At 47.7% G+C, this 72,089-nt stretch overlaps 2 protein-coding genes, 1 long non-coding RNA gene and 1 pseudogene across 3 annotated transcripts; 1 reads left to right on the top strand and 3 right to left on the bottom strand.

Annotated features, from left to right (window-relative positions):
* Nucleotides 1-18,576: 18,576 nt before the first annotated feature.
* LOC136525153 (uncharacterized) lies at nt 18,577-20,247 on the bottom strand. The gene is made up of 4 exons (XR_010776439.1): nt 20,166-20,247; nt 19,976-20,030; nt 19,650-19,846; nt 18,577-19,428 (listed from the first exon to the last, which is right to left on the bottom strand). It is a non-coding gene; the product is annotated as an uncharacterized lncRNA (long non-coding RNA).
* A 1,708-nt stretch (nt 20,248-21,955) lies between these two features.
* LOC136529934 (protein GLUTAMINE DUMPER 6-like) lies at nt 21,956-22,651 on the bottom strand. Its single transcript, XM_066522983.1, has one exon. The coding sequence runs from the start codon at nt 22,494-22,496 to the stop codon at nt 22,161-22,163; it is 336 nt and encodes a 111-aa protein (XP_066379080.1). The 5' UTR covers nt 22,497-22,651; the 3' UTR covers nt 21,956-22,160.
* Nucleotides 22,652-43,671: 21,020 nt separating this feature from the next.
* Nucleotides 43,672-44,112, bottom strand: LOC136526333 (uncharacterized). Its single transcript, XM_066519031.1, has one exon. It carries the CDS (start codon nt 44,110-44,112, stop codon nt 43,672-43,674), a length of 441 nt encoding a protein of 146 aa, XP_066375128.1.
* A 22,390-nt stretch (nt 44,113-66,502) lies between these two features.
* Nucleotides 66,503-68,596, top strand: LOC136526332 (uncharacterized; annotated as a pseudogene).
* Nucleotides 68,597-72,089: the final 3,493 nt, after the last annotated feature.

Below are 72,089 nucleotides of genomic sequence, written 5' to 3'. Positions count from 1 at the left end.
AGCGGACAGTGTAAGGAGGTATGGGGCACGAAGGATTTCCCCCACACCCTTCCGAGACTTCATGGAGACCTTGTGGACCCAGCTCATGACTCACAGTTTCAGCCACCCCATACTTGACTTGGGGTGAACCAGGGCTGAATGGTAGAGTGGTATTATCCTAGGCTAGCAAGCGGCCGGAATCAGCCTAGTTGACGACGGTCAGCGAGGAAGGCGGATCTTGTGGTTATGTAAAACCTCTACAGAGTGTATGGTTGATCGATCGATACATGTGCCGACTCATCAGCTATGGACCTTTCCTGGGTTTCGCTTAAACTAGATAGTGAGATGGGTCCTTCTCTTCTTTCCCCATGAGAGAGTGTCTGTCGTAGCCAGGGGGCTATGGGCCTTGAGACAGTGCCGAGAGGGAGTTGGCCTGTCGACTAAGCGATGGTATGGTTATGGTATGGTGATGGTATGGATATGGTGGTATATCGATCCTAGGATCGAAACCTGGCTCGGAAAAGGGGATGGGGTGGAATGTGTGTGGGAATGGTGTTAAAACTTGACGAACTATTACTATTTACTTGATATGCTATTGCATAGGAAACCCCAGCCTTATAGGTTCACTTTGCTTATACCCAACTTGCATCCAATATCCACAAAGCAATGCTCATAGGGTTGGGAGTGGCCAGTACAAATCATACTGATAAATTTTGGCACACAGGTTCTACTGAGGAGTATAGCTTCGAGGAGTTTGACGGATGAGGGGTTCGTGCCTACGCTCGAGTTTGGCGATCTTATCTTCAAGCTGTTCTGAATGAATGCTACTTTTGATTTCGCCAATGCGGCGATGTAATAAATTATGTAATTCCACACTATTTGTACTATGATATTATTGTTGTATGGATGTGATATTCGACTGGAATTTGGGTAATATGATCTACAACGATCTTGTTACACTTCGACGCTGTGGATTTCTCTTCATGGAAATCGGAGTCATTTCAGTTGGTATCAGAGCCATACTTGACCTTAGGACAAAACCCTTAGAAATGGATGATAGAATAGGACATGAACAGCCCTTCTTTTGGTTATATACTGACCCTGCATTTACTTTTATGCAAGGCTTATCTATTATTGACCTGCTAACACTTGTCCCCTTGAAACATGCAGATGGCAACGAACGTTGACTGGCCGCCACTAGGACCGCTACCTCTGGACCATGCCAAGCTTACCTTTGACCTATGTGAGCTCGAGGGTTTTGCACAGACCCTCTGCTGAGTTCTTGTCACGTTAGGTGTCCTCGACGAGCTTATCAAGGTCACCTGCACCAGGAAGCTAGCTAAGGAAGGAGGAATCGAAGGACCGATTGTTACCTCAGTGGAGTTCCTAGCTAGCACTACCTTAACTTCTGTCCCAGCTTTCACCGAGTTGACTATAGAGGACACAGTCGAGGAGGGACTGTGAGCTATCTCTCACAAGGCACTTCGCAGAGTGATGAGGGACCACTACGAGCACCTGAAGATGACAGAGTTCTATCTACTTCCCTAGGCCCTCGACCTCAGCCTTACCCCCAGTGAGTAGAGTTTCGCAGCAGGCAGAGTTATCCTTGCCGAGGAGGATAGATGCCTTCACGTCTTAGCTATTCACCTACTGGAGCAGGATAGGTACGTGACCTAGCTGGAGCAGAGGAGACATCAGGACCAGGCCCTCTGGTGGGAGTACTAGGAGCGAGACTCGTAGGGAGCATAGGAGCGAGCTAGTCTACTAGAGACAGTTGCCAAGCTGTAGGACGAGCTCAACCATCATGAGGAGGACCACAAAGCCAAGGTCGCTAACTTACAGGACAAAGCAGCCGACCTAGGCAACAGGAACTGCTACCTCAACAACAAGGTCTTGGAGTTGCAGAGTGAGTTGGACGACAAGAAGGCTGAGTTCAACCGCAGAGGAGACATAGAGAGATCCAAGGGGATTGATATGTTGAAGATCCAATCTCGGAACAAGACCCTAACTCAGGAGCTAGAGGAGTCCAGGAAGAAGGCCATTTGCAACCAGGGTCACCTGATCGAGGCACTCAGGCAGACCGAGTACCTACAGGACAAGTGTGAGAGGACATGGCAGGCTTGGCAGAAGTCTGACAGGAAGCACCTTAGGGAGATGAAGGGTATGTGGGATCAGCTACCCAAGGAGATTCGCAGCAAGACGAAGCCTAGGATAGAGGAGTTTGAGTTAGCCCCGACCCGCCTCAACCTAGACGCCTGCCCTACCCTACCTAGAGCCAAGCCTACAGAGGAGCTCGCCGAGGCCTTGAAGTACATATCCCGACTTCACAAGTCTAACGAGGAGATTGAGATCGAGAACAGTCGTATCCCAGCTGTGGTGTACGAGTTAGAGTAGATGACCCTACGTGGTCATGAGTCATGTCAGTAGCTTCCGTAAGTTGTACCTCATGATGTACCCCTTATGAGATGTATTATGAGACATTATGAATAGAACAATTCTCGCACGTCTTCAAGTGTAGCTACTGGAGATGATGCTATGTAATAAAAACCATGTAATGAATGTTTCAGATCTTATTGCATCTTTATGAATCTTATTGCTTCATAAATGTTTTTCTTTAAATCGTCAAAATCATGTAACCATATTGAACTATAAGCACTTATGGCACAAGCACTAAATTCTCTATGATCCATGTTGTAGATGCCAAACCGCCGTTCTAATCGCCTAATGAATCGAGGACGTGCGCCCACCCCTGAACCAGTTGAACCCAATGGGGGACATGGTGGCAACAACCGTGGTTGTGGCTATGGCTGTGGACATGGAGGGATACCTTTCCACCTAGAGAATACTCCGCCACTTGAGGAGAACATTCCTCCACCACCACCACTAAACCTGGCAGAAGTGATGGCACAATAGACCCAGCTTCTTGCAGCTCTTGTTGAAGGAGCAAACCATCACCAGGGGGGTCAGCAGAATGACTTCCAAAGGAAGCTAGAGGGATTTCTGAAGCTAAGGCCACCTACCTATGATGGCACCGACCCTGACCTGCTTGTAGCCGATGACTAGCTCAAGGAAATGGAGAAGAAGCTTGACCTCACTACTTTCACTGATGATGAGTGTGTTGGAGCTACCACACACCAGCTCATGGGTGCAGCACGTGCCTGGTGGGACAGTTTCAGTGACTCCCATGAGGACCCTGCCCACATCTCGTGGGATGAGTTCGCTGAGGCATTCACTGAGTATCACATTCCCAAGGGTATTATGGAGGCCAAAGCCGAGGAGTTCCGCAACATCAAGATGGGAAAGGATAGGGTGACTGAGTACACTACTCGTTTCACCAACCTCCTGTGCTATGCACCTTCTTATGTTGTGAACTCTGAGAAGGAGAAGCTATACTATTACCGCAAGGGACTTAACCCGCACATCAAGCTAAAGTTTGGCATTATTGAGAGCAACACATTGCGTGCTCTGGTGGATCGCTGCATCCAGATTGAGAAGGACTGTGTTGAAGCTGGAGAAGAGTACAGGGATAGGAAACATAAGCTTGAGGAGTCTCTCCGTGGTCGTGATCGCAAGAGGTTCCATAGAGATGCACCATCCAGGGAACGCTCTTGCCATAACAGGGATGACAACCCTAGATCAAGTAGGGGAAGTGGAGGCTACACTGCCAAATACTCCCGCCCTACTCAGGATCGTTACACCCGAGACCATCATGCTCAGGACCGCAACAGTCAGGACCATTTCAACCGTCCCCGCATAGTGAATGAATGCCCAGCACAGAACCGCTCCGCACCAAGCACTGGAAACTGGAAGGCACCCGCGTCAACCCCTATAGGCGGTACGTCTTTCCCCTGCTTTGCTTGTGGCCAACTAGGTCACAAAGCCGCTGAGTGCCCTCAGAACTCAGCTGCACAGAAGTCTTAGTTCAAGGGATCAGCTACTCGTGGACGTCTCAACCATCTAGACGCCGAGGAAGCACAAGCTGCCCCTGACGTTGTGTACGGTATGTTTTTAGTTAATGGCAATACTGCATTGGTTCTATTTGACTCTAGAGCAACTTGTTCTTATATATCATCCAAGTTTGCACGAGATCATGACGTATCTATAACCCCATGTGAAGATCCTATCATCACCAGCTCACCTTTAGGAGACCTAAAGTGCACCCACATCTGTAAAGGAGTGAGTCTTACCATTGAGGGTCTTATCTTTAGAGCTGACCTAACCCTGCTACCTTCCACTAACCTAGATGTCATCTTAGGTATGGATTGGTTAACCATTCACTGGGGTATCATATCATGTTCACCTAGATATGTCCAAGTGACCCACCCATCAGGCCAAGTCGTTAGATGTGAACCTCAGTCTGGAAAGTCCACCTCTATCCTATGTGCCCTTAAAGCAAGTTCAGAATCATGAAAAGAGGAGAAGATAGTTCATGATGTGCTAGTAGTAGAGACTATCCCGATGTATTCCCTGAAGAATTACTGGGTATGCCACCAGACCGTGATGTCGAGTTCATCATTGATCTATTACCGGGAATGGGACCCATTGCCAAGAGACCCTATCGCATGTCAGTTGATGAACTGACTGAGCTCAAGAAACAGCTTGATGAGCTCATCTCAAAGGGATATATCAGGCCCAGTGCTTCACCCTAGGGATCCCCCGTTCTGTTTGTTAAGAAGAAGGATGGCTCAATGAGAATGTGCATTGATTACCAGAACGTGAACGCAGTCACCATCAAGAACACGTACCCCCTACCAAGAATTGATGATCTGCTTGATCAGCTTCGAGGTGCAAAGTATTTCTCCAAGATTGATCTTAGATCAGGCTATCATCAGATGAAGATTCGAGAAAGTGACATCCCGAAGACAGCATTTGTGACTAGGTATGGTCAGTTTGAGTTCACCGTGGTGTCCTTTGGACTCACGAATGCTCCTGCATACTTCATGAACATGATGAATAAGGTTTTCATGGATGAACTGGATAAGTTTGTGGTGGTATTCATTGATGACATCCTTGTCTATTCATCCACCGCTAAAGAACACGAACATCATCTGAGAACAGTGCTTGAGAAACTAGCCCAACATCAGCTATACACAAAGTTCAGCAAATGTGAGTTTTGGCTATAGGAAGTTGCCTTCTTAGGCCATGTACTATCATCTGAAGGAGTCGCAGTTGACCCAGCCAAGATTGAAGCTGTGAAAGAATGGGATCAACCCCGTAATGTGACAGAAATCTGAAGTTTCTTGGGATTGGCTGGATATTATCGCCGATTCATCGAAAACTTCTCCAAGATAGCCCGTTCGATGACTAATCTACTGAAGAAGACCAAGGAGTTTGAATGGACGCCCGAGTGTGAACAAAGCTTCTAGGAATTGAAACAGAAGCTTACCACAACTCCTGTGCTATCATTGCCTGATATCAGCAAAGATTTCGTGGTCTATTGTGATGCATCCCATCAAGGACTTGGTTGTGTGCTGATGCAAGATGGAAGAGTGATAGCTTATGCTTCTCAACAGTTGAAAGAACACGAGAACCGTTATCCAACACATGATCTAGAGTTAGCAGCAGTTGTGCATGCCTTGAAGATCTAGAGACACTACTTGATAGGCAACAAGTGTGACATCTACACCGATCACAAGAGCTTGAAGTACTTTTTCACTCAAGAAGATTGGAATATGAGGCAACACCAATGGCTTGAGTTGATCAAGGACTATGACCTAGAAATTCACTATCATCCGGGAAAAGCTAATGTTGTCGCAGATGCTCTTAGTCGCAAGAGTTACTGTCACACCTTGATCACTGAATTAGTACCACCTGAGCTCAAGGGAGAGATTGATGATTTCCAACTTGAGATACTACCGCCTAACTTGTTGAATGAGCTCTGCATACAGTATGATCTCACAGATCGCATCCATCAAGCTTAAAAAAGTTGTGAAGAGATTGAGTATCTCCATGGTCTGATGAAACTAGGCTACAAGACCAACCACCAGGAAGATGAGCAAGGAACTATCTGGTTCAAGAACAGAATCTGTGTTCCATCTGACCCAGCACTACGAGAGGAAATTTTGTCAAAAGCTCATGATTCCAAATACTATATTCACCCTGGAGGTTCAAAGATGTATCAAGACCTGAAGAAACATTTCTGGTGGAAAGGCATGAAGACAGACATTGCAGGACATGTGGCACGCTGTGACACCTGCAACAGAGTCAAGGCTGAACATCAAAGGCCTGCAGGATTGCTAAAGCCTCTTGACGTTCCCGAGTGGAAATGGGAGAACATATCCATGGATTTCATAGTTGGATTGCCCCGTTCACAGAAAGGCAATGATTCCATCTGGGTGATTGTTGATCGCTTGACCAAGATTGCTCACTTTGTACCAGTAAAGACCAAGACCAACACTGAGAAATTAGCGGATCTATATGTTGAGCATATTCTCAGACTGCATGGAGCTCCCTCTAGTATTATATCTGATCGTGGTCCTCAATTTGTGTCCCGATTCTGGGAAGCTCTACACAAGTCCATTGGAACCAAACTTGATTTCAGTACCGCTTACCACCCACAGACAGATGGACAGACAGAACGAGTAAATCAGATCTTAGAAGACATGCTTCGCGCTAGTGTACTGAATTATGGCTCTGATTAGGAGAAATGCCTACCTTATGCAGAGTTCTCTTACAACAACAGCTACCAAGCTAGTATCAAGATATCGCCATTTGAAGCTCTATATGGCAGACCTTGTAAGACACCTTTGATGTGGTCCCAACCGGGGGAAAGATCATTCTTTGACTCCGCTAAGATTTAAGATGCAGAAGAAGGAGTTGCACAAGTGAAGGAGAATTTGAAAATTGCTCAAAGTCGATACAAGAGCTATGCCGACAAAAGGAGAAGAGAACTTGAGTTCAATGTGGGAGACTTCGTCTATCTCAAGGTATCCCCGCTACATGGAATTGTCAGATTCCATGTGAAAGGAAAGCTTGCCCTAAGATTTGTTGGCCCATACAAGATTTGCAAGAGGATTGGAAAGCTCGCCTACAAACTTGAGCTACCCAAGGAATTGAGGGGTGTACACTCCGTATTTCATGTCTCACAGCTACGCAAGTGTTTGAGAGTGCCCGATGAAGTAGTTCCAACTGATACACTTGACATTCAAGACACACTTGAGTATAAAGAACATCCTATCAGAATTCTAGGTAGAGATACCAAAGAGACCCGAAGCAAGACTATCCCTATGTGCAAGATCCAATGGAGCAATCACACAGAGAGAGAAGCAACATGGGAAAAAGAGTCTGACCTCTGGCTATGATATCCTTACCTCTTCAAAGAGTACATTATGCTTTAATCTCGGGGACGAGATTCTGTTAAGGGGGTAGGACTGTAACAACCCAAAAATCCACACACTGAAAATACCAACTACAAAATTTTTCTTAAAAACTTCCATGTGATGATGAGTGTCATGTATAGTAACCCAACCTAAGAAATGCATTAGGTCTAACCCCAACCCAAGTTAACACATAAGCATGGCATGTCATTAGTTAATTGCGTTTATTTAAATTCTAACAAATAAGTGTTGCATACATTGAATGTGATTTGGATTTCCATTTGAGTTATGATATGCTTAACAACTCCAATAAATTAGGTGCACTAATTTGGAATTCAAATTTTAGAACCAAATTCGAATTCAAACAAAAGAGATGAAATGAAAAATAGAAAAAGGAAATGAGGAAGAAGGCCTCGCAGCCCAGGCTGCTCGGCTTCATGGCCCAGCCAGCCCAACCGTGCCCACCTTGCACCGGTGCGCACGTACGTAGCCCACAAGCCAGCCCAGCGCGTCGCCCACGCCCGCACACTCTACCTCACTCGCAGCCACTGGCCGCTAGACCCCGCATGTCAGCCGCACCCCTGTCTATAGTGTCGTCTTCCTCACCCATGCCTCAACCGCCTACACGACCGGTGCCCGACAGCTGTGGTAGGGGTGGGCCAGGGGGTCACGCCCAGGGCATGACTCTGTCCCCTTGCACCACACCCACGCAACCTCGCACCACCGTCTGATGCGATGCACACGCCTCCACCGCACGATGCCATCTGCCCTGGGAGGCATGGCGCTCGGCTATAAAGCCAGCACGCACGCCGCTCATGCCTGGCGCCCTAGCTTCTCCCTCGGCCTCCGCCGCCGCTTGGTGGCCCAGCAGCCGCACCACACCGAGAGTAGAGGGCCGAGAAGGAGATCATGAGAGGAGGATCAGAGCCCCGCACGCTGCCGAAGTCGCCGGAGCCGAAGGCAACGCCGTTGTCATCATCACGATCGTGGGTCAGCACTGCACGGCACTACACCGCCATCCTTTCTTCCACAGCACCCACGGTGAGCCCCGGTTCATTCCCTGCTCGCCACTAGACCTTGCTACTCCGGCCATGGCGCTCCATACCGTGAGCGTGTAGGCCAAGGCCATCCCTGGCCTCTAGGCACACCAGCATAGCACACTCACGTTGACCGTGACCATCCTCGAGCCCTTGGACGCTGTAGGCCTCTCTAGGTTCCCCGGACGCCGTAGCCGAGCACGCATGCCGCGTTCGCAACGCCGCCGCCATGACGCAGCCACCACCGGTCCAAGCACCTGACCATAGGTCCAAGCACCTGACCACTAGTCCGAGCACTAGACCACTGGTCTGAGCACCCGACCACCAGTCTGAGCACCCGACCACTGGTCCAAGCACTTGACCACCGGTCCGAACATCAGACCACTGGTTCGAGCACCCGACCACCGGTCCGAGCACCGACCGCCGTGGCTAGTACCGCCGGGAGCGCCTAGCGCCTCCTTGACTCACCCGTTCCATTCGCTGAAGCCATGGGTAACTCACGCGCACGCCGTGACCACCCCGCAGGAGCCTGTAGTGACCCACGCGCCTCGCCGTCGTCACCATGTCGCCGTGGCCGCCAGGAAGACCTTACCGGCCACCTAGAAACCGGAAGTCCTGCCCTGAGCTCTGGACGCCCTCGCCGCATCCACACGGCTCCATAGGAGCCTACACGCCCCACTGTGACTCCCTCCGAGGCCATAGCCACCACACCGACGTCGCCGACAGGATCGGAAGGCCGTCCGCCGTGGCCAAAGCCACCGAAGTCCCTAGAGGACCCCTCGACCTACCCAACATGCCCACTAGAGCATTGTGACACCCATGAGCACCACAGAGCCGGCCAATGCCGCTGCACCCGCGCCATTCCCGCACGCCGGTTGTGCTCGAGCCGCCATTCGCCATGACCAGTGACTAGTGTTTTTCTAAACGCTAAACGGTAAACAGTCGGTCACCTACCGTTTAGCCATTATTCGAGCAAAACGTCCCATTAAACGGGCTAAATGGCCAATTAAACAGGGTAAACGGGTGATTAAACGGAAACGATGCACCACTGTGTAGCGTTTACATGGTGTGTAAACGGGCTAAACGACCGTTTAGGCGAACGGTGCCAGTGACTTAGAATGCACCATCCGTCGCCCTGACTCCACCATTGCAGTCGCCGTGGCACAGGGAGGCTTTTCCCCACCTCTATTGGATGCCTGAGCCATTGTGGGAGCTCACCGGTGAGCATGTCACCGACAGGAGCACGACGTGGAAGAAACAGAGGAGAAGGGGCAAGGTGAGCAGCGTAGCCCTGCACCCGGTGCACATAAGCCGAGCCAAGGAGAAATGACGATGGGCTTGGTCCACCATGGACCCTGCCTTAGGACCATGGACCAGGAGCGCTGGTCCACCGTGAGCCACACGGTGTGAGCCGTGCTGCGGACGAAGCCCAGTAAGAGCCCACGACCGTGACGTGGCTGCGCCATAGCACGCCATGTGTTTGGACCGACCCGAGCCCACCAAGGCCCATTTGAGACCCGGCATGTATTGACCGTTGACCGATCAATGTTGACCGTTGACCTGGCCCCACATGTCAGCAGCACAAACACGCTGGACCCACACGTCAGATGCTGACGTCATGATGACGTCACGAGGGACCCACATGTCTGTGACCCAAGAGCCCCTGGACCCACCTGTCAGCTCGGAACCGGGACGATGACGTCATGCTGATGTCAGCAAGCCACGTGGACCAACCCCAGCATGACACGTGTCAGCCCAGGATTAATTCAGCCTTATTCCATTTTTAGAAATAGATTTAATCTTCAGAAATTCATAACTAATTCATACGACCTCAAAAAAATACAAAACTAGGACCAAAATTTATCTAAAATCAGGCTCTACGCAATGGACCCGTGTTTGAGTGCATTTGGTTCTTTTGAATTTTCATTGCTTCTTTGTGCTATTCTATAGACGTCGCTAACGCGACTATAATGCGGTCGTTTGCAGATTCAGAGGAGAACCGGATGGACGAGGACTGTGAGTACCGTGAGGAGAACGGAGACGACTACACTAAAGGTGCCACATCCCACCCAATCTCGTAGCACCTATTATGCATGGCTTATATAGAACTGCTATCACTTTACTTTATTGCTACAATTATATTATGCTAGAACTTGCATGGTAGCATGGTTGCTTGAAAGCCTTTACCTTGACGCAACCTTATCCCTGCACACCCTGCTGATAGGCTAGACACACGCTTGCTACTATATATTTTGTTACTTATACTTCTACTACGTTTATACTACGTGCGTGGTGGGAACTGGTGTTACCTGGACTATGGGGAGAGTGCTGCGTGTGTGACTTGGGTGTGTGGAGGGTGAGGGTTGTGTTGACCAAGTTGGAGTATACGACGAGCCTGGGGCAAGTCTTGCCTTGGGGTGCTACCTGGGCACCCCTGGAATGGATACCTGTGGTGGGTAAAATGGTATATGAGGTGGACCTGGGTGTGAACCTGTGACAGGTGGAGCCTGGGATGGAGGTGCTGTGGTGGCACGGTGAATGGAAACCCTGATGGAGACATTCTGGCTTGGTCATCCCTAAGGACTTACTAGTACTCAAATTCACCGGGAAGCCTTACGTACCACTCGCCCTATATGGTGCGGGACGGCTAGACTACTTGGTAGGATATTGCCACTACTGCTAGGTTGATAGCGGACAGTGTAAGGAGGTACAGGGCATGGAGGATTTCCCCCACACCCTTCCAAGACTTCATGGAGACCTTGTGGACCTAGCTCATGACTCACAGTTTCAGCCACCCCAGACTTGACTTGGGGTGAACCAGGCTGAATGGTAGAGTGGCATTATCCTAGGCTAGCAAGCGGCCAGAATTAGCCTAGTTGACGATGGTCAGCGAGGAAGGCAGATCTTGTGGTTATGTAAAACCTCTGCAGAGTGTATGGTTGATCGATCGATACATGTGCCAACTCGTCGACTATGGACCTTTCCTGGGTTTCGCTTAAACTAGATAGTGAGATGAGTCCTTCTCTTCTTTCCCCGTGAGAGAGTGTCAGTCATAGCCAGGGGGCTACGGGCCTTGAGATAGTGCCGAGAGGGAGTTGGCCTATCGACTGAGCGATGGTATGGTTATGGTATGGTGATGGTGTGGAGATGGTGGTATATCGATCCTAGGATCGAAACCTGGCTCGGAAAAGGGGATGGAGTGGAATGTGTGTGGGAATGGTGTTAAAACTTGATGAACTATTACTATTTACTTGATATGCTATTGCATAGGAAACCCCAGCCTTATAGGTTCACTTTGCTTATACCCAACTTGCATCCAATATCCACAAAGCAATGCTCATAGGGTTGGGAGTGGCCAGTACAAATCGTACTGATAAATTTTGGCACACAGGTTCTGCTGAGGAGTATAGCTCCGAGAAGTTTGACGGATGAGGGGTTCGTGCCTACGCTCAAGTTTGGCGATCTTATCTTCAAGCTGTTCTGAATGAATGCTACTTTTGATTTCGCCAATGCGGTGATGTAATAAATTATGTAATTCCGCACTATTTGTACTCTGATATTATCGTTGTATGGATGTGATATTCGACTGGAATTTGGGTAATATGATCTACAACGATCTTGTTACACTTCGACGCTGTGGATTTCCCTTCATGGAAATTGGGGTCGTTTCAGCCGCGCTACCCCTAGGTCATCGAAAACAACCCCGACGACAACGCGTAGGAGATCGTGCTCATCACTCTTAGCCTGAAGAATCCCCCGCACCTTGGTGAGCTCCATGCCTAGCCCAGTAGAGATGCTCTCGGCCTCTAGCCTTCGGGCCACCGTGACTCCAACATCCGCCTGGAGGGAGCTGACCCCCTGATGCGCCTCATTGTGCTCTTGGATGGCCTGGTCGCACTCCTCACGGACCGTGCCATGCTCCGAGCAAAGTCTTTCTATAGTCTAGCACAGCTCATCTTGCTCCCTGTGCAGCCGGGTGATCACCTCGGCATCCTAATTTGCGCTCTGCTGCAGGGCTATGGACCTATCCTTGGCTTTCGGCTTGAGGTTCTGCTCCCTCTCCAGCTCTTCCAAGAGCTCGATGGCCCGCTAGCTAGCCTCGGCGTCCTTCTAGAGTAGCTCATCCTGCTCCTTTCAAACCATGGTGGATGCCTCCTCATCCTGCTGCACCCTTACTAACAGATCCTAGAACATCCCATGGATCTCCTCCACGTCCCAATGCGCCTTGACTTCCTGTTGTTGGGTGGCAGCGAGCTAGGTGCTCACATCTCCATGTAGCCGGGCCTCCTAGGTGAGGTGGTCCCATTCCACCTTTTGCTCATGGAGGAACCAGGACTTCTCTTGGCTACGAGCAATGAGGGACTGAAAAGAAGACCAGTATAAAAAATACGAAAATACAAGAATACGTGAAGAAAGAAGAAAGTGAGAGGGAAGCCAAGCGGATACCCGGCTAGTGGGAATGATGATGTCATGTAGTACGCCTTGGGCTAGCTCAAGGCATCCATCATAGCCGAGAACCCAACGTCGAGACTCTCCCGCTCTATGCTCTCAGTACCATCGTCGAGCAAGAAGAGAGTCAACGTTGGGTCCTGAGGAGCCATCCACTAGAGCAGCGGTTCACCCCACGCGAGCGACCCCCCACTAATCCTCTCCACCACCGCCATGACACCCAGGGATCCTCCGGCCATGTCCCCCTCCATCCGGCCCGCCTTGGGCGCTACCGCCTAGGCCACCGATGGCACGGATTGCGCTGCCCCTTGGACACCACCATGGCTACGTCCGGCTATGCCTGGCTCATCATGGTCATGACCACCTCCGCTTGTGACATTGGGGCCTCTGCTTATGGTGCTGTGCCCACCACAAAGGGCGCCACAAGCATGGGCGGCAACTCCATCCACTCCAACGTAGGCGGTGGAGTCACCTCTACCATCATCTGCTTCTTCAGCCTTGGCGCCTGCTTGACCCACCGAGGGCACAGGCACCACCGCTAGCGACGCCTGACCGACTGACAAGACCACGACATCGGCTCTACTCCTGCCTGAAATAGGAGCGACGTCGAGTGATGGCACCCATTCCACCTAAAGAGCAACACTATTCTTGAGCGCCAGCGCCAAAGAATGGCCCCATCGCAAGATTCTGCAAAAGTTAAAAGGCATAGGTCACACTAAAAAACAGAAAGGCAGAAAAATAGAAAAAAAGAGGAATCAGAGACTTACGCTGGCATTGTTGGGCGGTAGGAACGTTTTGGGGATGAACCCCCAGATTCATGCTCTAACTTGTATGGGTTGGACCGTTTCGAGCCTGCCCCTACTTCTGGGCAGAGGGGCTCGTCTCCCTTGTCTTTGAGGGTGCGGCGGTGGAGCCACCCCTCTCTGTTGGCACCTCAGGCACGACAGCAGATCTGCCCGCCCCTATCAGCTAGTGGGGTGCGATAGTGGAGCCGCCCCCCTCCACCGGCACCACTGGCGTGGCAGCAGATCCGCCAGCTCCCACCGGTCTTGTGGATGGGCCAATGGTTCGGCCCATCTCCATCGGCCTCACAGACTCACTTCCCTCCGCATGGAATGGGAAGGGTCCCTGCGTGGACGAGTGGGTACCTATCAGTGTATCCTCACCCTCTAGGACATCCCACTCCACATCGGCAACTACCTCGTCAAAATCCTCGTCATCATTGTCATCGTCACTGCCTATCTCCTCTCCTCGCTCCTATGCTTGCTGCTTCCATAGCATCTTCTTCCTCTTAAGCTCCCTCATCTTCCTATCCCACTCGGCCATGGTGCGATTCACCATCACCACGATCTGATCCTTCGGTAGTGGAGCTAGGCTATCCCCGAAGACGAGTCTCTGCGGCTAGTCCCGCTATCCTAGGGTTAGCATCAAGGGGCTAGGAATTCAAGAAAAAAGGAGGCACGGGGAAAAAGAACTTATGAAATCGATGAACCCCGGTTCCGACCGCATTAGGGGATGCCCCGACACCGGATACACGAAATCAAGGACAACGCTGGTGTTGTCCTTTGAAGGCTCCATCGCCTCCTTGATGCATTGTGCCACTTTGGTGGGGGGAGTGCTTCGTCGACAAGCGCCGTCCCTTCGAGCGATGCCTCGGGCGCCATCAGGTACAGGGGAAGCGCGTAGCTCATCAGTGGTGCCACCCTCTGCGTATGGTAGGCACCAATAATCCCCGAGCCCTTTATGCCCTCTCCTTTAGAATTTGGAGGGCGGTGAGGTGGTCCTTGATCTTCTTCTTGTCTTTGTCTAGGATACCCCACTTCCACGGCCTCGGGACTTCTTCGATGATGCGCCCGGAGAACACTGACAAGGGGGCAGCAACGTCGTCCTTGATGTAAAACCAATGCAAATGCCACCCCTTGTTGGTCGATAGACGCATCGACGGGTATTCGTTCACCCAGTTGTTGTGGAGATGAATGCTGACACATCCCATCGGCATGCTTAGCTCTTGCTTCCCAACCCGCTTCTTTGATAGGTTGACGGTGAAGAGATACCGCCACAGGTCGAAGTGGGGACTAATCCCTAGGAACCCCTCACATCGGGCAACAAACGCCGCAATATGCTAGACCCCATTGGGAGTAAGGTGATGTAACTCCATTTGGTAGTAATCTAATAGCCCCCAAGGAACTTATGAGCAGGTATGGCGAATCCCCGCTCATGGAAGTGAGAGAAGGACATGACATACCCTTCAGGCGGCGACGGCTCATCCTCATTACCGGGCAGCTACCACTCCTCGATGGTGGTCAGCGGGCAAAGGAGGCCACAGTGAACAAGGCCCTCTAGGCGCTGAGGGGTGATGTTGGATCTGCACCACGGCTCCATTAAAACGATTGGGCGGGGGTGGATGTGAGTTTAACGGTGGCTACGATGCGGATGCGAGCTTGATGGTGGCTACGATGCAAGTGTGGGAGGCTCAAGCGATTGGCGGCGGAGGTTGTCGATGCGAAGGCGAGGAGGCAAAGTACGGAACCCTAGGGGTGAACCCCTTGGTTTTATAGGGGCGATGGATACGAGAAGGGCAACCGCCCGCCTAGGTCTCTGAGCCTGCCACGATACACCACCGTGTCACATCGCGGGATACGCCCATGATCCCTATCCTTTCCCACCAAAATCGCGCCGGACATTTCGCCTTCCCCAGGCAGACCAGGGCTCTTTTCCCACAGAGGGGATACGGGTCAAAAAGCTTTTCTCTAGCCCGCTTGGGCCTAGGAGTTCAAGGGTCAGCACAACAGTCTCGACGGCCGTCCCAACGAGGGATGGGCCCACGAGCGGCCAAAACTTAGGCACACAAGCCTCAAGGGAACCTCGATATGCAATCAAGTCCCAACTGGGCTAACCCTGGACAAATCCCTATAAACGGGATACCAGGGTTTCCTTTAACCTGCCTAGTTGACAAAAACCAAATCTCACAGCCATACCCGTGAAGGGTCCGAAATTACCCCCGAGCGATTCTATCCGAATCACCCGAGGGCTCGGGGGCTAAACCCGATGGGTGCGCTCGCGCACACCCTCTGGCGAATCGAAATACCCCCTGGGCGATTCTGCTCGAATCACCCGGGGGCTCAGGGGCTACACCCATCGGGTGCGCTCGCGCGCACCCTCTGGCAAGTCAAAATACCGCCTGGGCGATTCTATCTGAATCACCCGAGGGCTTAGGGGCTACTATCGGGGACCTAATATCGGGGTACCCAATGAGGTGAAACTAATAACCATCGAACGTTGATGCTTCCGATCAGACAAGAACGCTACTACGCTTCTTGCCTGAACGATGGAAGCTTGGTTCCGCCTCGCCCGACCCCTGAGGGCTAGACTCCGCCTCACCCAACCCCCAAGGGCTAGACTCCACCCCGCCCGACGTACGAGGGCAGGCTCTGCCTCGCCCGACATCTGAGGGCTGGCTCCGTCCCTCCCAACGTCCGAGGGCAGGCTCCGCCTCGCCCGATGGCTGAGGGCAGGCTCCACCTCACCCAACGTCTGAGGGATGGCTCCGCCTCGCCCGACGTCTGAGGGATGGCTCTGCCTTGCTCGATGTCCAAGGGCTAGCTCCGCCTCGCCCGATGGTTGAGGGCAGGCTCCACCTCGCCCGATGACTGCACCCTGCTCCTTCATAATGACGAGCACATGGTACAATAGGACATTCGAGTCAACCGCCGTATCGAGGACTATGCCCTGCACGCCTGCAGGAATGTACCATCAGGATACGATGGAACGGGTGCTTTAAGCCCTTTCCAACCTAACAGAGCCCGAACAGTGTTGTAGGCGTTGACTTTTGTCCTACAGTGTTGTAGGCACCGCCATCAGCACTCGGGCGCGGATACTAACACAGGCATACGACAACCCCTATTATCCAAGGAGGAACTCACATCATCTACAGTAACAGGCGTATATTCATTTCCCCGTCTACTCCCCGTAGAGTCATGGCTCAGCGCCCTGACACACCGCACCATCCGCTAGGGGAGGATGGGACATGACCATTCACTGAGATGAAGCCAGAGCCCGGCCCTATCAGGATCAACAAAACATGCTATCACTGGCGTGGTCTGCCATGTTAGTAGGGCAGGCACAAGGGAAAGGGATGACCCGGCACCCTCGAAGGACCTTCTCTACCTTTGGTTTTTTTTCCTCTTTCTCCCATCTGTAACCCTTGCTCCCCCCTTGGTCAGAAGCGAGGCCTTCCGGTCGGAGAGGCGGGCCGGAGTCGGAAGCGGGCGCCGTTCCTTCTGGCTAGGCCTTCTGGTCGGAGATTGGATCACCTTTCTGTTCTGTCGTTAGGTTTTTGGGCCGGCACAGGAGTTGCGCGCCGTTCGCAACGTCGTCTGCTGAGTCGAGCTTTTGTTGAGAAGCAGGTCCATGAGAGACCCCGGGGTTATGAACCCGACAGTAGTACTACTCCCTCCGCCTTCAAATAAATCAATTCCTAGAATCTGTGCGGGTCAAATTTTTTTAGGGTTGACTAACTTATGTAAAAGAGTAACATCTATGATATAACATGGGCACCATATGAAAATATATTCTACGGTAAATCTAATAATGCTAATTTCTTAACATAAATCTTAACCTTTTTTCCTATAAAATTCGGTCAAAGTTTAAAAAGATTGACTTAAAACAACTTTAGAAACCTTTTTATTCAGTGACAGAATGAGTATTATTATTGGTTATATTTATGCGCAGAAGCTAAAGTATATATGGTTACTTTATTTCCGAGTTTCCTAGCGAGGGGACAAGTTGAGAGATAGTATATATGAACTCAAATGTCTTGTAGGAGAAGACGTACGTATACTGTTGGCCTGATGACTATGGGCGCTACAACTTCTGTCGACAATCGACATAAACAAGCTGAAGCGTGCGTGTTGGCAAACAATTAACGAACATGATTCTGCGAAAGATTGTTTTTTTTCAAACAACAAACAAAATAAAAATAAAAAAAGAGGCAGTCTGCAAATAAGAATGTTCTAAATTAATGAAACAACGCCACTGGCCCACTGACTGCACTCGGAGCATCGTGGGTTACCTTTCGACCCCAAAGAGTTCCTTGATTGCAGAACTAGTACAGTGCCAGTGCTAACGTCACGGTTTTATTTTAAGGATGCATATAAAAACAACCAAAGGACAATATTTTTTCTATAGTTCAATTTTCACATAATTATATATGACCATGTATATAATCCAAAAAACATTTATGCATAACAAGGCATAATAAAGTTATGTCTCGCCTTAACAATCTAATTTACAATCTGCCTAGGACCTTAAGTAGGCAGGGCGCCGTTGGAGTAAACAAGGGCAAGGTCCATGAACAAAATAAACAATGCCTAATCATTCGATAGCAGTCACATATTCATATTCTTATACCATGGAAGATTTCCGAAGATAGTGCACCTGGTTGATCCGGTGCGTTTGAAAGTGCACTTGATTCAGCCTTTTGCCGAGCACGTTACTCACGCTTCCTCTTATTCCTCTTCGCCCTTTCCTTGTTGGTTTCTTGAGCTCTTATCCTGGCGCGGTACTCACGTTGTTTCCTATTCGTTTCCTCTCTCGCGTTGTTCTTCGCTGCAAGCTGTTGACATGGTGGTGTTTATATACATGGTGTTGTATATATATCTTGTGGCAATATGTGTGTATGCATGTACCTAGAGTATGTATGTTTGTTATACATTCCTGAGCGCAGTGCGTCCCTCTCCTGGCGTCCCCATTTTTTCGTCGAGGGCTGGTAATTCATAGAATAGGCACCGGTGAAACAAAATTCTGAATTCTGAGTTAGACATCAAAATTACCAAACTTCAAAACTCTCACTGCAATTTTAGAGCTATCAAGGCTCTTGTTCTGCATATACTCTCTTCAGAACACTGCCTAGCTGTGCTACAACTAATCAAGATTGCAGGGTGCAAGAGATAGAGGCAAACTGCACATGTATCATTTATTGATCCCAAGGTCTAAAAGTTACAGCTAACTTTCAAAATACTTATTAGGCCCCAAATTAACTTGCAACACACAAGAGGAACATAACTGTATGATCTATCTATCTTATATATAAATCATATAATCTGAAAACTTTTATAATGCCTCAGCCCAAATGCTAAAGTGATCTGCAAAGAAATAATGAGTTCGAAAATCTAACAACAGATGGAAACCACAACTAAATAATGAGTTCAAAAAAAAGCTAGAAGAACCATCTATATTCTAATGACTCCTCCTTTTAAAATTACTCAAGACACTGAATAGTTAACAATCAAAATAATGAGAATTACTATTACATAGTACAAGCCCCGTCGCAGGCAATTAGCTGTGTAGAAATGACTTCCAGGAATCTAGTTGCAGACATGTATTACAACAGAGTACAGATTCAGAGATCAGAGAAGTATGTTTATTTGATTTGATAGCGTTGCCGTTGCAAAGCTTGCAAAGTCATCATGTCTGCATCTTTTTTCATATATAGTGCATGAGCGTGTAAAGATGAGATATATTTAAATTTCACATAAAAACGAACAGAGCTATGGATGTCAACACTTATTAATTCAGTTGGATTTTTGGATCGAACCTATGCTGCTGGAGATCAATCTTGATGTACCTAGGTGACCTCTGCTTTTTTGCTGTCAAAATGCAAACATTAAAACAGAGAAATGGCTAACCAATTTGTGTCTTTAATACAAAAGATATTTTTTTTCAAAAAATTGACATCAGATATGACAGTGTGTCATTTCACTTGCTACTATCAGTGCCAATGCAACATTTCTTTTTGAAAAAGGAATGATTTGTTCATTTGTTATATTGATCATAATGCATGATGAGGTACAGAGTTCAGCAAACATACCATTTTGTGCTTCCAGATAATTCTCAGGGAGCTTTTTTCTTCAGGGTTATTTTACCCATCAGGATTATTGAAGAATAGGGGAAAAAAGAAATCTCTTCTTAAAAAATCATGAGCCAAAGTGAACACCTTGTATCTCAGTACCACAAAGCCTTTTTTATATGGGTTACCACATCCTGGCAGAACTGTGAATTGACAACCTGGGAGAAACATGAAAGTAAGATGAATCCCATGTGATATTATACCAAGCAAAGAACGCTGGTTCAGTTTTGCACTAAGACACGACATGCTCCAAGCAATAAATTTAATACTGTTGAGTGCAAACTAACCAGTAAGAAAAGTTCAGAATTCCAGCCCAGCAGCGAAGCCAGTTCCAGTTGTATCCTGCCAAAGTATTAAAGTTCCAAAGCTCTCTCATGGTAGTAAGCATGCTCATCATGCTGCATAAAAATAAGTGAGGAAAGGTATACAAACAAAATTCATGTCAGGGAGATTTCCAACTCCTAGCTGACTACATACTGTGTTTTTGCCTAGCTTGGGCAGACTGCCGCTGGTTGGGGGATCTCGCTGCTCATATCAACTTGAGCTCTGGCATCTCGTTGCTCATACATCTGGAGGAAGAAAATAAACAAAAACAGAGCTTGACACATCATTGTAGCTGCAATACACACGCAAGGTTAAGAAACTGTAAAAGAAATGTTTTCTCAACCGAGTGATACAAATAAGCACAGGTCACTGATCATAATTTTGACAAACAAATTCAAAAGGTTTCACGGAAATTTCTTCGAACAATCCGTGGACACCAGACAACAACTTACAAGTGGTAACCCAATCACACAAACAAAATTAAGAAAGAAGACGATATTGATTAGGTTCTCGTGAGAAACGCGGCAGAACACAGTTGTTGAGAAGTCGACATAGCTTCAGATCCTAATAACTGTCGCTCCTAATTTGCCTCTCCCATCCATCCTAATAACTCAAGGGAGGGGATATGGTCGACGATTTATCAGCTAGATTGGACGCAAAACTTGCAGGATTAACGGAACTGATCCCGATTCTGGCACGAAAGTGAAGCAAAATCGAAATGGGATGGGAGAGGCAGGCAACCATACCTGGGATGGGGGAGACCGGAATATTTTTATTTCTTTATCTAAAAAAATGTGAGCCTTAGTGCTTGTACAATTGGTAGGCGGCAAGAGCGACAAGTTTGCTCATCTCTCTAATCCAGCTCAACCAATAAGCTGATATGGTAGTTGATACTCCCGTTATTGCACTTGCTCTACCTCCGCAGTTTCCAGTTTTCGTTGTTTACGCTTTTCTATTTCTCTTTTTTCATGAACTGTTTTTTATTCAGTTTTGGCATGCTAATCTTTTTATCTCTTGGCATGTTTTTTGTTTTCTCTTTTGGCCAGCCAAATATTTAAGCCATTAGAAAAATTGGGTAAATTTGGGTGGGGAAATGAATAAAAGATGCCTTTACAAGAAGGTAATTTGAATGAAAATTACAATGATGATGAGAATGTTTAGAGCAGAGAAAGCTTGATAATAACCCTAGTTTTAGAAACTATCTAAAGCAAGAGTAAAAAAATTTGCATAAAATTCTTGTAAAAAAAGTGAAACTAACTGCTGTGTCCCAAGTTATATTATGAGGAAAGCAAGCATTCATTGTGATGCCTCTTCCTAAAAAATGACCCTTTTTGTCACTCTTTGTTCATTCATTATCGGTTTTGAAGGTTGTAGAAAAGCGCACCTTACGTAAAAAAAATTGAATGAACAAAGAGTGACAAAAAAAAATGCTTACAAATCGATTATTTAGAAAACTATCGTTTAGATTCTCAACTTGATTGGTTGTTTTATCCCGTTCCTAAACTTAAAAATCGATTATTTAGGTGTTCAATTGTGTCATTGGTTTATTAACGAAAAGCTTGGTCCCTTGAGATACGGCGATGGCGGCCTCGGTTCATACGACGCCATGTTTCTGGCTCCGCTCAGTCAGGCTGGGCCCCCTTTTTCATTTGGAGAAATTTTCGCACCAAGCAAGCTACTACAAGTCGATTTCATTGCGCTAATAGACTGCTAGATTTATCAGATGAATCACTACTGAAGGGCCCGGCTGTCAGTCTGACTCGTCGGAGGAAAACACCTACCGGCTACCGCCGACCGCTGAGGCTTCTCGTCGCTGTGACGGCGTGATGTGAGGGTACCGTTAATGGACGAACAAAGCATGGTCGATGCAACACAAAAGAATCGTACAGAATTGTAAGCCAAAAATCGATTGGATCCAACTGGACACGCAGCCAAACAAAAAAGAAACGCCGTACGCGTTTATTGAAGATGGTTGCCGAACCAAACCAAACTTCGTTTCACTGATTTCACTTCAAAAGCAGCCGCCTCTCAAACAAACCAAAACAAAAAATATCCACAAAATTGCCCCCGCGTAGAGGTAGCCGGCTCGGCGCCGCTCGATCAGTTCGCCACGCGGGGTAGCCTCCCTCTTGTCGTCCTCTCCCCTGCCTACACTACTGCCGCCGCGCCGTCACCGCCGAGCGGCTTGACGCTGGCGAGGAAGGACGGCGCGCGGTCGTCGCCGGGCATGAAGACGACGACCTTGGGCACCCGGTCCAGCGGCACGAGCGCTCGCGCCGCCGCCGCTGCCTTCTCGTCGGACGACGAGGACGACGCCTTCTTGCGCGTGCAGATGAGCACGAGCAGCGCCACCGCGATGACGCCCATCATGAAGGCGATGCCCAGGAAGACGTACGGGGTCGGCGTCTTCCATAGGCTCGGTGGTCCGCCGCCGCCGCCGCCCATTAGCTTCACCGAAATACCCCCACCTCTCTCCGGCCTCATCTTCTCTCTCTCTCTCTTTTTCTTCTTGTTTTTATGTCTAGCAGAGAACAAGGAAGAAACCTACCTGTAGCTATCGGCTTGCTTCTGAGATCTTGGGTGGAATGGAATAATGGCGACTGGTGGAGAGAGGGGTGGTATATATAGCGGCTGGGGCCTGCTTGCTTTGCCGAGTAGCCCCAGGCAGCCCCAGGCCAGGCCAGGTCAGATCGTCAGGTGCTGTGGACTGTGGTGATGGCGCTGCGGCCTGCGGGTGGGTCATCATTAGCAGGAGTTTGGACGGAAGAAGGTGAGAGTGAAACCGCTAGGCGCCAGCTGGTTTTGCCTCTCGACTCTGGTGGTGGGGACACCGGCCACCAGTACCAGGGGGAGAAAGCTGGGTGCTGTACTGCTGTATGCGCGTCCACGCACCAGCTGTGTGCAGTGACATGAAAAACTGAAAACGTACGTCCGGATATTTGCCCTGTTGGCTTGGTATATAAGCAGTACTTTTTCAGTTAACGAATAATATTTTTCTCTCATAACAAATCAACCAACAGTATTTTCAACCATGCCTTATCAGCTAAGCGAACAGAGCAATTATTCTAGACTCTAGAGAATGGATGGTACAGTAGCATCGTTGTATACGTACTCCCTCCGTTCCATGGAGAAATTCTCAGAAATGCACTTCTTTCGTTTGTCTATATTTGTGCATATCCGAAATTGCACTTATTTTGCGCCAGAGGGTGTATGCGTGAGAGTGTAGTACAAGTATACTCTGACTATGATCATACTATTATACTATGTTAGTAGGATGGTTCTCATTCCGTTTCAAATTATAAGTCATTTTAACTTTTTTTACATCTATTTTTCTATGCATCTAGATATAATAATATGTCTAGATATATAGAAAAATATATGAACAAAAAAAAGTCAGAACGATTTATAATTTAGAACGGAAGGAGTACTCTGGTACGGATGTCAGCTTGACTATATATATTGCAAGTTCTGATTATGCACCGAACAAAAGTACTTATTCGTAGTTGCATTCTTTGTAGGACGCTGATCACGTGTAATTTGTTCATTTCATTTATTTCTAAAATTCAAATACAAAAATCCTTCGTTGTTAAAAGTATCTGTAACAACGACGTACGTACGAAAAAAGAAATTGTATTACCAGTCTATATATATGAATTTCTACATATTATTCACGATGAACAAAGGTTGAAACAAAAGTCGATCGATCTACTGGTGCTCGATCGATCTGTGGGGCGATAACAGTATCGGTGTAGCTATTTTTATACAGATGGTCTATGGGTTTAGACTTTGGACCTTGGACCGATGCCATGCTGCAGATTTGTTTTGCGCGGTGAGATAGATGCGGATATTCGACTATGCTGCCAACGGGTACATAATGATGGTTTAACTTGTGGACGCGTGTAGGGATGGAGAAATAAATGAGCAGTGTGTGCATGGCAAGAGCACATTCGTTGAACCTAGCTGGCCGGGTCCGGGTGTCCAGTCCAGCCCAGCTCTGTTCACGCCGGGTCCTAGTAGTCACCTAGTGGGACCTCTTGATCATCGGACGGACGAGATGGACGTGGGTCGGAGAACATGGCACTGGCCGGCAGGCAGCGGCATGCAGATGAGAAAATTCCTTGGTTGCCACTGTAACTTATAGCAATCCTTTAATTGCCATCCAAAAATACCTCTTTTCTTCATTGCCATTCGTTTACGTTCCTGTTTCCCCTGGTTGCCATTCTGTCAAATTTCTTGATCACGGTGTCAAATTCCCTCTTCCCCACTCAATGACATGCGGGCCCACATGATCATCCCCTTCCTCCCACCATCTTCTCACCTTCCCCTCCTTGTGTGGTGGCTATGTGCCCGCCGCAGCGGAGGCTGAGCTCGCCCCAGCGCGCGGCCGTGGCGGCTCAAAGCGACCGGAGTGGAGCTCGTGCTGCGCTCCTTGCCGCGTTCACAAGCGAGGGCAGGGATGGCCCAGCCGGCCAGCCGCAGCCCAGAGCGTGATCTATGCGGGTGAAGGCCGGGCGGCACCGCCGGCACTGGGAGCTCCTGTGGTCGACGGCGAGGCGCGGCCGCAGATCCGCCTCGCCGACTCCTCTTCTTCCCCATGCCCAACACCAGGGAGTCGCCGCCGCCGGTGGGAGTCAGGCAAGTGGCCGGCGCAGGGCGGCGCGAGGCGCGAGGCCGCGGGGCCGCGCAGAAGGGCGCGGAGCCAGTGGGGCCGCGGCGGCCGGTGCAGCGGCTCGCGTGGAGATGCGGAGGCGCGCGGAGCCCGGGGCCGCGGCGGCGGCGCACGATTCTTCGGCGCGGGTGGCTGCAGCAGGGTGTGCGGGGACATCGGGAGTTGGCCGCGCGGACGTGGGCTGCAGTCGCCGGATCGCGCGTACAGGCGCAAGATCGCGCAAGCTGGCGCGGAGGCGACGGGCCACGGTGGCCAGCGCGGCGGCACGCAAGGACGCGCGGAGGCGACGCCCGAGGGGAGGTACAAGCTGCAGAAGGGCGACGGCGGGCTCGGTCGGGACGGCACGAGGGGTGGCTGCGCGGTGCTCGCGGCTAGCAGAGGCGGCGCTGGGAGCTCCTGTGGTCGACGGCGAGGCGGCATGCATCTTCCCACGAGTGAGCGTCTACGGACCCACGATGAGGACGCAGACGGTGGTGGCCGCGACATCGACGGCGGCGGCCAAGGCCCCTGCAACCGCGGGGCGTCGGACGCGGGTGAGGACACGGGCGGCGGCGGCCGCGACGTCGCCAACGGTGACTGTGGTGGCTCGGAGCAGCATAGGCGGACTTACTGCGGCCAAGGGGCTTTTCTAGCGCATTGCCATGCTGGCTCGCCGCAGCTGTGGGCAGATCCCGATGCATGTGCAGGAGTCCGGCGAGCCCTTTGCCGCCCTCGTTGTCAGGAGCCTCCGCGCGGCACCGAACGTGATGCCGCGGGCGCAGATTTCCCTGCCGTCGGCTTCGATTCGTGAGGGGTCCGGGACTAACGGTGGTGCCTACAACCGATTGACTGGGTAGTTGACGTCGTTACGTATGAATGGACGGGAATGGCAACCAAGGAAAGAAAAAATCTAAATGGATAGCAATCAAGGGATAATATATTTTTGGATGGTAATGAAGGGATGGTTATAGTTTTAAGTGGCAACGAAGGAATTTTCTCCATGCAGATGCCCCCAGCTGGTGGTGGCGTGCGTTTCCGAGTCGCGGCGCGCATCCCGCATTCAATACGTCTGCAGACGCGTCCGCGCCTGACGCCTGAGCGATCGAGCACTGGTGTGGTGATGAGTCAGCGACGCGGGGACCCGTCGCCGAGAGTGGCTGGAATTGATACAGCAGCAGCAATTTCCTCCCCGGCCAGCCCGTTAGTTCCAGGCTGTGAGAGCCGATCTTGATATTCTGATGCACACCAAAATGATCTAGCTGGTTGCCGGCCGATTCCTTCTTCGTTTTTTCCCAGTAGCCGGACCCGATGGATGGCTTCAAATCATAAATAAACACGTTCGTCGTTCGGTGCCGTGTAGTATCTCTTTTTCGATCTGGTGACACAGCTAGCTAGCTATGAGCTGAGCGATGCACCCATTGTTGTCGCACCTAAAGATGGCAACGGGATTTGATCCCCGATTTCCCACGGGAAATTCTTCCATTAGGGGATAGGGATGGAGAAGAACTGATCCCCACAGAGATGGAATTGGTAGGATTGTTGTCCCCGTCCGTCGGGGATGGCGGGGACGGGGATGGTTCCCTGGTCCCCGACCCCGATCTCCGCATCCCCGCCCCGTGAGCGCAAGTCCCATGTAAGAAGGCCCATTAGCCCCGAAGTATATATATACGCGCTAACCCTAACTCACTCCCACCCGGCCACTCCACGTCTCCACCCCTATGCATCCAGCCCCAGCCCCCGGTGACGTGACCGTGCGAGCATGATAGCGCACGGCTGCCAGCAGCTGCAGGCCTGCAGCTCGGTGCCTTGGTGGATCCACCCTCTGGACTCTGTCCAGGTCTCCAGGCGTCGACGTTCCACCGTCCAGCCTCCATCATCCGTCTCTGTCGGCCTAGGAGATTTTCGCGCTGCCATCGCAGGTCGGCCTCGTTGGAGCCTTGGATCCTCAACGCCGCAGCTCGCAGGTGACATGGATACACCTGGATCTGAATCGCCCATGAGTTCCGATGGAGAAGGAAGGTCAGAAACTCAGAAGTCAAACCTCAGAACAATGTACATTCATAGTTTTGTTCGTACATGTATTGCTATTGCTATTTCAGGTGTCGTGATACATGTATTGCTAGTTTTGTTCATACATGATACATGTACATTCGTCACCGCAGTATTGCTAGTTTAGTTCATTGTTTACTTTTGTTCGTGGCTGTGCTTTCGAATATTGACTAACCCACGTCCGGCGGTCCTCAAAGGGACGCCTCCTCGGTCTTGGACCGGCCACCAAACGCTATGGGCGCTGGTGGTGTTGCTCCTGCTACTGCAGCCACACCCGCTAATGCATCCGCTATCATGCTGTGCGTTGCACTTGTGCCGGTATCTGGTGCCGCAAACCGAAAGGCACTCTGCCAGGCCCCAACGCCAAGGCCGAAAAGGACGTTCACTAAAAGTCATCTTGAGGTTGAAGGAGCTCTGCCTGCTCCGCCTACTCCAGAAGCTTCATCCTCCGGCAGCGGTCTCCAACTGTTGAAATCACTAGGGTTCGGTTTCAAGCATGCTACCCCTTTTATGCTTTTTATTTCATATTTTCCAACTGTGAACATGTACTATTTTTATTTATATTACAAGTTGCTCTCTGTAGCTACGCCTGTATATTTAAGTGATTTATATATGTACTGATTTAAATATGTACGCAGTCCACTAACAGTCATTGTTTACAGATTTTATATATGTACTGTCGACAGAATATCGTCGGCAGTCCTCCGAGGGGTATCCCACGAAGGTAGAATGATCGGTAGTGGTACGTGTAATCAAGAACAAGAAGACAACATAGACACAAGAGTTAGACAGGTTCGGGTCATCTGCACGACGTAATACCCTACTCCTGTGGTCTGTTGGTTTGTATTGGCTATCGTATGATATTGCGTGTGATCAGATACCTTAGGCTAAGCTTAGGATTCGTATGGGGATATCGACTAGTGGACCCCTGCCTCTCCTTATATGCTCTGGAAGCGTAGGGTTACAAGGAAAGTATCCTATTTGGTATTATATAATATCTTATTGTAGCCTTGCGGGGCACGTCGACCAGTGCCGTGTGCCGTATGCCCTGATCTTGCGGGCTATGCCACCTCTGATGGTGCGGCCCATGTCTTGTGTTATGGATACCGGGGGTATATCCCCCACAGCTAGTCCCCGACGACCTTGTATCCTTTGAGCAACGTTGTCTTGAACAAGTCCGAACACTTTGACGCGAAGCTGATCAGTTTAACCGGTGATCCGAGCAGTGGAAGTCGAAGCCGACCAGTTTAACTGGTGACCTAGGCGGTGAAAGTTGAAGCCGACCAGTTTAACTGGTGACCTGGGCGGTGAAAGTCAAAGCCAACCAGTTTAACTGGTGACCTGGGCGATGAAAGTCAATGCCGACCAGTTTAACTAGTGACCTGGGCGGCGAAAGTCAATGCCGACTAGTTTAACTGATTAGAAGACCTCAGACTTAGCCAAGTAAGGCTTGCCAGAAGGATGTAAGGGGCTTAAGATAAAATTTGAAAAAGTTTCCCCTTATTAGAAGTGTAGCCACTTAGACTCCATCAATAAGGAGGGTAAATCAAGAAATAAGCACTACATTCACCGCCAGGTGAAGTGTAGCCACTTAGTCCCCGAGCGTGCTGGAAGATGAAGAATAAATCTTGTAGTAGGGTCAAAGAAAATAAATCTAAAAGCCTATTGACATCATCTGACATGTGCGTATCAAGTCCTAGACATGCTGCCCAAGATCAGCACCCTAATCCGAATAGCATGGAGCAAACTGATAGCACACCAATGAGACGTAGCAAGATTCGACTGCCAAGAGCGTCCCTAGCTTAGTTGGTGACTCTTGCACAAAGAATCCGAACATTGAGTCCCCAGCTTAGCTGGCGATGAAGCGACGAACAATCCAAACGCCGAGGAGTCCCCAGCTTAGCTAACGAGCCCCCAGCGTAGCTGACGATGAAGCGACAAACAAACCAAATATCCTAGAGTCCCCAGCTTAGCTGGCAAGCCCCCAGTGTAGCTGACGATGAAGCAACGGACAATCTAACTAGTTGGTTGGCGAAGAATCGAGCACCGAGCAGCCCAACCAACTGGTCGGCGATGAAGTGAGCATTGCATAGAAGTGATCGGCGAACAGTCCGATCAACTGGTCGGCGATGAAGTCCATAAACCTAGCAGTCTGATCAATTGATCGATGGAGATTGCCGGAGACATCGACCTTAGGTGTGTACACGTTGTCCTCGAGCTTGCTAGAAGATTGCGAAGATATCTTGTAGCAGGGTCAAAGAATTTTTAATGTCAGCTTGCTAATGTCATCTGCCATGTACTTCACAAGACCCCGGACGTGCTGCCCAAGATCAGCACCCTGATCCAAATAGCAAAGAGCAACTTGATAGCACACCAATGAGACATAGCAAGATCCGACCACCAAGGGAGTCCCCAACTTAGCTGGCGATGTTTACATGAAGAATCCACACACCGAGGAGTCCCTAGCATAGCTGACGAGCCCCAGCGCAGCTGACGATGAAGCCCATGCAATGAGCAGTCCAACCAACTAGTCGGCAGCGAAGTGAATGCCGAGCTAGAGTGAGTGCCAAGCAGTCTGACCACTTGGTTGGCGATGAAGTCCATCCGATAGGTGGTCCGACTACCCAGACAATGATCATCTTGTCCAGTCCTTGAGCGTAAGCTCATTGACCAAACCGTGCCCCTACGAAACAAATGTGTAGAATAGGTAGTACATAATGTAAAAATAAAATATATGAACTCAATGGTGATGAAATAGCGTATGCAGCTCAGCGATCAGTTGGTGTGAACACCTAGTGTTATTTTGAAGATGTGTTTATATTTAATATAAATCGTCCGACCAGTTAGTGTGTAGTTGAGTCTCCAGCCCTAGTTAGCCTGTTAACCATAACGCAGAGCACGGAGCCCCTATGAGTGTAGGAAGAGCAGGGCGTCTCTAAGGAGGTGCTGCCGACCACCCTAAACACAGAGGGCAGGTGCTCGTGCACATGTAGGGAGGAGCCGGAGACAGGGCTGTCTCTAGGAACATCCGAGCATCAACATGACTGTTCGGGGATTTGCCTTAGGCTTTGCTGTATTTCATCTTTAAGATGGTATACATGAAAGAGAATCATTTGAAGAACAAACATGGACAAGAACGCTCAGAGAAACATCATGGAGATATATGAAGGTTGGGGAATATTTAGAAAAATGTTAAAGCATGACTTAGCTGTAGATAGAACATCTAGTCGGTGGCGTATGGTGTTATCTGGTCGGCGTGTATGAAATTGCCCGGCCCTTGAGCTTTCTGAACTGTCATCATGGTAGCGGTCACAGTTGTCATCATTGCGATGGGCAGGCAATCAGAGCGAGTAGTCTGGGCGATGTTGTCCTTATGTTACTGGTCGGCGAATTTGTCCCTTAGGGCATCCTAATGGATTGTGGTCGTATTCCCTAGAGTTTCCTGATCGGCTTCTGATATATTAGAACCAGAAGGTGGTCGGCGCTGAACTGGAGTGGTTAGAGCCAATTCCGTGAGGTAGAGGTAGGCGGCAAGCATCTGGGCGACCTGATCAATGGATGCGATCAAATCGTCATTGCTGATCTGCTTCCTTGGGTAGCGGGGCAGCAGGCGGTGAGTTGTTGGTGAAGACGACCTCAGAGGCGGTTCTGAGATCGGATCTGCCGTTGCAGGTGTTGGTATGGTTGGCACAAAATCGATCTGCACTAGCTCGAGGATCTCTCCATCTCTGGCATCATTGATGACTGTTTACACCAAAATTTGGAAAGAAGAACGTGGGAACTTGAGGCTTCCAAGATTGTGTCAATCAAAGAATCGATTGCATAAGGATTGATATCAAGCTGATTCAGATGCGACACCGGAATCGGCTCTCTTCGAATGACATCAGCAGATAACAACAATGAGCTACGGTTGGCATCGAGAAATACATATCGAACTCTACAAAAAGGGAAAGATTAGGGTCCAAGTTATCTTAAGCTAGGAATGTTTTTTGTACCAAAGATTGTAATGAGTCGTACTTGAGTAAGATTCATATTTAGGCTCCGGGTATAAATATTAGACCCCGGCTATTGTAAAGATCATCCAATCAATCAATACAAGTTACTTTTTTGGCTCCGTGCCAACCCTTAGGAGTAGGAGTAGAGTAGATCTTGGCGAGTTCTTCAACAAGCAGGGTTGCATCGGTCAAGCCGACCTTCCGCTTGTCTATAAGTACCATAATGGCTTATACTTCCGTTTGTACGGCTGCATCGGTTAAGTTCAACCTCCACTGCAAACTCTAGTATAAGTTAGTTATCGACTCTTATCTAGTTCAAGTACAGCTGCATCGGTTAAGTTTGACCTCCACTGCTCAGATTAGATTAAGGTCAAGTTATCGGCTCTACCTAAGTGTGGCGTCCTTCAGGTATATTCATTAAGTTACCGATCTTGCTGATGTTCTTATTGACATTCATTTACAACAACATTAATCTGCCTGGTCGATATCAATCTAGATCGGCCTCATATTCTTTTAGTCCATCATTTGCTTTGTTACCACATGATATTTCTTACTTTGAGCGACATGCTACGTTTCATTGGCTATTTTTACTTTGATCTTGTCGGTGTTTCGAATAAGCACCAACTAGTAAATTTATATTTGTTGTGCGTTAGGCCCGGATGGTGTGCTAAAGGATACAAGGTTTATACTGGTTTGGGTAGAATGTCCCTACATCTAGTCGGCTGCTGCTCGTGTTATTAGCACCGAAAAAGGCTCATAGTAGGGGTACAAACGGTCGAGAGAGGGACATGTCCCAAGTCTCTGATGGAAAGGTCGAAATGATTCCAAGAGCTTGGTTGCTACTTGGTTGTATGTGTGATGTGTGTTGAAATTGATCCATCCCTTTAGTGGGGCGCCCTGCCCTCCCTTTTATAGACCAAGGGGGAGTAGGGATTACAGATGGGAGAAGGCAGAAAAAACCAGAGGTAGAGAGGGTCCTTCGAAGGTGCTGGGTCTTCCTTTTCCCTCGAGCCTACCCTGCTGTCATGGCAGACCATGCTAGGGATAGCACGCTCGCTGATCCTGATAGGGCCATGCCCTAGCTTCAATTGGCTAGTAGTCATGTCCCATCCTACTCTGGCGGACGATGCGGCGTGTCAGGGTACTGAGCCGTGACCCTACAGGGAGCAGACAGGGAAGTGACCATACGTTCGTTACTGTTAACGATGTGAGTTCCCTCCTGGACTGTAGTGGATGTCGTATGCTTGTGTTAGGATCCGCACCCGAGGGCTGATGGCGGCACCCACAACACTGTAGGACAAAAGTCGGTGCCTACAACACTATTTGGGCTCTGTCATGCCTAGGATGGATTAAAGCGCCTGTCCTGTCGTATCCTGACGGTACCTTCTCGCAGGTGCGTAGGGCCTGGTCCTCGATACTACGGTTGACCTGAGTGTCCCATCTTACCCTGTGCTCGTCATTATAAAGGTGTAGGGTGTAGATGTCGTGCAAGGTGGAGCCAGCCTTAGAACGTCAGGTGAGGCGAAGCCAACCCTCAGCCATCGGGCGAGACAACCCTTCGGGGTAGGGCGAGGCGTAGCCAACCTTCAGTTGTATGGATAAGGAGTGTAGTTGCATTTCCGCCTGTTCGAAAGCATCAGCGTTTGGTGGTTATTAGTTCCACCTCTTTAGGTACCCCTGTAATCAGTCCCCGACAGTAGCCCCGAGCCCTCGGGTGATTCGGATAGAATCGCTCAGGGGGTGATTTGACTTGCCAGAGGGTGTGCGCGAGCGTACCTGATGGGTGTAGCACCCGGGTGATTCGGATAGAATCACCCAGGAGGTATTTTGATTCGCCAGAGGGTGCGCGTGAGCACACCCGATGGGTGTAGCCCCTGGGTGATTCAGAAAGAATCACCCAGGGGGTATTTTGATTCGCCAGAGGGTGCGTGCGAGCGCACCCATCGGGTGCAGCCCCTGAGCCCCCAGGTGATTCGGATAGAATCGCCTGGGGGTAATTCGGACCCTTCGCGGGTATGGCTGTGAAATTTGGTGTTTTGACAACTAGATAGCTTAAAAGGAACCCTGGTATCCCGTTCACGGGGATTCATCTAGGTTTCGCTTGGTTGAGACTCGATTGCGGATCGAGACTCCCTTGAGGCTCGTGCCCCTGAGTTTTAGCCGCTCGCGGGCCCATCCCTCATTGGGACGGACGCCAAAACTATTGGGTCAGCCCTCGAACTCCTAGGCCTAGGAAGGCAAAATGTTCAGCACGAATTTGGTGGGAAAGGATAGGGATCGTGAGCGCATATCCCGCGACGTGACATGGTGGTGTATCATGGCAGGCATGGATATCTAGGAGGACGGTTGCCCTTCTCGCATCCATTGCCCCTATAAAACCAAGGGGTTGGCCCCCAGGGTTCTGTACTTTGCCTCCTCGTCTTTGCATCTACAACCTCCATCGCCAATCACCTAAGCCTCCCACACCCGCATCGCAGCCGCTATCAAGCTCGTGTCCACCCCATCCTAGTCGTTCAATGGAGCCATGGTGTAGATCCAACATCACCCTTCAGCACCTGGTGGGCCTCGTTCGCCATGGCCTCCTTTGACCGCCCGGCAATGAGGACGAGCCATCACCGCCCAAAGGCTACATGGTGTCCTTCGCTCGCTTTCATGAGCGGGGATTCAGCATCCTCGCCCACAAGTTCCTTTGGGGGCTATTGCATTACTACAAGGTGGAGTTGCAACACCTCACTCCCAATGGGGTTTAGCACATTGCGGTGTTTGTCACCCCATGTGAGGGGTTCTTGGGGATTAGTCCCCACTTTGACCTATGGTGGTATTTCTTTGCCATCAACCTCTTGAAGAAGCAGGAGAAGAGGCAAGAGCTGAGCGTGCCGGTGGGATGTGCCAGCATTCATCTCCGCAACAACCGGGTAAATGAATACCCGTCGATGCATCTATCAACCTCCAACAAGGGGTGGCATTCGCACTGGTTTTACGTCAAGGATGATGCTGTCACCCCCTTGCCAGCGTTCTCTAGGCGCATCATCGAAGAGGTCCTAGAGCCATGGAAGTGGGGTGTACCGGATAAAGATAAGAAGAATATCTAGGACCATCTTGCCGGCATCCGAATTCTAAAGGAGCGGGGCGTGAAGGGGCCAGGGATCATCGGTGCCTACCATACATGGAGGGTGGCGCTGCTGATGAGCCGCGCGCTTCCTCCGTACCTAATGGCGCCCGGAGCGTCACTCGATGGGACAACGCTTGCCGATGAAGCGCTACCCCCCTCCAAAGTGGTGCAGCGTATTAAGGAGGCGATAGAGCCTTCAAAGGACGATGCTGACATCGTCCTCGATTTCATGTATCCGGTGCTAGGGCACCCTCCAATGTGGCCAAAACCGGGGTACATTGACTTTGTAAGTTCTCTTTCCCTATGCCTCCTTTTTCTTTAATTTGAACTTCCAACCCCATGATGCTAACATTGGGATAGCGGACCAGCCGAAGAGGCTTCTCTTTATAGATAGCCCGGCTCTGCTGCCGAAGGACCCGCTCATGGTGATGACGAGTCATACCATGGCCGAGTGGGAGAGGAAGACGAAGGAGTTCAAGAGGAAGGAGCAGCTATAGAAGCAGCAGGCACAGGAGCGAGGTGAAGAAATAGACAGTGATGACAACGACGATGATGATGAGGAAGATGATGAGGTAGTCACATGCATCGAGTGGGGTGACCTAGGAGGCAAGGATGCACTGACAGGTGCCCACTCGTTAATGCAGGAGCCCTTCCCGTTCCACGCAAGGGAAGGTCAGGCCATGAGGCTGGAGGAGGAGGCAGGCTAGACCGTCGGCCTGCCCTTAGCATCATTAGGGGTGGGCGGATCTGCCTCTGTGCCTTAGGAACCAACGGGGATGGGTAGACCCATCGCTGTGCCCCAAGATCCGGTGGGAGCAGGTGGATCTGCCGCCGCGCTTGAGGTGCCGAGAGAGGGGGGTGGCACCGCCATCATGTCCCAAGATACGAGGGGCAAGCCCCTTGGCATGGGAGTAGGGAGCGGGCTCAAAATGGTCCCGCCCTGATGAGGCGGAGCAGGGAACTATGGGTTCATCCCCCAAATGTCTCCACCACCCAACAACGCCCATGTAGGTTGCCAATTCTTCTATTTTTCTCTATTTTTCATAGTGACTCACGCCTTTTGTTTCTTCTGCAGCGTCGAGAGACTGGTCAGATGGGGTACTTCCATAGCGCTGGCGCCCAAGAAATCCCTCACACTTCAGGCAAGGCGGGGGCCGCCGCCTAACGTCGCTCCTGTTTTAGGCGGGGGCGGAGCCGACGTCACAGCTTCATCAACTAGTCTGGTACCACCCGCGGTGGTGCCCATGCCATCGGTGGGTCAAGCTATCGGCGAGGCTGAGGAGGCACCCGTAGAGGTTGTCGCTCAGCTGGTGATGGAAGTGATGCCACCGCCGACGTCGGGCCGGGTAGAGCTGTCTACCGCACCCGCTGCGTCGACCACGGTGGGTGCAGCATAGTCAGATGAGGTCCCACTGATGGAGGTGGAGGTGATGGTGGCTTCGGTAGCTGGGTCATAGCTAGAAGCCATGGTGGTGGCGCCCAAGGCAGTGGCAAGTTTCGTGCTACCGATGGCCCCAGAGACGACGCCCGTCGTGGGTAGGATGGAGGAGGTCATGGCCAAGGGACCCTCGGACATAGGGAGTTGTCCCTACCCCTACCGTCAGAGGGCCACCACCCGCCTGTGTGGGATGAGCCCCCATTTCGATGGGTGAGTCCATGGGACCCATCGTCAGAACTCTTCACCCTCGATGATTCTGCTGAGGGCATGGAGCGGGAGAAGCTCTACGAGGGGTTCACAGCCATGCTGGAGGATCTAAACCAAGCCAGTGGCATCCTTTAAGACATCATCATTCCCACTGGCCAGGTATTCACTTGGTCATGCCTCCCGGTTTCTTTTTCTTCATCTATTTTTGTTTTTTGACCACTGTCTTCTTTCAGTTGCTTATTGCCCGCAGCCAGGAGAAATCCTGCTTCCTCCATGAGAACAAGGAGGATTGGGACCACCTCATTGATGAGGCATGGCTACATAGGGATGCAACCACCTAGCTCTGCCAGAGGGTGACCAAGCTGACTCCCCTTGCTGTGGAGGCGGACAATCTTCGACGGCGGGAGGCCGAGGCTCGCCGGGATGCGGATCTCACCGAGAAGTCTTTTGATGAACTATTGAAGATGGCACAACAGGATCAGGAGGAGGCCGACAGAGTGTAGAAGGAGCGAGACATGCTGCTCTAGCAGGACACCGAGGTCCACCAATGGATCATCGACCTCCTAGATGAGGCCGAGAAGGAGCGGGATCTCAAACTGGTAGGTGAAGAGAGGTCTGTGGCCCTAGAGCAGAGGGTGAAACTCGACGCTGAGATGGTCGCTCGGTTGTGCTCAAAGCGAGACAAGCTATGCCATACTGTGGAGAGGCTCTGCTCAGAGCACGGCACGGCCTGCGGGGAGCGTGATCGGGCCATCCGAGAGCATGACAAGGCACAACAAAGGATCCGCTCCCTCTAGGCCGAGCTGGAGACCATGAGAGCCCAAAAGCTGGAGGCCAAGGGTGCCGCTGTTGGATTGGCCACAGATCTCGCCAACGCGAGGAGTCTCCTTTAGGCGGAGAGCAACAACTCAACTTCCTGAAGGTCACCCTTGGCATGGTCTGCAACGATCTGTAGGTGGTGCAGGCGAAGGGGCTCGCTTGTGGCCCATGTGGTAGATATCACAGTGTGGGTGCGCTAGCTAGAGAAGGAAGCTCTTCACACAAGTATCACCCAAACCTTTGCCATCGCCCGCTCGCATTATGATGACAACATCGATTTTGAGGCGACGAGCCTTGGCTTCGCACCTAGTTATGATAACTCCAAGCTAGATGCCATAGAAGTGATGGTGACTCCTTTTGCAGAATCCCTGGTGAGCAAAATTGAAGATATGGTTCTCCCCGATAGGGGGTAGTTAGTTGAATGAGTCTGATAAACATTTATCTGTAATCTGTGGACAAGGGTCGGTTCTTTTTTAAAATAGATTCGTAACTTCGTTTTGTTAAACAAATTCGTAATTTCATTTCGTTTGTTTGAACTTGCTTTCTTCTTTTTGCATTTAAAAAACGGTGCTTGTGCAATCTAATCCTTCCATTCATTAAGATCATAGGGCCTGAGGTGTATAAGAGGGAAATTTTGATTTATGATGGTGAGCAAATTTACCATAGCCATCGGGGCGTGGGTTTTTTTGCAGTCTTACCATGCATGCTCGGTTATTTGTTCCCACAAACCTTGCCGCTAACCTTAATGCGAGGAAGAGGTCTGATGTAGCAACTGTTTTGAAAAAAAGAAGAAGTATTCATACCTTTATCAGCCCCCAAGTGAGATCCAACCCCTTGCTGTTGCTAGGGCCAGATGTTACTGGAGACCGAAGCGAGGGTAGCGAACATACTCTTGTATTCACACATACCCCTTACTTAGGATTTTAGCTATCGTTCTGTGACCATGCATTTGGTCTCATCTCAAGTTTGGCCTTCCCCGAGCCCCTGTGCGTGGTGGGGATTCGGTCAAGGGTCGGCTTGTTTTTGTGACTGTCGCCCCGTCCATGGTTTTTGCAATTGGAGGTGTTGAGGCGACGTTACTTGCCTTGACGGCTCGAGTGACGCGCTTGATGAGCTCACTAATGGGGATATTTGAACAGAATCTGGTCCTATCACTCGTGATAGGGTCAGCAAAGCCCTTGGGTGGCATTCCGTTGTTCCGTAACCCGCCTTCCAATAGATCCCCCCTCAATGGGGACTCTATGGGCTCGGCTAGAGGTTGGATTGAACTAGAAGGTTGAGATGACCCTATCTGCTTCTATACGGGTTGGGCGAAGGCCGCTGTGGCTCATCCTCATTTTCTCCCCTAGCTCTTGTTCAATGCGAGGCGGCCTCGGACCCTTCATGGGCTAGCCTTCGAACCTCGGTCTCTCAATCTAGGATTGAGCGACTTGAGCCCCCGAGCCCCTTGGGGTCTAATAGGGGTCGTCCATGTTTTGCATGTCACCCCATCCTCGGTTTCCACAACCAAAGGGGCTGAGCTAACGACACTTGCCTCGATGGCTTGGGTGTCGCGCTCAATGAGCTCGCTAACAGGCATGTTCGTATGGAATCTGGGTCCGTCATTCACTGATGGGGTTGGTAGAGCCCTCATATGGCATTCCACTACTTCTTAACCCACCTCCCGGCAGATGCCCGAGCCATTTGATAGGCTCAGGTGGCCCATTGGCCTCTCCTCGATGGAGATTCTATGGGTTTGGCTTGAGGTTAGAATCGAATGAGAAAGGTCGAGATGTCCCTATCCGCTTCTGAGCAGGGTCAGGCAAGGCCACTGGGGCTCATCTCATTTTTTCTCCGCTGGCTTTGTTTGATGCAAGGCAACCTCGAGCCCTTTATGGGCTGGCCTTCGAACCTCGGCAAGTTGCCACTCATATCAAATGAGGTGACTACTGCTTTGTGATGTTACACAAAGCATTGAGATGCATCAATTGCATATGCAGCGTTTGGATGTATGGGATTAATGTACAATTTAATTGAAATGAAAGTGGTGGTCGGTGATGTTACCTTGGTGTTATGAGCGACAAGAAGCTCTTACCAGACATGTTCATGTTGGGTTTGGGTCCAACGTTTGCGACGGGGCCAGTGTAACCTGCATGAGCATCGCAATTTTTCATTTCTATCTCTTGGCAATGATCTGAGCCATTCAATTGACTTAGGCGGCCTGATATCTTCTCCTTGAAGGAGATTCCATAGGATGACCCCTTCGAACCCTTCTCGAGAAGGCGGATGCTAAAGCTTAGGATGTGGGGAACTATGAATTAGATTATGCTGTAGAATAAAAACACCTTAGCCGCTAGGGCGTAGGGTCTAGTGGTTCGTCTAGTTTTACTCAAAGTTTTACACCCACACACCATGCCTCTAGTTTTTTGACATAAGGAGGGGTCGGGTGAAGTGGATGTCTAAATGAGTAGACACTCTCAGCAGCCCTCGAGCGATGTCCATACCCCTGTTGTTGTTGGGGTAGAAGGCTCGGTAGTAGAATTGACACGCAAAGTAAGTAAACAAAGGTGATTATCTTTCGGTGGTCATTCGTTCGTCATTCACCTAGGTCCTCTGATCGACCCAGGAGGCCCATTGGGATCCCCTTGGTGGAGGTTCCATCGTTGGGTCATTCTAGGTTCTACCTAGGGAAGTAGAGAGTCGCCTATATGTGGGTGCACCTTGTTTCTTGCGCTCGATGTACGGTAGTGGTGGGCCATGCCCAGGCCATGTCTTGTTTGACTAAGCATCATTTCGTTGAGCAAAGCATGTCTTGTTGGTCCAGATGTGTCCCCTCGAATTCCCGTCAGTATCGATCTCCCATCTGCATTGAATAGAGGAAGGGAGAGGGTTTTTCGTCCCAACCTTTTGCCTTTCTTCAGCTGCTGCATCTCCTCCTTAAATAGGGGGAGGGAGGGGGTTCTTGTCCCCATTCCTTCACCTATTCTTGAGTTGCTACCTCCTCTCCTTCTTTCTTTTCACTGACTGCGATCGTGTGTCGCAGCGGTTCCTAAGTGAGAGAGGATAATGCCAGGGAGAGAAAAACTCATAGATCTGCTTGTGAATCTAGAGCACGATGTTGAGCTGGAGGTCATCCAACATAGATGAGATGGAGTTGGCTTCCTTCGCCGAGAAGGGGCCGCTTCCACCAAAGAGGAGGCGCACTGGAGGGTGCTGAGCATCGTCGGCTTTGTCATTGTTCATGAGGCCTTTGTCGGGATGGATCCATATGGGGGCCTCCTTCGGTGAATCTTCTCTAGATGAGTCTTGTTGGTGGGGAAGCTGCTTAGGACTGCATCGATGGGGGGCTTTGCCTTTGCAGCCGCTCAGATTGGCCAGTTCATGAAGCTTGATGAGATGTTAGAGACATCCATCCGCCATGGCGGCCGTTCTTCGGTGGGGAGCACCCCCCGTCTAGGTGCCGTTATTAGGGTTGCGGCTGATCACGATGGCATAGTCCCTGGATGCCCTGGCAAAGGTGCCATGGTCACCGACGTGGTGCTTGACGTTGCAGACGATGGCATCCTCAGGGATCCTGTGGAGCGGTAGGATGTTGCCAATGGAGAGCGTAGCGCGTTGATCGTAGTAGTACTTAGAGTAGATCTGGCTAGAAAGTGTAATCATTGAAGTTTGTGAGGGGAGCCTTCGTGGGAATAGTCTTTTGTATTCATGAATACATCAGTCCCTTTTCATGATGAAATCACTTTGTAAGCGATGAATTTGTGCAAAAAATGAACAAGTTCTCAAATTTCGTTATGGCAAACAGCTTTTTAGCTCTTCTCCCTCTTTTTGTAAAAGAGGTTCAGTGCCTTCCGACCCTTCCCATAGTTAAGGTCGCAAAAAACTCAGAGTGCGGGCGAGCCAATTCTGATCACGCTGGTGAGCAAGGAGACCGTAGCCACTAGGGCGTGGGTTTCCCACAGTCCTACCAGTTATACTCAGATTTTGTTCTCAAAATCCTAGTCCTTAGGACTCACCATGAGAAAAGAGAGAAAACACAGAGAATGTTTGCAAGATAACATATTGAGTGTTTGCGAGATAAACGTACTCATCTGACCCCTCGCACTTGCAGGGATCGGATGTCACGAAAGTTCGAGGATTTTGATGACAAAACTGATAAGAGAAATATGCGTTTATTTAGGGGTAAAAATGATGTAGCTGCTCAATGTTCTAGGCGTTGGTGAAGACCTCACCATCGATGGTTTTCAACTTGTAGGTGCCTGGCTGGAGTACTTCCGCGATGACGTACGACCCCTCCTAGGGCAGGGAGAGCTTGTGGCAGTCCTTGTTGCTCTGCATGAGGCGGAGAACCAGGTCCCCGACGCTAAAGGCTCGGTCCTGCACCCATCGGTTGTGGTACCATCGCAGCGCCAGCTGGTATTTGGCCGAACGGAGGAGGGCAATGTCGCGAGCTTCATCTAGCTGGTCCATGGCATCTTTGTGGGATGCCTTGGCTCCCTATTTGTTGTATGCTCTGATTCTAGGTGCTCCATAGTCAAGGTCAGTTGGGAGGACATTATCAGAACCGTAGACCATGAAGAAAGGCATGTAGCTGGTGGCTCGGCTAGGAGTTGTCCTTAGGCTCCAGAGCACCGCGAGGAGCTCAATGAACCAGCGTGCACCATATTTATTCAACTGGTTGAAGATCCTAGGCTTGAGGCCCTATAGGAGCATGCCATTTCCGTGCTTGACCTACCCATTCATTCGGGGGTGCACGACGGTGGCCCAATCGACCTAGATATGGTGTTCATCGTAGAATCGAAGAAATTTCTTGCTGGTGAACTATGTGCCATTATCCATGATGATGGAGTTCGGTACTCCAAAGCGATGGATGATGTCGAGGAAGAATATCACAGCTTGCTTGGATTTGATCATGGAGATCGACCGAGCTTCTATCCACTTTGTAAACTTGTCGATGGTGACAAGCAAGTGGGTGTAGCCCCCGGGCACCTTCATGAGAGGTCCAACCAGATCGAGCCCCTAGTCCATGAAGGGCCACATGATGGGGATCATCTAGAGTGCCTGGGCCGAGAGGTGAGTTTGCCGAGCGTTGTACTAACCCCCTTCATAGGTGCATACGATCTGCTCGGCATCGGCTAGTGTAGTGGCTAGTAGAAGCCCTGTAGGAATGCATTCCCAACCAAGGTTCTAGGCACAATGTGGTGACCGTAGACCCCACCATGGATATCATTTAGCAAAAGCTTCCCTTGTTTGATGGGGATGTAGAGCTGTAGGATCCCGGTGTGGCTTCGTTTGTAGAGCTCACCCTCTAAAAGAACAAAGGACTTGGCATGACATGCGAGCGTCGAGCTTCCATCTTGTTCATCAATAGTGTGTCATAGAGGAGGTAGTCTAGGTAGAGCATTCTCTAGTCGACTAGAGGGTCGAGCTCTATCGCTGGATCCTCTTCAAGCTCCATGACCTCGGGGCCGAATGGAGCCGTCGATTGGTTAGCCCCTGAGGCTAGATTGGACGGATCATCGTCGGCCCATTCCGACCCTTCGTAGCATATCGAGGGCTTGTGTTGGTCGCTAGCAAAGACACCCATTAGCACCGGCTCTTAGCCGAACACTGCTTTCGCAAGCACGTCGGCCACCTCGTTGGGGCACCTTGGGATGTGATTGAGTTCGAGGCCATCAAATTTGTCCTCTAGCCATCGGACTTCTTGGCAGTACGCAACCATCTTGGCATCATGACAGCTCGACTCCTTCATGACTTGGTTGACAACCAGCTGGGAGTCACCCCGGATGTCGAGGCATCGAATGCCCAACTCTATGGTGATGCGTTGGTCGTTGATGAGCGCTTCATACTCAGCCACATTATTAGATGAGGGGAAATGGAGATGAACCATATACCTCTTGCGAACCTCGAGGGGTGATACAATGACCAGCCCATGCCGGTGCCCTTCTTCATTAGTGATCCATCGAAGTACATCGTCTAGTACTCTTGATCGATGACCGCCGGTGGTGTTTGGACCTCGGTCCATTCCGCGATGAAGTCGGCCAACACCTAGGACTCGATCGCTGTTCGGGAGACATACGTAATGACTTGATCCATCAACTCAAGCGCCCACTTTGTGGTTCTTCCTGTGGCATCCTAGCTCTAGACGACCTTGCTGAGGGGGAACAATGTCACAACCATCACCGGGTGTGACTTGAAGTAGTGGTGTAGCGTCCTCTTGGTGATGAGGACGGCGTACATGAGCTTCTAGATTTGGGAGTAGCAGGTCTTACAGTCGGATAGTACCTCACTGATGAAGTACATAGGGTGCTGCACCTTGAGGGCATGCCCCTTTTCTTCCTGCTCCACTACCAGGGTGGCGCTGACCACTTGCGTGGTGGCCGCTATGTATAGCAGAAGGGATTCTCCATCGGTTGGAGGAACCAAGATCGGGGCCCTTGTTAGAAGTAGTTTGACCATGTCAAGTACCTCCAGGGCCTCAAATGTCCACTCGAAGCGGTCGATTTTCTTCAAGAGTTGATAAAGTGGGAGACCTCATTCGCCGAGGCGCAAGATGAATTGGCTGAGTGTGGCGAGGCACCCTATGATTCGCTGAACCCCCTTAATGTTATGAATCGAGCCCATCCTTGTGAAGGTTGAGATTTTCTCTAGGTCGGCTTCGATGCCACGCTCGGAGATAATGAAGCTGAGCAGCATGCCCCTCGGGACCCTAAAAGCACATTTCTCAGGATTGAGTTTAATGTCATTCGCTCAGAGTTTTGCGAAGGTTTGCTCAAGATCGGCAATGAGGTAGTCAGCCCATTTGGACTTAACCATGATGTCATCAATGTAGGCCTCAATGGTCCACCCGATGAGGCCCCGAAGCATTTGAACATACAGCGCTGGTACGTAGCCCCAGCGTTCTTCAGACCAAACAACATTGAGACATAGCAGAACAATCCAAAGGGGGTGATGAAAGATATCTCGAGCTGGTTGTACTCTTTCATCATGATTTGATGGTAGCTGGAGTACGCATCGAGGAAGCAGAGGGTTTCGCACCCCGAGGTAGAGTCGACTATTTGGTCTATGCATGGCAAAGGAAATAGATCCTTTGGGCATGCCTTGTTGAGACCCATATAGTCAACACACATCATCCATTTCCCACTCTTCTTTCGTACAAGGACAGGATTATCTAACCACGCTGGGTGGTATACTTTCTTGATGAATCCGGTAGCTGATAGTTTTGCTATCTCTTCACCAATGACCCTACGTTTCTCCTCATTGAAGCGACGCAGGCATTGCTTCATTGGCTTGGAGCCTAGGTGGATCTTCAACATATGCTCGGTGACCTCCCTCGGAATGCCTGGCATATCCGAGGGTTTCTACGCAAAGATGTCTTTGTTGCCGCGGAGGAAGTCGACGAGCGCGCTTTCTTATTCAGAGGAAAGCATGGTACCAATGCACACCATTTTACCCTCAATGCTCCTGGGGTCTATGAGGACTTCTTTAGAGCCCTCAGCCAACTCGAATAACCTGGTCAACTTCTTGGCATCAGGCACCTCTTTGGTGACCTCCTGCCTAAGGGTGGCGAGTTTCCCAGAGGCAACGATTGCTGCGGTGTGGCCGTAGCACTCGACCTCACACTCATAGGCCCACTGGAAGGAGGTGCTGACGGTGATGACCCCATGGGGGCCCATCATCTTCAGTTTGAGATATGTATAGTTGGGGACAGCCATGAACTTTGCATAGCATGGACGTTCTAGGATGGCATAGAAAGTTCTAGGGAACCCAACCACCTTAAAGGTGAGGGTTTTAGTCCTATAATTGAACTGATCCCCGAAGGTAACGGGTAGATCAATCTGCCCGAGTTGCATGGCCTAGTTCCTAGGCACGATGCTGTGGAAAAGCACTTGGGTTGGGCGAAGGCATGTCCGGTCGACGCCCATCTCGTTGAGCGTCTTGGCATACATGATGTTGAGGCCGCTGCCCCCATCCATTAGTACTTTGGTGAGTCACTTCGGGCCAACAATCAGGTCAACCACGAGTGAATTTCTCCTAGAGGTCTTCGATGGTCGGTTCGATCAAAGGTTATGATGGACTCTGACCACCGGAGGAAGCCACGTGTGGCTGGTTCGGTCATATAGACCTCGCGGCATGCGACCTTTTGTCGGTGTTTGGAGTCATAGGCCACTGATCCTCTAAAGATCATAAGGTAGTTGTCCGGCATTGGAAATCCATCGTCCTTCACCTTAGTATCGTCCGTAGTGGGGGCAGGGTCCTTTCCCTACTCCCCTTTGTTGGAGCCTCTGGAGAAGAACCGCCGCATGAGGCTGCAGTCTTTGAGAAAATGCTTAACAAGGAATTCATGGTTCGGGCATGACCCCTCAAGTAACTTTTTGAAGTGGTTCGGAGTGCCCTGTGTGGGCTTCTGGCCACCCTTGCGGTCAGCAGTGGCCACGAGCGAATCCTCACGCCATTGCTTCTTGTTCTTCCTTTTGGTGGAACGATTGGAGGTGCCTTTGCTGGCACCCTTGTCCCACCTTGCCTTGCCCTCAAGGCGATCAAAGATCGCTCTAATAGCCTCTTATCCTGAGGCATGTCTAGTGGCGATGTTCAGGAGTTCCTTGGTGGTTCGTGGGCCATTACGTCCTAGCTTATGAACCAAAGACTCATAGGTCATCTCAGACAGGAAGGCTCCTATCATGTCAGTGTTAGCGACGTTAGGGAGCTCATTGCACTACCAGGAGAAGCACCTAATGTACCCTCAGAGGGTCTCACCAGCCTTCTGACAGTAGTTCTTGAGGTCCCATGGGTTCCTAGGGCACTTGTATGTGCCCTAGAAGTTCCCCACAAAGATCTCCTTTAGATCCACCCAACTCTAGATTGCGTTGTATGGTAGGTGTTCCAACCACGCTCGTGCCGATTTGGCTAAGAATAGTGGAAGGTTACGAATAATGAAGTCATCACTATCCACACCATCGGCTTGATAGGCAAGCTGATAGTCTTTGAGCCAAATTCTGGGGTTTGTCTCCCCATAGTACTTAGGGATATTGGTAGGTGGTCGGTACCTTGGAGGGAAAGCAGCATTGAGGATGTGCCGGCCAAAGGCTTGAGGGCCTGGCAGGTTGGGGCTCGAGCTTTGGTCCTAGCCACTGTCATAGCGTCTACCGCGATGAGGATGATAGCCATGGCAGGCTCCTCCTCTTAGGTCACCGTAGGTGTGTCTATGGGCGTCGAGGGTGCTGCATGTGTCGTGGTTGCGGCCAAGACGCTGATGTACCAAGACCACAGCATGGTGCCTGCCACCTTGCGGTGCCTAATGGACTGACACGTCCTTGGTGGGGCATGCCGAGGGCGTGTGTTGGCTGGTGTTGAGCTCGCATCACCGCACGCTTGAGTAGCATGCGAATCTCTAGGTGGGCCTGACGATCGTTGGGCATCGCGGCCTCTAGAAGGCCATGGAGCATGGTCGTTGTGTCGGCGATGTTTTGGCTTGCCTAGGCAAAGGGCGGACAGGCTTCATTATCGGCGATGATCCTTCAGTTCACATCATGGGCCCTGGTGCATGCGCGCCCACTGTCTCCATGGCGTTTGATCTCCCGATCGACCTTCGTGCATTCCCACACAAGCTGGATTCCGGCTTCCTCGATCTCCCACTTTTGGGCTCTTAGCTGCTCCACCCCTACGTGAGGTGGGGCCACTATCTCCCCTTTGGTTTCACCACTAAGGTAGCCTCCTCCGTGGAGATGCTTTCGATGTGCCCCTTGGGGGTATGCACCATGAAACATTCCTAGGAAGGGTGATGGCTCCTCCTGCTGGAGTTAGAGCTAGAGTCTGACCCTAGCCCCTTAGCTAGGAGCCTGTGGAGGTATTCCCTGATGCTTTTGATCATCCCTATGAACTCATTGTTTGCGGGGAATGGGATCATGCGCTGTGCCACAAGGTGGCTAACTGTTGCTGCGACATTACGGAGTCTGAACGGAAGCATCATTGGGGTGCTCTACACGGAGTGTTGCGGAGAGAGGGTGAGGCAGCATGGTTCTTCATGGACCATTGGGGTCCAAGGGAGACGCTGGGCTGGTGCTCAAGCCTCCCATAGTTGAAGCCAATGGAGGGGAGAGATTGGATGGCGACGTGAGCTAACGCCAACTCTCCTCCCACCGTGACAATGAAGTTCAGGTCACTGAAATGCACATGTGTGCTTGGGACCCAATTGATTGCATGGCTAGCCATCCAAGGCCTGAAACAGAATGCACAAAGGTCCCCTACCTGGCACGCCAACTGTCGGTGTTTTAAATAAGCACCAACTAGTAAATTTATATTTGTTGTGCGTTAGGCCCAGATGGTGTGCTAAAGGATATAAGGTTTATACTGGTTTAGGCAGAATGTCCCTACGTCTAGTCTACTGCTGCTCATGTTATTAGCATCGAAAAAGGTTCATAGTAGGGGGTACAAACAGTTGAGAGATGGATAGGTCCCAAGTCTCTGATGTAAAGGTCGAAAGGATGCCAAGAGCTCGATTGCTACTTGGCTATATGTGTGATGTGTGTCGAAATTGATCCGTCCCTTTAGTGGGGTGCCCTGCCCTCCCTTTTATAGACCATGGGGGAGCAGGGATTATAGATGGGAGAAAGAGGAAAAAACCAGAGGTAGAGAGGGTCCTTCGAAGGTGCTGGGTCTTCCTTTTCCCTCGAGCCTACCTTACTGTCATGGCAGACCATGCTAGGGATAGCACGTTCACTGATCCTGATAGGGTCGTTCCCTAGCTTCGGTTGGCTAGTGGTCCCATCCCATCCTACTCCGATGGATGATGCGGCATGTCAGGGTACTGAGCCGTGAACCAACAGGGAGCAGACAGGGAAGTGACCATACATTCATTACTATTGACGATGTGAGTTCCCTCCTAGACTGTAGTGGCTGCCGTATGCCTATGTTAGGATCCACCCCCGAGGGCTGATGGCAGCGCCCACAACACTATAGGACAAAAGTCAGCGCCTACAACACTATTTGGGCTTTGTCATGCCTAGGAGGGCTTAAAGTGCCTGTCCCATCATATCCTGATGGTACCTTCTCGTTGGTGTGTAGGGCATGGTCCTTGGTACAACGGTTGACCTGAGTGTCTTGTCTTACCCTATGCTCATCATTATAAAGGAGCAGGGTGTAGACGTTGAGCGAGGCGGAGCCAATCCCGGAACATTGGGCGAGGCGAAGCTTGCCCTCAGTTGTTAGGCGAGGCGAAGCCTGCCCTCAGGTGTCGGGTGAGGCAGAGCCAGCCCTTAGCCATCAGGCGAGATGGAGCCTGCCCTGAGACGTCGTGTGAGGCGGAGCCTGCCCTCAACCGCCGGGTGTGGCAGAGTCTGCCCTCGAACATCGGGTGAGGTGGAGCCTAGCCCTCAGGGGTCGGGCGAGGTAGAGTCTAGCCCTCAGGGTTTGGGCAAGGTGGAGCCAACCCTTCGAGGTAGGGCGAGGCACAGCCAACCTTCGGTTGTATGCATAAGGAGTGTAGTTGCGTTCCCGCCTGTTTTAAAGCATCAGCGTTTTATGGTTATTAGTTCCACATCTTTAGGTACCCCAGTAATCGGTCCCTGATAGATCTTGATCATGCATAGTGCACGGTTAAGGCACGTATGACCTTGAAGAGGTTTGTTGGCTAATTAAATCTGGTCTGTAGTTCGCTATTATGGCTATAACGATTTGGTCGATCCCCATTGATGGCCCTGTAGATTGGAGGATGCTAGTTAGTAGATTTGTTCTCGATTAGGCGTGACCCTAACTATTTGCTATGCCTGCATTGGCTCAATAGCTGATCACCTATGCTCTAACGCCTACAGTGTGTCTCTACGATTCTGTTAAACCTAAATAGATCCGTTTACTTGAAAGGTTTGATTTGTTGTCTTTATCATGGCTGCATCGATCCGGTCGAACCCCACTATTAGAGACAGCAGGTTAAGTCTGATGAGTTCATAGGTTTGTTTGTGTTAAATAGTGGATTGTTCACATGTTGTAGTCTCTTTTCACCTGAATCGGCTATTTTAGCTGATTCGCTCGAGCTTTCACGCATATAGCGTGTCTTTCGGAAATCCTATCGATGTATAGATGGTTTTACAGATTCTAAGGTTTTAGTTTGTTATTATGATCATAGCTGCCATCGATTCGATCGAACCTCACTGTTGATGGTAACAGATTAGATTCAGAGCGTTTGTAGATCCATTCGTACTAGACAGTCGATTTGTTTGCATGTTATATCCTTTCTCATTAGATTTATTGACTCAATGATTCACACTGGTAATATCCACCTAGCTGATGATTTCACTTATATATGCTGGCACTATACTTATCAATGTAAAATCAATCGCGATCCATAAGCTTTACTGTCTGTGGCAGTCGATTTCTTCGCATGTCGGATATTTAGTCGATTTTCCCGTCTGGCTGCTCCCGAAGCAGCATACTTGGAGCTGTCTAGGCAAAGACCGACATGTTGCACCTTAAATTACTGATAAACTCTCTCCTTGTCATTTGCAAGTCAACTTGACTGGCATGCCTTGGGAGGAATTCATAGGATCGATTAACCCCGTGTTGAAGCCAAGCGGACCTATGAGTTCATCCTAAGCAGATCCTTCCGGCTTGATGTGTGCCTCGACGCATCGACACATTTTTTTGCGCCGACACATGTTCTAGCACGCTCGGTGGGAGCACAATCATTTGATTAGAAGTCATCTAAATCAAGCACACCAAACACCCTGGTTGATGAGCTCGAAAGGATCAAAAAGCTGCTACTCCTACACTCCACCACTCAAAAGAGCTACTATGCTATTTGACATACACGAAGATAGATTATTATCAAGCAGCATCACATAGATGGGTACCAAAGTACTGCGTTGCCATTATGCTACACCAAATTAGAGAAGAAGCAAATTCAGTTGTCTCCATGTATTGGCTTAGTTATTACATAACTTTAGGGAGCAAGCCAGTATGTTCTGAATGGATTTTGGCATTAAAAGTAGGAGCCGGTATTGTTGGAGTATTGGGCCATCCATTATGATAAATCAGATTGTTCAGCAAATTCGAACCACATGACACTATCATGGAAAGTCTCAAGGAGAAGGTTCAAGATGGGCTGCTAGAAGTAAACCACGAATTTATTACACAACCATCTAATTTATGCCAAGCACAAGTTGTCACCCTATTGGCTTGTCACAATCAGCCGATAGTAATAAAAAAGCAGAAGTTCAAGTCAATCAGCCCAAGAAGAAACTCTGCGTGGCAGGCCATAGGCTGGCTGTAATCTCAGGCCGAAGGGCACAATGAAATCAGAAAGTGGCAAAGAAACATTAGCGTCGGTCCTGGTAAAAATAAAAAAGCAGGATTAGCAACATCCGTAAGCTGATTTAGCGGGCCCGAATCCAGATGGTACAACAGCTATTCTCGAAGCAAATGTGGAGTAGATGCAGGCAAACAAGGTTAGAAGCCATATGTGCAGGTGTCAAACTACTCAAGGCATCAAGCCGATGGTTGTATGGAGATCGAATTGAGCTTTCATCCATCGTCTATTATCATCGGCTGCTCCGTCATCTCCATCGGCACAAGATAGTCAGCCCTGACGCCGATGATGGATTGAAGATTGGTTTCTCTATCCACATGGAACAAGATCTCATCACTCTATTGTGCAGATCGTTAAGTTTCAAGAAAGTGCGCTCAATCTTGTTACCATGTGAAGATCCAGCAAATAGTCTAGGACATGCACGACGTCGTGCGGACACCAGGCATAGTGCGTCTACCGATTCCAGGGAGTTAATGCATCTGCTAAATACATACAAGATACATGCTACTACCATAAGCAAATAGGATTTCTGCTTGGATTTATTGACTGAACGGACTGGAGATCAGTTGTTGGTATAATTTCATCATCTATTGTCGACAAAGCCGTCAATATAGAGAGAAGCTATGCAAATTCAAGAGGCTAATTGATCTAGTAAACAGGATAATGGCCAACTCCACTAATACCTAAATCTGGGATTGATGATGGTTGTTCTAGAGTTAAAATATTTGAGTAGAACATATGTCATTAGTAGGCTGGCCAGAATATTTTATTAGCAAGGCTGTAGTTGTCGTCGATCTACTACTGTCCTCATCGGCCTAGGAAACAGCTACCTTACTAGAACGAAGTATTTGTGATGATGACGTCAACAGAAGCCGATCAGCCAGAGCATAAAGCTGATGGTTTACTAGATAGAAAAAATAACTGAGCTCCTGTTGATATGTCCAAGCCACCATGCTCATGGCAATAGTGCGACGTCGTTGAATACAGAACACGGGTCTTGCTAACTACATATTTGCCTCCCAAACCGTTGAGAACTGATCACTTCCTAAAATGGAATCGGCTGTGAGGGTAGCACTTCACATCAGCAAAAAGGAAAGAGCTAATAGGTTATAGTGCCATGCATGCATATACACATGTTGACATATATGGAAGAAGCTAGCAAGTGTGTATAAGTCCATGCATGGTATATGCTTCTCAAAATACATGAAGATTGGCTAGTTTCTCATAAGAAGGTCATACAAAGGATTCCTGCTCGATTGCCATAGGCTGTGGTGTATCCATATATAAATAAGAATCGACTACTCCCCTCATCCACATCGGTTGATCCTTCACCTCCATAGACTCCAAGAACATATATAAAAAGACAGGCTTAAGGGCCAGTACTGGCTCAATTTCCACTTCAACTGATGCATCAAGTGACGGAGCCATTTGACCTGGCAGACACGACATGGCCGCTAGCAAAGGTACTTCAGCAGTGGATGACCACGTGCGACGTGGAGAACTTGGATGCACCGGTGGTGCTCTGGACGCACAATCGGCTATGTAGAGCCGATGCAGCCACAGTCGACTAAATTTGGGAAGGATCAGAGTGCAAACAGGAATCTATCGAAAACTATCACGTATGAAAGTATTGATATGATTGCTGAGAATCAGGACTCCAAATATATTGTGACACAGGATGCATATATGAAGAAATAAATAAAAGGAAAATTTGCATGTGTGGGTCTACAAAAGAGGTGGAGTCCAAACTCAGGTTTTTCGTAGGTCAGGTTTGCATGCTGTTATAAATGGCTGATAGGTTAAGGAAATATTTCTTCAAATTACCCCACCGTCGGCCAATTGATTTTGAGCAATAGCCATCAGCCAAAAATTATTATCAACATGCAGAAAATCGGCTTCGAGTATTGAAAGGTTCTCAGAGTTTGTTTAAATATTGTGGTAGCCAAGAACAAAGGTATCAAGTCAATAGCCGATAAGATGCTCGAAGTATATCATTGTTATGCCAACCAATGCAAGCAAGAGAAGATCAAATTAATAATGATTATTCTAATATAAGGAGATCGACTATTTTTATATTGGCTTACTATTCATGGATGCGTACATGACATGAATTAATTGAGATTGGCTATTTTACATACGCATGAAGGCGTTTTACTGTCAGTGACCTTTATTGAAAAGCAGACCAGGAAGCAAGGAATTGTTGTTTCTTTAAGTTGCCATGCGAGGAAGGTCTTGTCGATGACGTGTTTACTCTCTAAGCTGACAAAGACCAATCACCTCTCTTGAGATAGAATTGGTTGTTGGTTCAAGACCTTACCCTTCAAACTGACGGAGTCTACAGCCAATCAACAAGGGTGTAAGATGAGTGAGATATCAGTTTCTGGTACAACAGTGGAATTTCAAGAATAATCACATAGAGCCAATGAGGATCAACATAGCCAATGACCGTCGCTAGTTCGATTATCGAGGTCACATTGAGCTTTCCTCCATGGGTTATTATCATCGGCTATTCAACCAAGTATATTTTTTGATAAGAAGGAAAAGTCATCATGGAAGGTTGTATCAGAGATACAGAAAAGGTTGATAACCTGACAGCTGATAGGAGACCATCGGTTGAAAATTATTATCGACATGTGGAAGACAGTGGACATTAGCTATCGATAAGGATATCAGGACAAGGTCATCTGGCTTGATTACTTCATCGTCATCGTTGAGGACACCATTGTCATTTAGGAGGTCGGATCACTAGAGCAAGGACTAGTGATGGCTGCCGATGCCCTATGTCCTTGACGCCATCTTCCAATGAAGTAGAATCGGCTGCTCCCAAGCCTATGAACCATTTATTCCCCAAGAGTGGATGAACAAGCATGAGGACACAGTGTATCATGTCATGCTAGGTGCCAACAAGTTCTCACTAGAATTCTTGCTTGACACGCTCAACATCTCATCGGAGCATGACTTGCTGGCAATGGCTGATTGGGTAGAGACTGCTATGTGCGTGTGGCGACGCAAGGTTAGTGGCAGCAGCAACAAGTTACCATGGAACAAGATCAAGGAACTCATGGTTGACGGTGATGACAAGGAAGTGATGCTAGCAAACAAGGCTGTGGACCTCCTCCTCTACATCGACTATATTCTCTCGTGGAGGCATAACTGATGGATGAGGAAAGGACGTGGAAGAGTCTGGGCCATAACACGACAAATGCTGCTCATTGTTGTCCACATGGAGTCTCGTTGATATGGCGAGTGACCTCAATTGTGCCATGTCTGACACATCCACGTCCTTCTCAGAGCAATGCAGCAGCATTGACATCAGCAGACTATTCGAGCCGACCACCACAGTGGCCAAGCTCCTCGGCCGATCCTTGGTATTTACCGCCACACACTTCAGATGGCTCAGCATGAAGCCCCACGCCAACATGATCGACCGCCGCTCCATTGGCGACAAGATAGGAGCTGGCGGAAGATAGGGTCTCTAAGATCATGCTTGGTGAGGACATGTCCGACGACAACAAAGGCGTCTACACTATCATGATGTACCTACAGCGCACTCAATGGCCAACGCAGGAAGCCTCTTGGCTAGCCCTGACCTTTGTTGCAGTTTGTGGCTTCGGCAAGCGGATTTTTTGTAGTGCTCTTTCTGTGTTCTCAACTTGATCGGATTGCGGGACTTCTGAAATTGACAATTGCCTTATTAAAAGTCAGAAGCAGTAAATGAAAGATTGCTTGCAATTGGCTAAGAATTGGAAGACCAAGACATCAAGCCGATAGAGCCCTTTATGTAGTGCATGCAAGACAGATTTCCATGCATATATATACACGATGTACATGGGCATAAAAAGGATGAGTCAGATCTTGGAAGTACGTGCGGTCATGCCCTATCATATGTTTGATTAAGAACATAGAGATCATAAGGCCGATGAAGTCTAGCTGATATATACATACTAGGAGAAAGTTCGAGCAAAGGCATTTATCAGTTCAAAGTGGAGGTATGGATATTCTTTATTTCATGCTTTTCCTGTCACTTGTGAACAATCTATCACAGGGAAAGCATGCTATCTAAGTAGTTGATGAATGAGATATGGTATGATGAAAGAAACCTTGCTCGTTTTTGCAAAGTACTTGGGAAATTTTCTTACAAAAATTCAAAATCAATAGCTTGTCTCCTCAATGATGTTGAATTTCCTACTAGAGCCATATATTAGTCTCATTAAAAACCTTCTAGATAAGCTGCTTGCTTTGTGTTGAGTTTTGTCAAGTCTTGTTGACCCTTGTTGAGAGATTTATCATGTTCCCAAGATCAAGATCATGTACACGCCACATATATGTGTTGCTTCTATACTAGAAGTACGCAAAAACATGTTTTTCATCCACCTTAAAATGTTCTGCTCCTACACTAGGAGAAGACAAAAATATGTTAGGTTTTATTAGAATAAATGCTCCAAGTTCTTGATAATATTTCTCTCAAAAGTTTGTTATGAAAAGAGACATGGGTTATGCAAAAATATATAAAAGATGGATACAAAAGAAGTCCAAGATAAATAAATAAAAAAAGAGGGAAAAGAAAAAGATGAGAAAAGATAGCCCATGTTCTCGCAAACATATTCCATAAGAGAGAAATATATTTCAAAGAGCATATTAGAATTAGGTTAGCCACCAAATATTCCACGCACATGCACATCTTGATCTAAGAGTATGACATTTCTCTCCTTGGATCTGAGATTTGACCTTACAATATATGCAAGGTAAGTACGCTACATATTTTATCCCTACCTAAAACTCCACATAAGCTTTTAGAAGTAGGATAAGAAGGGACAAAACAATGCTTTGACGTGGAACTATACACATTGAGCGATCTGAGAGAATCATTTGAGGAGCAAAGCTATGCTTTAATTTGAAAATCTTTCAAAACCCCAAGTTTTCTGAGCAGGGGAAGCGAGGATGATTGGATTCTAATCCATTCCATTTCTCAACCACCCAGGATGGTATGGTAGACACTTCAAAGTTCACATGTGTAGGTGAGGCTTAGAATATGGTAATATCACTGCCAGTAAATTCCTTGGCTCCTTAGAAGAAGACTATCGACTAGAATACCTAAACTTTTATGCAACATATTTCCGTACTGCCGGTTAACTTGTATTGCTATGGTCAAACTCGGGGGGCCAACTCCTAATCGGCTAAAGCAGATGAACGGAGATGCAGAGAAAGATCAATTTTGAAGTTATCAAGATCAAAAGGAAGATGGAGCTGATGCAGCTTTCAGTGATTGCGATCAAATGGCATCGGCTAGGGAAGAGAAGACCATCGGATCAAAATAGTTCAAAGCATGAAAACTCATACTTCAAACTAGGGGGGCCTGTGTTTACACCAAAATTTGGTAAGCTTATCCTAAAAAGGAAGAGATCAGCTGATGATGTCAAAAGCAAGAAAGTTTCCTAATTAAGGGATATTTATGAGCCGGCTAGGAAATATTATTTAATAAATTTGAGAGAGACATGACGTCCAGGTGCATATTAGGATGAAAAAAACAAGGACACGTATCAAATAAGGAAGCTTCATCAGCAAGGATTCTGCATAAGGGAAATTGGAGTCCATGTATCTTGATATTTCTTTTTGTTATCTAGTTGTGTTCGCTTAGGACTCTTATCAGCTAAGGGTATAAATATAAAACCTTGGCTATTGTATCAAAGAATCCAATCAATCAATACAAGTTACTTTTTTTTGGCTCCATGCCAACCCTTAGGAGTAGGAGTAGAGTAGATCTCGGTGAGTTCTTCAACAAGCAGTGTTGCATCGGTCCGGCCGACCTCCGGCTTATCTATAAGTACCGTCATGGCTTATACTTCCATTTGTATGGCTGCATCGGTTAAGTTTGACATCCACTGCGAACTCTAGTATAAGCTAGTTATCGACTCTTATCTACTTCAAGTATGGCTGCATCGGTTAAGTTTGACCTCCACTGCTCGAATTAGATTAAGGTCAAGTTATCGGCTCTACCTAAGAGTGGCGTCTTTCGGGTAGATTCATTAAGTTACCGATCTTGCTGATGTTCTTATTGCTATTAGTTTGCAGCAACATCAATCTGCCCGGTCGAGATAGATCTAGATCAGCCTCATATTCTTTTAGTTCGTCGTTTGCTTTGTTACCACATGATATTTCTTACTATGAGCGACGGGTTACGTTTCATCGGCTATTTTTACTTCGATCTTGATCGTGCATAGTACGCGGTTAAGGCACGTATGACCTTGAAGAGGTTTGCTGGCTAATTAAATCTGGTCTATAGTTTGCTATTATGGCTGTAACGATCCGGTCGATCCCCACTGATGGCCCTGTAGATTGGAGGACGCTAGTTAGTAGATTTGTTCTCGACTAGGTGTGACCTTAACTATTTGCTATGTCTGCATTGGGTAAATAGCCGATTGCATATGCTCTAACGCCTATAGTGTGTCTCCATGATTCTATTAAACGTGAATAGATCCCTTTACTTTAAAGGTTTGATTTGTTGTCTTTATCACGACTGCATCGATCTAGTCAAACCCCACTGTTAGAGATAGCAGGTTAAGTCCAATGAGTTCATAGGTTTGTCCGTGTTAAATAGTTGATTGTTCACATGTTGTAGTTCCTTTTGACTCGAATCGGCTATTTCATCCGATTCGCTCAAGCTTTCACACATATAGCGTGTCTTTCAGAAAGCCTGTTGATGTATAGATGGTTTTACGGATTCTAAGGTTTTAGTTTGTTATTATCATCATAGCTGCCATCGATTCGATCGAACCTCACTGTTGATGGTAACAGATTAGATTCAGAGCATTTGTAGATCCATTTGTACAAGACAGTCGATTTGTTCGCATATTATATCCTTTCTTGTTAGATTCATTGGCTCAATGATTCACACTGGTAATATCCACCTAGCTATTGATTTCACTTACAACTGCGGACACAATGCTTATCAACATAGAATCAATCATGATCCATAAGCTTTATTATCCGTAACAGCCGATTTCTTCGCGTGTCGGCTATTTAGTTGATTTTCCCGTCTGGCTGCTCCCGAAGCGGCACACTAGGAACTATCTGTGCAAAGACCAGTATGTTTCACCTTAATTTACTGATAAACTTTCTCTCCTTATCAATTGTAGGTCAAATTGACTGGCACACCTCGGGAGGAATTCGCAAGATCGGTTAACCCTGCGTTGAAGCCAAGTGGATCTCCGGGGTCATCCTAAGCAGATCCTTCTAGCTTGTTGTGTGCCTCGACGCATCAACATGTTTAAATACCGTGTTGCAATATACCAAAATGGTTGCAATAGACAAAATGCTCCACACATTTCTGAATATTGTATTCTATTGACAAAAAATGTTCCACAGAGGATTTGATCCCAGGAACTAAAGTACAAGCAAACACTCATCTACCACTGGGCTACTAAGGTGTGTTCGACATTAAGCCGCCTTTATATTACTTGTTTACATGATGAAGATGGCTAATTCACTTCATATGTCAACAAGGACGATAACCATCCGCATCTTCCATGACAATTTCATAAAACAAAAAAATTGTCTAGCTTGCTGATATTTGTGCTTATGATAGAAAACAAACATGAGTATAACAGTTTAAAGACCAACTGCAGCTATTCATTATCCCAGACAATGAGATTGTTTTAAAAAAATCCAGAAAAAACATCACTGTTGTACAAAGGATAAGTATTTAAACAAAGAAATCATCTTCTATGCTTTCTACCACAACTGGTGCAACAACTCCATCATCAATGTTGGTGTCATCTTCAGCATCATCATCCTCCTCAAGTAAGACCGCATCATTTGGTTCGAGAACTACTTCGCCACGCACCTGATTAATAACAAAGGCATCACCAGTTGTGCCTTCCTTCTCTGGTCTTGTCCAATTTGACAAATCCTCATTTGGGCCTAATAGATTCATGTCTTGGATTCCCACATCAAGTAGATTGACTTCCATGTCACCCTCATTTTTTGCTTCTGGCATGGCAAACAAATTTCTTGGTCTGACCGCAACAACACTAGACCATCCTGGCTTGTTCACGAGGTTGACAAAAAACACCGGTTCGGCCTGTGTTGCCAGAATGTAAGGTTCATTTGAATATCTAAACCTAGAAGTATAGATATTGATAACACCATATTTATCCCTACTATATCCTCTACTTCTGTTGGTACTGGCAGCCGACACATCATACTAATCACACTGAAACAATAAAACTTCTTTTTGTGCAGGGAACTCGAGTGAGATCATTCTTCTAATCACTCCATACTAGGTCATGTTGCTAGTAGTACCATCACCCCTCATCACAAGCACACCACTGTTTTGTGTGACGAGGTTTCTCTCAATGGTAGTCATTTGAAATAGCCAGTTATTGATGTAGCATCTATTGAACACACGAGCTCAATGGTCCGTTCCTTGAGAAAGGGCATACATAAGTTCACTTGCTTCACCTTTCTCGTATAGTTTGGTGATCTGCAAACATAGTTTGAAAACAAATGCCTATTAATAAGTACATCGTTCTAAACATCACATGGAATAAAAAAATTAAAAATAGAACTAACCTTGCCCTCGAACCCCCTTACAAAGTGCTCCTCGTGTCGTTTATTAAGATTCTTTATACTGTTTTTTAGTTCTTCCATGTGCTCACTGCATTGAAATAGCCAATTAATTAATTAGTTGATGCCAGAAACAAAAACTAGATTAATTAATGATGGTATATTGCAACTTACTCGACCCATGGTCTGGCTTCATCGCAGTTACTAATTATGTAGTGCCTGATCTTCCGAACCTCATCTGCACCAAATATCTCGGTAGTCTATCCTCTCCTCTTGTAATCCATTTCTCCAAATACGCTCAGACCATATGGTGGCTCATTCACTATTGTACTTTCATGATGATCAGCGCGATTCAGCTTGGTGTCAACGTCCAAGAATCTAGAGCAAAATGTAAGGCACTCCTCGGCTATGTATCCCTCGGCTATTGAACCTTCTAGGTGCGCCTTTTTTCTCACATAGCCTTTAACGGTACATAGATACCTCTCAACTAGATACATCCATCTATAACACACGGGCCCTCCAAGTTTAGCCTCTTCAGCTAGATGAACTGGCAAATGAACCATGATATCAAAAAATGCAGGTGGGAATACCATCTCAAGCCGGCAAAGAGTCTCTTTAATTGAACTGCTAAGTTTGTCAAGATCTTCTTCCACCAGCTCCTTTGAACAAAGTGCACTGAAGAACCTACTAAGCTGAATCAATGGCATGACAACTTGTTCGGGTAAAATCTTTCTGACGACTAAGGGTAACAATTTCTGTAGAATAATATGGTAGTCATGTGTTTTCAGTCCAGACACCTTACATGCATTTGCGTCAACACATCTCCTTATATTGGAGCTAAACCCATCAGGCATCTTTGCTCCATGTAGAAATTGGCATAAACTTTTCTTGTCAGCCTTATCTAAAAAGTATAAGGCTGGTGGCAAGGTATAATTATCATTGTCAATGACAGGGTGCTGATTTTGCCTTATCCCTAGCTGTTCCATGTCAAGTCGGGTCTTCTCGTTGTCCTTACATTTACCTTCATTTTCAAGCAAAGTACCCAATATGCTCTCGCATATGTTTTTCTCAATGTGCATCACGTCCAAATTATGCCTTATGAGCAAAGAAGACCAGTAAGGGAGCTAAAAAAATACTCTTCTTCCTCCAATTGTGCCATCTTTTATCTTCATCACGCTTCCTCTTTTTTTATGTCGCCTTTCCGAATATCACTTGATCAAAAGTTTCATACTAGTCCAATACCTGTTGACTAGATAGTGGTACAGGAGCCTCCCTGGTTTCCACCTCATTGTTGAAGCTCATCTTGTTCATGTGCCAAGGATGGTTCGACGGCAAAAAATGGCGATGTCCCACATAGCAATGCTTTTTTCCAATTCTCAACCACAAATAATCTGTATCCTTGTGGTAGTATGGACATGCAAATTTGCCTTTTGTGCTCCAACCAGAAAGCATTGCATATGCAGGAAAGTCATTAATTGTCCAAAGCAGAATAGCATGTAGTTTAAAATTCTTCTTTACCTTGTCATCCCATGTTTCAATTCCCTTTTCCCAAAGATCCTTCAGCTCATCAATGAGGGTCCTCAAATAGACATCAATATTCATTCTAGGAGATTTTGGACCAGGAATCAACATCGACATAATCCAATAAGGTTGTTTCTCAAACAACCAAGGAGGCAAATTGTAAGGGATGAGGATAACAGGCCATGTGGTGTATGTAACATTTTGCATGCCAAAGGGGTTGAAGCCATTAGAAGCAAGACCCAGCCTAATATTACGAGCTTTCTTTGCAAACCAACCATACTTGTTATCCACATGCTTCCATGCCTTTGAGTTAGCAGGGTGACACATTTTGCCATCATCGACCAATTCTTCCTTATGCCATCGCATTTGTGATGATGTGCTCTCTATCATATATAATCTTCGTAGCCGAGGAGTAAGAGGAAAGTACCGTAGGATTTTATGTGGGACACTCTTGTTTGTTGTATCAGCATCACCATCTGCAGCGTCCTTGTGAGCACCGTCATCTGTCATTTTCCACCTAGACTCGCCACATTTGGGACATGTATCCAGATTTGCGTTTTCCTTCCAAAATAACACACAATCCTTCTCACAGGCGTGTATCTTTACATAGTCCAAGCCTAGATCTCGAACCACCCTTTGCACTTTCTCCATTGTGTCTGGGACACAGTGGCCTTTAGGAAAAAACCTTGTGAATAGATTAAGTACCCCCTCCAATGCTCTGTTACTAATACCATACAAGTACTTAACCTAAAAAAGTTCCACAATAAAAGAGACCTTAGTAGCATCCTCGCAACCTGGATACAATTTCTTTTCTGCCTCCTATAATAATTTGAAGAATATCTTCGCATGTTCATTCGGTTGTTCATTGTCATCAGTATCTCTGATCTCTCCATGTATAGCACCTCTGATTAGGGATCTAACCAAATTAGTGACACCACGGTCGTCATCACTCGGTGCGCCTTCTTTGTTGTCTACTCCAACTTCATGTGGTGCGGATTTGTTGTCTACTTCTACATCAGCTAGTGGTGGTGCGTCATTGTGTACTTCTACATCGGCTGCTGGTGCGTCTTCGTTGTGCAATCCCACATCTGAACCTTCCCCTTCCCTGATAAAGCTTTCATCAAACCCTCTATGAAGCAAATGAAGCTAAACTAGAGGCCACGGTCTGTATGCCATGCATACACATCTAGGACATGGACACACAGTAGTTCCACCTCTCGATGTGCCACCAAATGTGATGTCTAGAAAATTTTGGAGATTCTCCTGCCACTCAATTAAGAATGAGGCAAGTGCATCCAACTCCTATCATCACCTGACATTATTCTGCAATGATGAGATGCACCAACCGTGGTGGACGGGTGGTGGAGTAGTCGAACAGGCGGAGGAGTCGGACGGGCACTGCATCGACGGCGATACTCGGCACCAAACATCATGAGAGGAGGCGGCGTCGATGATGCAAGGGTTTCAACCAAACTAGAATAGGAGAACTCTGTGTCACAGATAAAAAATTGCATCCATGTGCTACGCTGCTTGCAGGGCCAATGTTGCCCTCGTGGATGGCCCCTCTAGCACAGGCGCGCTATGTACGAGAATTTGTGATCCGAAGCCCAATTTTTTTGGGTAAATTTTAGTTGGCAACAAGCGTTAAAAAAAAGATTACCTGGCCCAGCGTCTCACAACATCTATGAAGGATGGAGCATGACCCATGCTACTCCTCACCTCCTCCATCATCAATCTTTCATAATTTAACTCAATGACCAAGGGTTTGTAACATAGGAGCTGACGTAGACGTGACAAAAACCTGCACCAACACACACATTTGTAGGTTACCCAGGAGCTAACACATGCATGACATGATGAAATCTTGCCCACTTCCACAAATCCAAAGCAACATCATAGCGCGCCCAGTGCCTTGGGAACTGCCAAAGAACAAGCGGAGGAGACGAGGAGACGGGGAGATGTATGTGTACATGCATTCATAGGCATACGTGCACATGCATTCAAAAGGGTAGATGGTGGTGAAAGGTCCTAATGGCTAGAGGGGGGGAGTGAATAGCCTATTAAAAATTTCTACAACAACACTTAACAAACTGGTTAGACAATTTTGAGGCAAAGCAAGTGTTGCGCTAGCCTACTAAAATAGCAAGCCACCTACCTCAATTCTAGTTTATATAGTTTCTAACCTCACAATAGCTATGACACTACACTAAGTTAGTGTGCTCTCAAAAGCTAACTAAAGAGACACACTAACCAAACTAACAAGCTCTCACAACTAGCTATACTAAAGAGCTTGACAACTAGTTTGCGGTAAAGTAAAGAGAGTGAGCAATTTATTTATACCGTCGTGTCGAGGAAGGAGCCAATCAATCACAAGAATGAGTACCAATGAAAACCAATCACCTCAGAATCAAATGATGAACACAATGATTTTTTACCGAGGTTCACTTGCTTGTCGACAAGCTACTCCTCGTTGTGGCGATTCACTCACTTGGAGTTTCACGTGCTAATTGGCATCACACGCCAAACCCTCGATAGGGTGCCGCACAACCAACACAAGATGAGGATTACACAAGCCACGAGCAATCCACTAGAGTACCTTTTGGCTCTCCGCTGAGGAAAGGTCAAGAACCCCTCACAATCACCATGATTGGAGCCGGAGACAATCACCACCCTCCAATTGACGATCCTCGCTGCTCCAAGCCATCTAGGTGGCATCAACCACCAAGAGTAACAAGCGAATCCCGCAGTGAAACACGAACACCACGTGCCTCTAGATGCAAACACTCAAGCAATGCACTTGGATTCTCTCCCAATCTCACAAAGATGATGAATCAATGATGGAGATGTGTGGGAGGACTTTAGCTAAGCTCACAAGGTTGCTATGTCAATGGAAAATGGCCAAGCGCCTAAGCTTGAGCCGGCCATGGGGCTTAAATAGAAGCCCCCATGAAATAGAGTCATTGTACCCCTTCACTGGGCACAACACGGGGTGACCGGACGCTCTGGTCATATTGACCGGATGCTGGACCTCAGCGTCCTGTCACGCGATGCGTGCCACGTGTCCTCTCCCTTCAAATACAGTTAAGTGATGTCCAGACGCGCTGCTGCGAAGTGACCGGACGCTGGACCTCAGCGTCCGGTCATTTGCAATAAGCATCCAGAGACGATTTTTCACGATCGGACACGTCCGGTCATGCTCGACCGGACTCACCCAACATTTGGTCACTTGGTGTTTCCCCTATGCATGACCATGTCAGTGTGACCGGACGCAGCCAGCCAACGTCTGGACATTTCAGCGCCAGCGTCTGGTCGACGACCGACGCTGTGCTTCTTCCGCTGCTACTGACCAGACACGCCGGTCCTTTAGAGACTAGTGTCCGGTCACTTATAGTGACCACGTTCACCTAAGTTTAGGGCGCTGGTGGCACCATCGGACTATCTGCACTCTACGGGCGAACACTCCATTGGTGAAGTTCCTAACCCTTGCTCAAATGTGCCAACCACCAAGTGTATCACCTTGTGCACATGTGTTAGCATATTTTCACAAACATTTTCAAGGGTGTTAGCACTCCACTACATCCTAAATGCATATGCAATGAGTTAGAGCATCTAGTGGCACTTTGATAACCGCATTTCGATACGAGTTTCACCCCTCTTAATAGTATGGCTATCGATCCTAAATGTGATCACACTCACTAAGTGTCTTGATCACCAAAACAAAAGAGCTCTTTCTAGTTATACCTTTGCCTTGAGCCTTTTGTTTTTCTCCTTCTTCTTTTTCAAGTCTAAGCACTTGATCATCACCATGGCATCACTATCATCATGTCATGATCTTCATTTGCTTCACCACTTGGAATGTGCTACCTATCTCATGATCACTTGATAAACTAGGTTAGCACTTAGGGTTTCATCAATTCACCAAAACCAAACTAGAGCTTTCAGGTGGACATGATAGATCAGTATGAATTCCCCGCTGTCGGTGCCTTAGGAACTACCGAAGAACAAGCGGAGGAGACGAGGAGATGGGGAGATGTATGTGTAACCATGTTGACATATAGGCATACATGTACATGCATTCAAAGGGGTAGATGGTGGACATGCCAACCTAGTCTTCATAAGGCCGTATCGCTATGCTCCAATATTGAAAACTGAGATTGAGAGATTGAGCGTCAAGTGACAGACATGCTGCAACATGGTATTATCTAGAAGAGCAATAGTCCTATTGGCCCCTCGATCTCTAGTACGTAGCATATCATCCAATATGTAAGCAAATAAAATGAGGTCATGCAATGCAAGTATCAACCCAAGGTGACGATGATCAAACAAAGGATTCAACGACATGGTTTTTTCAGCACCAGTAAATTATTACATCGACCTAAGACAAAGATTAATCATGGTTTTTCAACCCTACTGCCGATGCTCCTCTTCATGCTTCTTCCGCTCAGCCCTGCGCCGGCGTTGTTCTGGGTCCATCACGAGACGCCGCTCGGTCTCCTCCTCCTAGCGGTAGCGCTCCTCCTCCTCCTTGCGGCGGCGCTCCTCCTCCTCCTGGCGACGACACTCCTCCTCCTTCTGGCGGCGGTGCTCCTCCTCCTTGGAGATCTCGATGACACACTTTAGGATGCAGTCGTTGGTCTCCTTCTACATGATGGCGCGGAGGCGCCAGTCCTCCTCCTCCTTCCGAGCCATCTCCAATGAGTTGAAGATGACCTCCTCCACCGGAAGAGGTTCCGGTTCCTCCTCCGATGCGGTCTCATGGTCCGGATCGTCCTCGAGGTCTGACTCAGACGACGGCATCGGCGGAGGCATTGGAGGACGACGAGTTTAGCATCGTCCATGTTGTCTTCAAGCGGCGAGGCATTGTGGCAGCGGGTCAAGGGCCGAGGCGAGGTGTGCGTGGGAAGGGTGCTTTGCTTTCTTGACGTGTGGTGGTGCAATGGTGGCCGATTATGCATGGGGGCTAGGCTTATATAGGCATGATGGTGGGTGGAACTGACGGTGCAATAACTCGCACCACTCGGAAGACGGAGCGCGCCTGTGTTGGGAACCGGCGCGAGCAGCCGATGGAGTCCTAGGTAAATGCGGCGTCTCTTCATGGGGAGCTGAAGGGCCACGACCAGTCCAAGGATAGGGTAAAACAGCGGCTCTTCATGGGAACCGCACGACCAGCGTGGCCGGGGAGTTGAAGGGCCTACGCGCAAAGCAGGGACATATAATCACTCAAAGGAATAAATTCCTTCAAACTTACCGAAATCAAGTGATAGCTCAATGGTTTGTCTGCTGCTCTGGAACTTGTAGGCTTTGGTTCGATTCAGGGATGCAACACATTTTTTTTTGCATTTTCTTTCAATTTATATTCCTTCATTTTTAATTTACAAGTTTTATAGTACTATTTTTTTGCCAATTTAGGTTTATACAATTCCAATATATATTTTCTTAAGTCCTAACACAATGTGCATGAGGGAGTGGATGCTATCACAAATACAAAGGTAAGTGTATATCACTAACTTGGTTTATCACAAATACAAATACAAAGATAAGTGTATCTTGGTGTCACGAACCCAAACCTAAGTAAAGATGTCACACTGCAAAAAGATGGTTTGTGCGATAAATCACCTCAAGGCAAAGAAGGTGACATTGAACATGATACACCTATATGATATGCCATATATATGATACACATTTGATCAAACAAGATTCCAACTTGCCTATTCATAAGCCCCTGGTACCTTGGACACATTAGAAAAAGGTTTGTTCATTGTAGAGTACGTAAATAGTAAAGCAAATGACAAAATGTTAATACAAGGGGTCGAGTAACACAATGCAAATAAAACCACATGAAAGGAAAAAGTTTTATGAGAAATTGGAAAAAAGATTCACCTGATTTGGACAACAAATGTGAAATCTAAACACGTTTAACGTTTTTACAATGAATCAAAATAAAAAAGATGAACACCATGAACCTGGCACTGACAAGTGGGTCCCTCATGTCAGTGGCACACCCTTTTCCCACTTATTTTTTTTGTAATTTTTGCCGAAAATTGGCTTGGCGCCCGTATGCAACCATTTACCGCCTAATACCCCGCCCATTATGCGAACAAAGCGAATCTTAACCTCCCCACTTCCTCATTATCCTCCCCATCTCCTCCAATTCTTTCCTTTCCCTCCTCCAACTCGGTTCCCGATCTGCACCCACCGCCGCCGCTTGTCTTTGCCATCACGTCGTCATTGGAGGGGCACCGGTGTAGGATAGGCCACACCCGGAGGCCGCCGCGACGTGCCTCCCCACTACCGGTGCTCAAACCTCAAGGACTCCCTAACTTCCTCTTCGTCAGAGTTATGGTAACCCTAAAGCCATTGATCTATTCACTTTTCACTTATGAAAGAGTAATGCATGTACCTGTGTGTCTATGTAGTTTACTTATTCAATGTAGCTAGACTGCAGATTGCATCAATGGAGACTCAATCGATGTCACCTACGTTCAACACGCCAACACCTGCTTCATTGTCTAGACCTAGGGCGACGATGTCGCTTTTTCAAACACCTTCGTCTAGGACGGTGACACCTCCTGCCGATGAAGATGGAGGTGATGGCAGTCAATCACAAGAAAACCTCCGGCGTTCCACTCAGGACGATGACAGGTAACGACACAATGTTTGTCTGGATGCTACTGCAATGATTTAGAATTCAACAAAATACTTCAATAATAGTGAGATCCTTTAATAAACGGTAGTGAGATGCTTCAATAATATGAAGGACACATTATTGTTTGCCATTCTCAAGTTGTTCCTTCTTTAAATATTGTTTAGGGTGTGCTTATGTTTCTCATTACATTCTGTGACAACTCGGAACAAACATGGACTGTTTCTTTCACTTGCAAGGGGGAACCGGGGGACAACAATTTGCTCAGTATACAATAGCCAGGGACGACCTCATGTTTGGTAACTTAATAACAATGAAATCAAATTTGGGGTATGGTACTAGGGACTACTTGTACTACAAGAGGAGAAGTGGTAACTCTGTAGCAACACTAAACGAGATTGAATATGATGTCGATGCAAATGCAATGATATCAAGTAATGCAGAGGAGAGGGAGGTTAGATTAGTATTGTCAAGGGATCAAATAACAGAGCGAACTGTGGACATAACACCCATTAAATTGCCAAGAACATGGAAGGATATCGACCAAGATGTCAAATATTCAATAGTATCTGATATGATGGTAAGTTTCTGATTTGTTTTTTCTAGCATACACAGTTTTGTTACCAAATTAGTTAAGAAGTGACCTAGAATTTATGTTTTATATGTTGAACAGCATAAGTGGGACATTGAGAATAATGAAGAAAACAGGAAAAAAATATGGACCATCGCTATTGAGCGTTACAAAGGATGGCGAGCAACATTAAGTGCTACGTACAGGGCGTACACCAACTATGAGGAGAGAATGAGACATAAGCCAGAAGAGTTGGACATTGTTGAATGGCACTATCTAGTTTTGTATTTTGGCAAGACAAGTTTTCAGGTTTGATGACCTTTACTTTATTCTTGCCATTTGCACTTGATGAAATAAAGGCTATGTTTCGGTGCATTGTAATATTTTTTTATAATCAACTCCTTGTGCAGAGGGTTAGTTTCAAGAATTCTTGGAATCGGCAGAATGTAAAGGTACACCATCGGGTAGGATCAAAGACTTTTTCTCAGTGTGGATTTGAGAAGGTAATAACTTCAGAAGCACATGACCATGCTTCCTTACCTTTTGGCATATCGCTAATTTGTTACATTCTTGCCTAATTAGAGGTACCCAATAACTGGTGATGAGCCAAATGATTTGGAGCTTTTCATGATCACGCACAGTAAGAATGGGCAATGGACAAGCCAAGAATCTAGGGATGTCTATGTGAGTATATAACAGTTTGTACAAACCTTATTAACTGATGCAAAGTGACTGCCTACAAAATCATTTTCAATTAACTACTTCAACTGTCCTCCTTTGTTAGGATAATGCATGCAGCAAAATTTCGGAGAGGGAAACAGATGGAGAAGCACTCATCATCTCAGACGTGGAGCAAAATAAGATTTTCCAGTCAGCCTACTAGGAAACAAGAAACTACAAATCAACCAAGATCTATGCTAATGGATACTTGGCAAAATACCCAACCAGAAGGCAACTACTGTCTGAGGATTACCAGTACCAAGTGCGTCGGGATTCGACACTAGCCGAAGCATTTTCAAAGCTACAAGAGAGATTAGAATCTCAAGAGGCTAAAAGGGAAACTGAAAGGGAAGAACAAAGGCGTCAGATGGAACAAATGATGAAGGCAAGGGAGGCTGATAGAGAAGCTCTTAGGCAAGAGTTTATGGCAATGATGCAAGCAACACATGTACAAGCATCAATACAATAGGTAATAGTCGGCTACAAACCATGCATCATTTTTGTAGTTTCAAACTCCACTCATGATTTTTCTGACCAAAATTGAAATGCAGGCTAACAAAGATGGGGGACAAAATGCAGAGGTTGCTGCTACAACAAACATGGATGAAGAAAATGTAAATACAGAAAGTGAAGAAATATCACATCAGCATGTAGTTTGAGAACTAAAGAGTGTTTAATGTTGTCATGTGATAGTCCTTAGTATGAGGCATAATTTTCCCTCCATCTATTGATTTGCAGGAAAACCAAGATAGCATCCCACCACAAACACAACTCGAAGCTACAACAGCGGCAGGTACAAGTAATGGTCGCACAACTAGAAATAGTGCTACGAATAAGACTCAAATTGGCCAAAACAATGGAGGGGATACGACAGTTAGTTTTACTACTACTAAAGCACTGAGGGATGCTGCGGCTAAGAAACAAGCATTATCCAAAAGGAATCAACAAGCTGGCAAAGCACAGGTGATTTTGACTCCACTACCTATGAATATTTCTGAATCAGATTCAGTTGCCTAGTTCCTGTTACTGTAAAGTGAAATGATACTTAGCTGAATACTAAGTTTTTGTTTGCTGAATATACCAATGTTAATGATTGTTTTAGGAGCAAGATAGAGTTTGAGTGGAGCGCACAACTGATGATGGATGGTCAATGTCAAGCCAACCTTTGCTACAGTGCTACACATTGCTTATTACATTTTGAATTGTTCAAAGTAGCTACTGTGCGTTAGATACCTTATGTGTTTCAGTTGTTGTGCGTGTGTTATCAACTAAGTTTGACATTGGATGTGGTTTCATTAATGAGTTGTACGAACAAAGCATATTTTGGTTTAATGGATGTCTAAATGCTTCTTTCATCATATATTGTTTGGCATGCAATTATTGTTTGAAGCAAACAGAGCGTTGCAATATGGACTATCGACAAAATAATTTGGCGTTGCAATATATGATATAGCAACAAACAAACGGTGTTGCAAAAAACATCGTACCAATGAAATAGTGGGCATTGCAATAGAGTCTCCAAACTGTAGCAACACAATAGTTAGCGTGGCAATAGAGGGTCCAACAATAGCAACCAGTATTGATCGTTGCAATAGAGAGGCAACCTCTAGCAACCAAACATTTACCATGGCAATAGACGAAGGCACCTATAGCAACCACAATATTTAGTGTTGCAATAGAGAGGCTACCTCTAGCAACCAAATATTTATTGTGGCAATAGACGGTTCCACCTATAGCAACCACCGAGATAGCGTGGCAATAGAGGGTCCATCTATTGCAATGCTATTGATGTGTGGCAATAAGGTCTATTGCAACACCCAATATCATTGCTAGTGCACCTATTTCCACGCTTTGGGTACGTGGCAATAGGTATTTCTGGCAACACCGGGTGTGTTGCAATAGTAACTATTGCAACACCCACCATGGTTGCCTATACTATGGGTTGCAACACTACATGGTGTTGCAACAACACTCCTTGGTGTTGCAATAGGGGAAAACCTATTGCAACACCAAAATGAGTCGTTGGGCAAACCTTTTGCCACGGTTACTATGGCAACGCCTACCAACGAAAAAAAAGTGTTACAATTTTGCCTATCGCAACCATGTTTGGTATATTGCAACGCTTTTAGGTCGTTGCATCAGGGGTAAAACCTTGTAGTGCAAGGACCAATGGGCTTGGCCACTATTCTTGATCCTTGGTTTAAGACTGATTTCTTGGTTGGGTTTCTTGAGACCCTTACGGGTCAATCACATTTAGAGTGTTTAGAGAAAGTTAGTGAGGTGAAAATCTTTCTATATGAATTGATGAAGGATTATGAAGTGGAAGAGGATGAAGATAACACAGAATCAACAGCTCCTTCACTTGTAAATTCAGGTGTTCTATCTACAATTAGTGCACGAGTTGCTAGTAGGAGACCAACAGTAGTAAGATTCAAATATGAGCTAGATAGGTACTTGGATGATGAGTTGGTCCCAATCAACACTGAAAACTTCAAGATTCTTGATTGGTGGAAGGTGGCTGGGACACGTTATCCTACATTGAGGAAGATTGCAAGAGATATTTATGCTATTCCAGTTACTATAGTTGCATCTGAATCTGCTTTTAGCACAAATGGAAGGGTCCTTAGTGAGCATCGCAGCCGGCTCACTCCAGAGATATTGGAGGCCTTAATGTGTTCACAAGATTGGCTTCGAAACAAATACAAAAGTTTATAAGTTGTTCTAATTATAAATCATTATCAACACATTTTTCTATTATCATGATTGCTAATTCATGTTTTGCAATTGTTTTTTAGGTGACAATGAAGAAACAACCACATTTTGGACTTGTCTTCAAGAGATACAAGATTGCATGGAGGTATTATTTGAAAATTGTTAATTGACAATGCATTGTAACTCTCTTTGTTGCCACAAAATTGAGGATTTATATATCTATTGACTATTGTTGCTTGCTGTATGTAGGGACTTGCACTCCTGTGAGTTTGGAGCTGGAGCTGTTCTTTTGGTAAGGCTGAACTTCATGACAGCCAACTGGAGCTGGACTACTATGTTCTCTTTTGTGCTGTCGTGCAGCCTATGCTTATCTTATGTGCTGGACACCTAGACACCTATGTTGTTGTGTCTATGTGCCTATGTGTATGCTTATGTGCTGGACACCTAGACCTGGATGCCTAGACACCTGTGTTGGCGTGTGTGTTGCCGGAACTATGTTGCTAGATTGATTAGACTAATGACTATCCTAGGATTTATGAATCTGTGATCTTTAATGAATCTATGAACCTTGCTGCTAGATTTATGCAAGTGTGAATCTATGAACCTTGCAAGATTTATGCATGTGTGTGTTGTTGTATGCAGGGACAGGGATCCCCACAAGGACGAAATCCCTACCGGGGATCGGGGATGGTGGAGGAAGGCTCCCCGTGGTTGTTCGCGGGGCGAGGACGGGGAAAATCCACCCCGCGGGGACGGGGATGGTGGCTTATTTCTTTAGTCATACCAGAAACACACAAGCAAGCGGTAGAGAGCTAGCCGCTCGAGTTCAGTTCAACCCCCAAAGTGTAGTACTAACGAATGTTGCTACCTCATCAAAGAAACAAGCTTTCGCAGAATCATGTTCGTTAATTGTTTGGCAAAACTCACGCCAGGAAATCATGCTTCAGCTTGTTTTTAATTTGTTGAGAGAAGTTGTGTAGCATCCATAATCCTTGTCAGGACATTCATAATAATATCTCAACTTGTCCCCTCGATGGGAAATAGGGAAAATAAAGCAACCATATGTGTACTTTAGCTTGCGCGCATAAATATAGACCCTTGGTAGATTGTGGTGTTTGTTTAAAGCATCAAGTGCTACAAATGGATCCAATTATTCCTCATAGAGTTGTCAGTTAATATACAATAGCAAATTAACAATAAACCAAATGCATGCATGAAGAATGTCAAACCCGAAGGAATGCCCAAGGTCAAGCTCAATTGGCTGCATGCATGCCTTTATCTCTCACAACTAAAAAGACTAAAAAGTGGACAACTTTTCGTGCGACAATCTATCGGGTCGTCTTTGGTCTGCCTCCCCTGCGTTCCCCGCCTGCCTCTCGCCCACGACCAGGACATGCGAGGTGAAAATGGAAAGCCAACAATCACCGCACCGAATTTTGCTTTCCTACAATCCTACCTCGCCCTCACCTGATCGGTCACACCTGCACTCGCTCCTGACGCGGTGGATTTAGCCTTCCTCCGACATCGCCCTTGCCCTCGTCCTCGCCTGCCAGCCTCACTAGACGTCGCACCCCCTTCCTCCAATCCAGGTATTCCTCTCCTCTCTGTTCTTGTTTCTTGGCCTAATTTCTCTCTGTTCTTGTTTCTTGGCCTAGATCTTCATGTATACCTCTCCTCTCAGTGACTACAACCTCTTTATCTTGTGGATTTATGATTGGATGAATGTGATTTGAGATACCCAGATAGGGATTCTTATATGTTTCTTGGCCTGGTCGTCGTCCTCCATGCGGTCGTGCTC

The sequence above is a fragment of the Miscanthus floridulus genome, chromosome 19, assembly GCF_019320115.1.
Source record: "Miscanthus floridulus cultivar M001 chromosome 19, ASM1932011v1, whole genome shotgun sequence".
NCBI lineage: Eukaryota > Viridiplantae > Streptophyta > Magnoliopsida > Poales > Poaceae > Miscanthus > Miscanthus floridulus.
Note: the sequence above shows the minus strand (reverse complement) of the source record. Positions and strands in the feature narration are given on the sequence as shown.

What these genes read in the sequence shown, in the direction of transcription:
- LOC136529934 (XM_066522983.1), bottom strand. Translation starts at nt 22,496, where the DNA reads ATGAGGCCGGAGAGAGGTGGGGGTATTTCGGTGAAGCTAATGGGCGGC.
- LOC136526333 (XM_066519031.1), bottom strand. Translation starts at nt 44,112, where the DNA reads ATGCAACTCGGGCAGATTGATCTACCCGTTACCTTCGGGGATCAGTTC.